The following is a 72,089-nucleotide window of genomic DNA, read 5'->3' on the forward strand; positions in this document are numbered from 1 at the left end:
GATGATCTTCTGTCATAGATCTGTCCCAGATGCCACAATTCTTTCTTCACAACTTAGTTTGAAAGCTGGACTTCAATTTTTTGATCTATTCCTGGCACATCTGTCCATATTCCATTGTTGAAACAGAAAAGATTAAGACCGAAATCCTGACTCTTTGTTCCTCTCCATTGGCTGCAAGCTACATTTTGTTTTGGATTTAGATCATTCTATTCTATGTCCAAAAGCTTTGAATAGAAAACCCAATTTTTTTTTTACACATTTTCCTGCGAGAAGTGTACGCATCCATGTTGACCTTCAACCTCTTTACGCCAACCTAATATTAATCCCATTATTTAATCTTTCGTTATTCGGATGAATTCTCCCCAGATTCTACAACTCACTTCCACATACAATAACTGCACAATTTACAGCAGCCAATTAGCCTAACAATCCACACATCTTTTTGGGACACAGTAGGGGTCACAGTTTAAGAATAAGGGGAAGGCCATTTAAGACTGAGATGACGAAAATCCTTTGCACCCAGAGAGTTGTGAATCTGTGGAATTCTCTGCCTCAGAAGGCAGTGGAGGCCAATTCACTGGATGTATTCAAGAGAGAATTAGATATAGCTCTTTGAGCTAACGGAATCAAGGGATATGGGGAGACAGCAGAACAGGATACTGATTTTGGATGATCAGTACTCCGTTCCTGATCATATTGAATGGCGGTGCTTGCTCGAAGGGCTTGAAGGGCTGAATGGCCTACTTCTGATTATAATGAATGGCCGTGATGGCTACTAAGGCACCTTTGTTTTTATGTTTCGCTGAAACTGGAGCACCCAGGGGAAAGCCATAAGATCACAAGGAGAACTCGCAAACTCCATACGGACAGCACCCGAGGTCAGAATTAAGGGGCTGTCCCACTTGGGCGACCTAATGGGCAAGTTTAGAAGAGTTTGAAAAAATGACATGTTGAAGACCTTCTTTGACTATGTAGAAGACCTCCTTTGACCTCCCTCGACTATGTTTAAGACCAGCTTCGACTAGCTACGACTAACTTCGGGAAAATTGGACACCGAATAGTGGAGAGTGAAGACAACCTCCTTCGACCTTCCTTCGACCTCCCTTCTACTATGATGAAAACTATCTACGACTACCTTCGACTACGACTATCCTCGATTAGCTATGACTAACATGCCAACCTACTGCGACCTATTAGGACTAAACCTACGAGTAAAGAAGTATCGATTTTTTCCATGGCGACCTTTTTTAATTGCGGGGATTTTTTAACATATTGAAAAAAAACACCATGACCTAGCTGAGGCCACGAATACGCAGAGATCACTCTCGAGCATGAAGGAGACTTACGAAGAACTCCTACGACCTTGTGTCGACCATGCTGCGAGTATGAGTCGATGACAAATTCACCAGAACTCGTGGATTAGGTCGTCCAAGTGGGACAGGCCCTTAAAACTCTGGTCTCTGGTGTTGTATGGCATCAGCATTATTATCTGTGCCGTTGTGCCACCGTTAAATTAACAATATTATGTTTGATCTGGCTTCTGCTTTGTACACATAATTTATGCAACCCTCACGACTGCAGCATAACACAAAGTGCAGGTCCTATCACTGCTCTGGCTGCACGTGGCAACTGCCCCCCTGAACACATTGATTGCCTTTTAACTAGGGCCAAGGGCTAAAGTGCTTATTATCTGAGACAATTCAATAGGGTTAAAATTGTTTAAACTAATACAAATATGCTTAAAATGAAGACATTCAAGTAAAACACATTTAAGTGATACTAGGCTAAGATTCAGATTCAGATTCAATTTTAATTGTCATTGTCAGTGTACAGTACAGAGACAACGAAATGCATTTAGCATCTCCCTTGAAGAGCGACATAGCAAACGATTTGAATAAAAAATAAAAAAATAATAAGTGGGGGGGGGGGGGGGGGTGATTGGCAGTCACCGAGGTACGTTGTTTAGTAGAGTGACAGCCGCCGGAAAGAAGCTGTTCCTCGACCTGCTGGTTCGGCAACGGAGAGACCTGTAGCGCCTCCCGGATGGTAGGAGGGTAAACAGTCCATGGTTGGGGTGAGAGCAGTCCTTGGCGATGCTGAGCGCCCTCCGCAGACAGCGCTTGCTTTGGACAGACTCAATGGAGGGGAGCGTGGAACCGGTGATGCGTTGGGCAATTTTCACCACCCTCTGCAGTGCCTTCCGGTCGGAGACAGAGCAGTTGCCATACCATACTGTGATGCAGTTGGTAAGGATGCTCTCGATGGTGCAGCGGTAGAAGTTCACCAGGATCTGAGGAGACAGGTGGACCTTCTTCAGTCTCCTCAGGAAGAAGAGACGCTGATGAGCCTTCTTGATCAGAGTAGAGGTATTGTGGGTCCAAGAGAGGTCATCGGAGATGTTGACTCCCAGGAACCTGAAGCTAGAAACACGTTCCACCTCCGTCCCGTTAATGTGGATGGGGGTGTGCGTGCCACCTCTGGACTTCCTGAAGTCTACAATGAGCTCCTTGGTCTTCTTGGAGTTAAGGGCCAGGTTGTTGTCAGCGCACCATGCTGCTAAGTGCTGGACCTCCTCCCTGTAGGCCAGCTCATCGTTGTTGCTGATGAGGCCAATCACCGTTGTATCATCTGCATACTTGATGATGGTGTTAGTACCATGTACAGGTGTGCAGTCATAGGTGAAGAGGGGAGTAGAGGAGGGGGCTCAGCACACAGCCCTGAGGAATGCCGGTGTTCAGGGTGAGGGTTGAAGAGGTGTGCTTGTCTAACCTCACAGACTGGGGTCTGTTGGTTAGAAAGTCCAGTATCCAGTTGCAGAGGGAGGGGTCGATGCCCAGGTTACCGAGTTTGGTGATCAGTTTTGATGGAATAATGGTGTTGAATGCTGAGCTGTAATCGATGAACAGCATTCTTACATAAGTGTCTCTGTTGTCAAGGTGGGAGAGGGCGGAGTGAAGTGCCGTTGAGATGGCATCCTCCGTACTCCTGTTCTTGCGGTAGGCAAACTGATAGGGATCCAGTGTGGGGGGTAGGCAGCTTTTGAGGTGTGCCAGGACCAGCCTCTCGAAGCACTTGGTGATGATGGGGGTAAGTGCAACTGGGCGGAAGTCGTTGAGGCTTGCCGCAGTGGAGTGTTTTGGCACTGGCACGATGGAGGTGGCTTTAAGGCAAGTGGGGACAACTGCTTGGGCAAGTGACAGGTTGAAGATGTCAGTCCAGACGTCTGTCAGCTGCGCAGCACAGGCACTGAGCACGCGCCCGGGGATGCCGTCAGGGCCAGCAGCCTTACGTGCATTAGTCCTACTCAGTGCCACGTACACGTCGTAGGGGGTGAGTGTGAGGGGTTGGTGATCGGCAGGTAGCACAGCCTTGATGGCTGTCTCTAGATTGTCCCTGTCGAAGCGGCCATAGAAGTGGTTAAGCTCCTCAAGGAAGGAGGCGTCGCTGGATGTGGGGGTGATGTTGGAGGGTCTGTAGTCCGTGATGGCCTGGATGCCTTGCCACATGCGTCGGGGGTCGGAGTTGTTGTTGAAGTGCTCCTCAATCCTGAGCTTATGGCAGTGCTTGGCCTTCCTGATGCCCCTCTTCAGGTTAGCCCTGGATGAACTGTAGGCTCGAGCATCGCCTGACCTGAAAGCGGTGTCCCGTGCTTTCAGCAGTAGCCTGACCTCGCTGTTCATCCATGGCTTCTGATTCGGGTATATGGTCACCTGTTTGAGGGAGGTGACACTATTGATGGTGGAGTTTATAAAGTCCAGAACAGAGGATGTATAGGAATCAATGTCCGTGTGAGAGTCAAGGGTGGCCTGGGCTGCAAACGCCTTCCAGTCAGTGTTTCCAAAACACTGCTGAAGTGTGAAGTCCGCTTCCTCTGACCAGACTTTAACTGTCCTTACAGTTGGTTTAACCCGTCTGATGAGTGGGGAGTACTTAGGGAGCAGGAACAATGAGACGTGATCAGACTGACCAAGGTGGGGGAGGGGGATGGCTTTGTAAGCTTCAGCCATGTTGGTGTAGACTTTGTCCAGTGTCTTGTCTACTCTAGTGGGGAAGGATACATGTTGGTGGAATTTGGGGAGTACAGTCTTCAGGTTGGAGTGATTGAAGTCACCCGCAACAATGAAGGCTGCCTCGGGGTTGTGAGTCTGTTGTTTGCTAATGGCAGTATGCAGCTCTTTCATTGCAAGCTTGGCATTAGCATCAGGAGGGATGTAGGCTGCAGTCACAACAGTGGAGGTGAACTCTCTGGGCAGATAGAACGGTCTGCATCTAACCAAGAGGAATTCAAGGTTAGCTGAGCAGTGACTCTCGATGATGGTGGAGTCCGTGCACCATGCTTTGTTTACATAAATGCACAGACCCCCCCCTCTGGTCTTACCAGAGTCTGATGTCCTGTCCGCTCGGAGTAAATGACGCCCCGATAGCTGGATGGCGCTGTCAGGAACGTCAGTGTTGAGCCAAGTTTCAGTGAAGATCAAGATGTTGCAGTCCTTGATCCGGTTGTGGGAGGTGATCCTTAGCCGGAGTTCATCCATTTTGTTTGCCAGTGAGCGCACGTTGGCGAGGAAAAGGCTAGGAATCGCTGCCCTGTGTGGGGCTAGCTCTAACCTGGCCTTTAACCCACCTCTGCGTCCCCGGCGGTGTTTTCGTACCCGTCGCCGTCTGTTGGTGCTTCCCATTAGGTCCCAGTCACAAGGGAGGCCTTGTCCCCCCAGCGCAACCCATTCCCCAACGCTATATTCCACCACTCACCCGTTTCCCCCACTGCAACCTGTCCCCCCAAAGAAATGCTCCACCACTCTGGGGAGGTGGTGTTGGAGAGCGGGTGTGGGGGAGGGGGTGTGGGGGAGGGGGTGTGGAGGAGGGGGGTGTGTGGAGGATGAGGGGAAAGGGGGAGCGGCGTGGGGAAGGGGGGGGGGGGTGTGTGGAAAAGGAGAGGTGTGGTGAGGGGGTGGGGAATGGGGGGTGTGGGGAATGGGGGGTGTGGGGAAGAAGGTGGTGTGTGGAACGAGGGGTGTTGCGCGGAAGGGGGGTGTTATGTGGAAGGGGGGTGGGGAAGGGGGGGTTGTGGGGAGGGGGCGTATGGGGGGAGGGGGGTGTGGGGAGGGGGTGTGATAGGTGGGGTCTGTGGGGAGGGATGTGTGTGTGGGGGAGGGGATATGTGGGGGAGATGGGGATGTGTGGGGGAGGGGGTGTGTGTGGGGGAGGTGGGTGTGTGGGGGGGGGGGTGTGTGTGTGGGGGAGGGGGGTTATATGGGGGTAGGGGAGGGGGATATGTGGGAGGGTGGTGTGTGGGCTCAGCAGCTCCAGCTCCGACCGCACTCACTGGCTGCAGATGCCGGCTCCAGACTCACTCATTGGCTCCAAGACCCAGTGCCTGTCACACTCAGTGGCTCCCAGCCCCAGCTGCACTCATCAGCACCTGGCTCCTCATGGTGTTCGCCGCCCCCTCGTCCGCGAACACAGCAGCCCTCGCCAGCGAACGCAGCAACCCCCTCGGGGGAAAACAGCAGCTCGTGAACACAGGGGGGGCAGCTCACCCCACATATTCAGCTCCTGGTCCCACTCCAAGGCTTTCAGTTCAACTTGCTCTCTGCCCGCACGCAGCTCGCAGACTCAGCCCCTCCTCCAGGGCTTTATTCTCCACGGGTGCCTTCTTCAGTCTCCTCAGGAAGAAGAGACGCTGATGAGCCTTCTTGATCAGAGTAGAGGTATTGTGGGTCCAAGAGAGGTCATCGGAGATGTTGACTCCCAGGAACCTGAAGCTAGAAACACGTTCCACCTCCGTCCCGTTAATGTGGATGGGGGTGTGCGTGCCACCTCTGGACTTCCTGAAGTCTACAATGAGCTCCTTGGTCTTCTTGGAGTTAAGGGCCAGGTTGTTGTCAGCGCACCATGCTGCTAAGTGCTGGACCTCCTCCCTGTAGGCCAGCTCATCGTTGTTGCTGATGAGGCCAATCACCGTTGTATCATCTGCATACTTGATGATGGTGTTAGTACCATGTACAGGTGTGCAGTCATAGGTGAAGAGGGAGTAGAGGAGGGGGCTCAGCACACAGCCCTGAGGAACGCCGGTGTTCAGGGTGAGGGTTGAAGAGGTGTGCTTGTCTAACCTCACAGACTGGGGTCTGTTTGTTAGAAAGTCCAGTATCCAGTTGCTGAGGGAGGGGTCGATGCCCAGGTTACCGAGTTTGGTGATCAGTTTTGATGGAATAATGGTGTTGAATGCTGAGCTGTAATCAATGAACAGCATTCTTACATAAGTGTCTCTGTTGTCAAGGTGGGAGAGGGCGGAGTGAAGTGCCGTTGAGATGGCATCCTCCGTACTCCTGTTCTTGCGGTAGGCAAACTGATAGGGATCCAGTGTGGGGGGTAGGCAGCTTTTGAGGTGTGCCAGGACCAGCCTCTCGAAGCACTTGGTGATGATGGGGGTAAGTGCAACTGGGCGGAAGTCATTGAGGCTTGCCGCAGTGGAGTGTTTTGGCACTGGCACGATGGAGGTGGCTTTAAGGCAAGTGGGGACAACTGCTTGGGCAAGTGACAGGTTGAAGATGTCAGTCCAGACGTCTGTCAGCTGCGCAGCACAGGCACTGAGCACGCGCCCGGGGATGCCGTCAGGGCCAGCAGCCTTACGTGCATTAGTCCTACTCAGTGCCACGTACACGTCGTAGGGGGTGAGTGTGAGGGGTTGGTGATCGGCAGGTAGCACAGCCTTGATGGCTGTCTCTAGATTGTCCCTGTCGAAGCGGCCATAGAAGTGGTTAAGCTCCTCAAGGAAGGAGGCGTCGCTGGATGTGGGGGTGATGTTGGAGGGTCTGTAGTCCGTGATGGCCTGGATGCCTTGCCACATGCGTCGGGGGTCGGAGTTGTTGTTGAAGTGCTCCTCAATCCTGAGCTTATGGCAGTGCTTGGCCTTCCTGATGCCCCTCTTCAGGTTAGCCCTGGATGAACTGTAGGCTCGAGCATCGCCTGACCTGAAAGCGTTGTCCCGTGCTTTCAGCAGTAGCCTGACCTCGCTGTTCATCCATGGCTTCTGATTCGGGTATATGGTCACCTGTTTGAGGGAGGTGACACTATTGATGGTGGAGTTTATAAAGTCCAGAACAGAGGATGTATAGGAATCAATGTCCGTGTGAGAGTCAAGGGTGGCCTGGGCTGCAAACGCCTTCCAGTCAGTGTTTCCAAAACACTGCTGAAGTGTGAAGTCCGCTTCCTCTGACCAGACTTTAACTGTCCTTACAGTTGGTTTAACCCGTCTGATGAGTGGGGAGTACTTAGGGAGCAGGAACAATGAGACGTGATCAGACTGACCAAGGTGGGGGAGGGGGATGGCTTTGTAAGCTTCAGCCATGTTGGTGTAGACTTTGTCCAGTGTCTTGTCTACTCTAGTGGGGAAGGATACATGTTGGTGGAATTTGGGGAGTACAGTCTTCAGGTTGGAGTGATTGAAGTCACCCGCAACAATGAAGGCTGCCTCGGGGTTGTGAGTCTGTTGTTTTCTAATGGCAGTATGCAGCTCTTTCATTGCAAGCTTGGCATTAGCATCAGGAGGGATGTAGGCTGCAGTCACAACAGTGGAGGTGAACTCTCTGGGCAGATAGAACGGTCTGCATCTAACCAAGAGGAATTCAAGGTTAGCTGAGCAGTGACTCTCGATGATGGTGGAGTCCGTGCACCATGCTTTGTTTACATAAATGCACAGACCCCCCCCTCTGGTCTTACCAGAGTCTGATGTCCTGTCCGCTCGGAGTAAATGGCGCCCCGATAGCTGGATGGCGCTGTCAGGAACGTCAGTGTTGAGCCAAGTTTCAGTGAAGATCAAGATGTTGCAGTCCTTGATCCGGTTGTGGGAGGTGATCCTTAGCCGGAGTTCATCCATTTTGTTTGCCAGTGAGCGCACGTTGGCGAGGAAAAGGCTAGGAATCGCTGCCCTGTGTGGGGCTAGCTCTAACCTGGCCTTTAACCCACCTCTGCGTCCCCAGCGGTGTTTTCGTACCCGTCGCCGTCTGTTGGTGCTTCCCATTAGGTCCCAGTCACAAGGGAGGCCTTGTCCCCCCAGCGCAACCCATTCCCCAACGCTATATTCCACCACTCACCCGTTTCCCCCACTGCAACCTGTCCCCCCAAAGAAATGCTCCACCACTTTGGGGAGGTGGTGTTGGAGAGCGGGTGTGGGGGAGGGGGTGTGGGGGAGGGGGTGTGGAGGAGGGGGGTGTGTGGAGGATGAGGGGAAAAGGGGGAGCGGCGTGGGGAAGGGGGGGGGGGGTGTGAAAAGGGAAAAGGAGAGGTGTGGTGAGGGGGTGGGGAATGGGGGGTGTGGGGAAGAAGGTGGTGTGTGGAACGAGGGGTGTTGCGCGGAAGGGGGGTGTTATGTGGAAGGGGGGTGGGGAAGGGGGGGGTTGTGGGGAGGGGGCGTATGGGGAGGGGGGGGTGTGGGGAGGGGGTGTGATAGGTGGGGTCTGTGGGGAGGGATGTGTGTGTGTGGGGAGGGGATATGTGGGGGAGATGGGGATGTGTGGGGGAGGGGGTGTGTGTGGGGGGAGGTGGGTGTGTGGGGGAGGGGTGTGTGTGGGGGAGAGTGGGGTTATGGGGGTAGGTAGGGGAGGGGGATATGTGGGAGGGTGGCGTGTGGGCTCAGCAGCTCCAGCTCCGACCGCACTCACTGGCTGCAGATGCCGGCTCCAGACTCACTCATTGGCTCCAAGACCCAGTGCCTGTCACACTCAGTGGCTCCCAGCCCCAGCTGCACTCATCAGCACCTGGCTCCTCATGGTGTTCGCCGCCCCCTCGTCCGCGAACACAGCAGCCCTCGCCAGCGAACGCAGCAACCCCCTCGGGGGAAAACAGCAGCTCGTGAACACAGGGGGGGCAGCTCACCCCACATATTCAGCTCCTGGTCCCACTCCAAGGCTTTCAGTTCAACTTGCTCTCTGCCCGCACGCAGCTCGCAGACTCAGCCCCTCCTCCAGGGCTTTATTCTCCACGGGTGCCGGAAGGGGCGTTACCTTCATGGTGAATGACAGGCGAGAAGACCAATCTGCTGATCTCATGATTTTTTAAACATTCATAAATTTTTTATTATTTCACCGATCAGAAAAAACCTTGGGGCGGTTGGAAGAGAGGAGGATGGTGAGTAAGATGGCAAAAGAATCATAGCAATATAGGATAGCATTTGTTCTAAAATGTATTTACAACGTAGACAGGAATTGGTCAAGATGAGACTTTTAATAATGGTACTGATAACATTATAAAAATAACATTAAGTAAAATAATTTTAAGTAAGGTAACAAAATCCTGCATTTGCCTGCTCAATCCAGATCAGAGATACTGTTCATTCATTGGACAGTCTTGAAACTCACGAGTCAGTTTCAAAATGTATTCAGCCCCTTCGCTCATTATTCCTGTGTCATACAGCATAGAACCAGGCCCTTTGGCCCAAATCTTCCCTGACGACCAATGCCCAGCCATGTGAGTCCTATTTGCCCACGTTTGACCCATATCCATCAAAACCTGTCCTATCCGTGCACTTTTCCAAATGCCTTTTAACTTTAATGATTTGCTTGCTTACTTATTGTGATATAGAAAGAGGTCCAAATGCACAGTCTCATTCACCCCACCTGCAAAGTATTTTTCTGCATACATCAAACAACTTCCTTTTGTGTCTTTCACCACCTACCTAAACTAATGGGCAATTTACAGAAGCCAATTAAACTACCAGCATGCTTTTGGGTTATGAGAGGAAATTGGATCTACCGGACAGAAACTCACAGGATAACCAGAAGGATGTGCAAACTCTGCACATTTATACTGACTAATGTCTTGTTTTGCAGTCTTTTTTTTTCTCTGCCTTGTATAATTTACATGTAATGCATATATAATGTACTGTATGCTTTATGTGTTGGCTGAGCCCATATGCCTGAGGTGCTCCTGCAAGTAAGATTTTCACTATATTTGTAGTGCATTGTACTTGTGCATATATTGATAAACTTGATTCAAATCTTAAAAGTGTTTAATTATCATATGTACCGTCAACAGACAATTAAATTCTGAAGAAGCTTGTCGACCCGAAACATCACCTATGTGTTCTGCAGGATTGATGCCTGACTTGTCAAGTTACTCCAGCACTTTGTGTCTTTTTTGGTAAACCAGCATTTGCAATTTGTTTCTACAATGAAATCCTTATTTGCTGCAGCTTAACAGGTCCATAAATGTGATATCACGTACACAAATGATACATAATCATTAAAAATACAATTAAGAAGTAATAATCATCTATATAATTAAAAGTCTCATCTTGACCACTTCCTGTCTGTATATTGACTTTAGAAAAAGCGCTACCATATAGCGCTACGGTTTTTGCCTATCTTACTAACAGTCCTCCTCCGCTGAGCAAACAACGAGGATTTTTCCCATCGATGAAAAATAAAACTATTATGAGTGTTTAATAAACCTTGAGATCCTCTCGCCTGTCAATCACTGTGATGAAGGTAACGACCCTTCCGGGGTGGCGGGGTGGGTGGGGGGGTGGAAGGGCAGGACTATAACACCCAGGATGCCTGAACATACTCAGTCACTCTGCAAGATCGCGAGGTAGAGGCCACGACTCTCATTCTAGGCTGTAAATCAACTGAACTGTGAGCCTGCCCTGTGATTGAAATTAAATTGAAATGAAATGAAATGAGTTGTTTTTGGCCTGCCTGAAACCACTAGTTTTGGCCCACATGGCCCCTATTAGCTGACAAAACCAGTCCCTGCCTTTTTGAAACCCACTAGAAAAAAGCCAGTGCAATGAGCTATTAGCTGCCCTGTCAAAACTGGAAATTCCTCACTGCATTGCTGTGATCTGCCCTGTGAGAAAAAAGAATGAATGAGTTTGAGTTGTTGGGCTGCCGGAAACCACTAATTTTGGCCCACTGGCCTCTCTCTGATAAACCAGTCCCTTTGCCCAAAAAGTCTATTCTAGGAGGAACTTTCCCTCTCTCTCAACTCTCCTCCCTCATTGCTCTCTCTCTCTTGATTTCTCCCTCTCCCTCTCTCTCCCTCTCCCTCTCCCTCTCTCTCTCTCTCTCTCCCCCTCTCTCTCCCCCTCTCTCTCTCTCCTCTCTCTGGGCAGTGCCCCCCTCTCTCTCTTTTGTTGGGGGGACCAGCCCTCCTGTGTGAATCTCTCTTGTTGAAAATGGCTGCTATCTCTCTCCTCTCTCTCTCTCTCTCTCTCTCTCTCTCTCTCCTCTCTCTTATGGAGCAGAGTCTCTCTCTCTCTCTCTCTCTCTCTCACAGTAATAGTAGGGCGTGTTTCAGTGTAAAATGAAAGGACCTCCCCTGAGCAGGACTCAGATTCTGATGGCCTCCATTGGGAACCAACTCTCTCTCTCTCTCTGAGCCATCACCAGTCATCCAACCATGATTGTACTCCACTGTGGAGTAGTTTTCTCCACTGTGAGTGCCCCTACATCTACAGGTATCTCAATCTACCTGCTTCATTCTACTTACTCTGCAACAGTGGAACTAGCTGAGGAAAGACACATGGAAGCAGGCATGGTAGTGGATTTTAAGAGGCTTTTAGTTAAGCACACGAACATGCTGGGAATGGAAGGTTATGGACCACATGCAGGTAAAAGTGATCAGTTTATTTTGGCATTCTGCTTGGTACTGACAGTCTGGGCCAAAAGGCCTGCTCCTGTGCTATGTTCAATGAATCTTTTCTATTGTACAGTGATTTAAGCATAGGGGCATTAGAATATTTCTGTGCAGATTCCTCACACAAAGCGGGTGCATGATAGAAACAAGGAATTGCAGCTAATAGTTTTCAAAAAATGGCACAGAGTGCTGGAGTAACTCCACAGGTCAGGTAGCATTTCTGGAGCGTGTGGATAGGTGCTGTTTGGGGTTTGTCCCAGGCCTGATGAATTTCCACCCCCAAGACTCTCACATAAATGAAATCCAGAGTCATACATATCTAACCAGACTGCTGAAGGCATTACAATCAATGCCTGAATGTCCAAACATAAAACTAAATGGGAGATGATGGAAGGCAGATATATGATAAGAGTAAATTCTTCATTTTTCAATTTTTGTAATTGAAAATAAGGTAGCATCATTTGAATGTACTTTGGGGAGAAGGAAAATGCATTATTTTCACCAATGTGCAGTACTGGCCTGAGTACTGCTGATTGTACTGATTGTGAAAGTGTTAGTTTCTACACCATTCCACCCTTCTGAATGTGCACATTCACAGTAAAATGAGTCACTGTTAGTGATTTGTTGCTCATCAACAATTCTCCCACACCCTTCTCCAATGTGATCTCCAGAAATCTGTAAATCTGTAAATTGTTGAAAATGTCATGTTTTTATCAACTATTCTCGCAGTAAAATAATCTGTATGTGCAACATATTTTTGCATGAATAGCAAATTTGTTATTTATAGTTGTGAAAGTACATCCTAACAAATTCTATGGATATAAATAACAATTTATGTGGATTGTAATTTTCTTTGATAAATAGTGCAAAATAATATTATTTTTTAAATTGTAAATATGTTATGAAATCTTAGCTTCTCCATTAATCTTAAGTGCACGTAACAAGATATGTTTTACAATTTTTTTTTAATGTTGATTGACAATTGTGATTTTGGCCTTTGAACTTAGTCTGTGGGACTTCCTGAATGTGAATGGAGGCTGGAATCATGAGATAATGTTGCATCTGATCCTGGAGGTCCCTTTAAACAAATGGCTGGCAGCATCCAAGATCTTTCTTCAGGGGCAGAAGTAAGCCCTTTTTCTTCACTTTTGACTTCAAAATTGCTGTTATGTTTACTTTAAAAATATTACCTCCTTCAGGTGTTACATAGGTGTCTTGGGCTCCATGCCACTGGATCCTGACCCAGATCTGTCAAGGACTATGTGGTGGCTGTCTGTACACCAGCCTCCCCACGTTAAACAAAGTCATTCATAGGCGTCCTCCATATAGGGAATCCATATAACACCCCGGATTAAGTCCTATGGCGGTCGATGCTAGATTCAGTGGCTGGACTCTTGGAACGAGGCAGAAGAGCCCTTCGGCAGAAGAGCCGTTCGGCAACTGCACCCATGACTGAGCAATCCTCTCTCGGATCCACTCTGCTCACCCCACTTGGGGAAAGGGCTAGAAAAGGTGCCCTAAAAATAGTCTGCCTCAAACTTAACGACTGGATTACTGCGTCCAGTGGGATCACCACTTGCGGTCAGAAACACAGAAATATGAAGATGAACTTTGGAGCATGGAATATGCGCACATTGATGGATAGTGCAACCAGTAACAGATTAGAGAGGAGAACCATAATCATCAATAGAGAACTGAGAAGATGCCAGATTGACATAGCTGCCCTTTCTGAAAGCCGGCGAGCAGACGAAGGACAACAGAAGGAGGAGAAGGGTGGCGACACTCTCTTCTGGAAAGGAAAAGCTGGTGATGAGCCCAGGATCCATGGTGTTGGGTTTGCCATCAGGAACCAGTTAATCAGCCAACTCTCTGAACTTCCTGTGGGAATCAGTGAGTGTCTCATGACCATCCATTTGGTACTTGCCAACACCAGATGGCAACAGTTGTGAATGCCTATGCCCCTACTTTATAATCTGAAGAGGAAGGAAAAGAGACCTTCTACACCTGCTTGGACGAGACACTGTCTAGAATCCCCAGGGAGGATAAGATTATTCTCCTAGGAGACTTCAATGTCAGGTCCGGCTGGGACCAACACCTATGGAAGGACACCATAGGAAAGGAAGGCATCGGAAACATCAACTCCAATGGAGCTCTGCTTCTCAGCAAATATGCTCAGCATGACCTCACCATCACTAACACCCTCTTTCACCAGAAAAACAAACTTAAGGCATCTTGGAGACACCCCTGCTCCAAACATGGCATGTTGGCCTTTATAACAAGGGGAGTCGAGTATAGGAGCAAAGAGGTCCCTCTGCAGTTGAACAGAGCCCTAGTGAGACCACACCTGGAATATTGTGTGCAGTTTTGGTCCACTAATTTGAGGAAGAATATTCTTACTATTGAGGGAGTGCAGCGTAGGTTTACAAGGTTAATCCCCGGGATGGCGGGACTGTCATCTGCTGAGAGAATGGAGAGGCTGGGCTGGGACCTCTGGAGTTTAGAAGGATGAGAGGGTATCTTATTGAAACATATAAGATTTTTAAGGGTTTAGACACGCTAGAGGCAGGAAACATGTTCCCGATGTTGGGGGAATCCAGAACCAGGGGCCACAGTTTAAGAATAAGGAGTAAGCCATTTAGAACGGAGACGTGGAAACACTTTTTCTCACAGAGAGTTGTGAGTCTGTGGAATTCTCTGCCTCAGAGGGGGGTGGAGGCTGGTTCTCTGGATACATTCAAGAGAGAGCTAGATAGGGCTCTTAAAAATAGCTGAGTCAGGGAATATGGGGAGAAGGCAGGAACGGGGTACTGATTGGGGATGATCAACCATTATCACATTGAATGGCGGTGCTGGCTTGAAGGGCCGAGTGACCTACTCCTGCACCTATTGTCTATTGTCTTTTGTGCCTAGCAAAATGATGTAACCTGTAAGGCCAAAGAGCGGCTCACTCCAGAGCCAAGGCGGACGACCAGAGACAGAGGGAGGGATCTTAAGAACCCTTGGTGGACAGAAAAAACTGGAAATCCAGAGACAGGCAGACTCGGGTGACACCAGAGGCTTCTTCAGCGCTACTAAGGCTGTCTATGGTCCAAGCTACCGCGGCTTAAACCTCCTGCGCTCAAAGGACGGGCAAGAACTGTTGAAGGACAATGAGTCCATTATCGCCAATGGAAAGGGCACTTCCAGGAACTCCTCAACCGTGACAGTACAACTGAACCAGACATCACCCACCACATCCCCCAGAAATCCACAGAGAAGATAAGGAAGAACCTTCCACTTTGACAGAGGTTCAAGATGCCATCAAGAGCCCCTGTCCCACTTAGGAAACCAGAATGGAAACCTCTGGTGACCTTGCACCGCACCCAAGGTTTCCGTGAGGTTCCAGGAGGTTTTGGTCGCTCTTCCTAATGGTCGAAAGTGGTTTCTGCGTAGGCGAGGCTTCTTCTATGTTCCAGCGATTATTTCAACAAATTCAAAAACAGCCTCAACTAAAAGTAAGTTGCCGTTTGGTCGAAGCCAGTGGAGTGGGGTCGCCATTTACTTACAGGCAGTCGAAGGCAATCTCCTTCGCTGACCAGCCATTTTGATTGGCTCATTGGAGAATTCAGCAAAGATCCTGGTTTTCAGGACCTAGAAGATCCGCCGGATGGTAAAATGCCCACTAACTTTATTAAACTTATTAAAACAGTCTCCACTCCTTCTCTCCCCCCACCCCCTTCTCTCCCATCCTCCCCCTTCTCTCCCCCCCCCCCTCTCTAAAGGACTTACCGTGATCTGAGGCAGCCATTTACCTTCCTCTTCATCTCGCAGACAGCGCTCCTCCGCTGTCCCTGGCCCCCATCTTCGCGATGTGTTTGTGTGTGAGTGTGAGTGTGTGTGTGTGTGTGAGTGTGAGTGTGAGTGTGAGTGTGAGTGTGAGTGTGAGTGTGTGTGTGTGCGTGTGTGTGAGTGTGTGTGTGTGTGTGTGTGTGTGTGTGTGTGTGCGTGTGCGTGGGTGTGTGTGCGGTCGGTTGTGTGTGTGTGTGCGATCGGTAGCAGAGATCCTGTAGGATCTTTGGTCAGTAGATGCAGCTCACACTTCGATGGAGGCTTTCCAGGCGAGTGACCAATAACCTCTGGCGACTCATGGAAACCTTGGGTGGGGCGCAAGGTCACCAGAGGTTTTCGTTCAGGTTTCCTAAGTGGGACAGGGGCATAGTTGAGATCCCAACTGTGATCTTAAAGGAAGGTGGACTGGAGCTCCTGTACCACATCCACACCCTACTCCTCTGGATCTGGGAAAAAGAAGAATTTCCCTCAGAACTCAGGGATGCTCTTATAGTGACCATTTTCCAGAAGGGGGTGAAGGCTGATTGTGGAAACTACAGGGTCATCTTGCTCCTATTAACAACAGTCAAATTCCTTGCAAACTGACTTCCAACACAGTCTGAGAACGTACTCCCAGAATCACAGTGTGGCTTCCGCCCATCCAGAGGTACAACAGACATGATATTCACAGCACGCCGATTCCAGGAAAAATGCCTTGAACAAAGGCAGCCTTTGTACATGGCCTTTATAGTTCTGACAAAGACTTTTGACTCTATAGATCACCACGCTCTTTGGAGCCATCTATCAAGGTACGGTTGCCATGACAAGTACATTAGAATATTGAGGCTTCCACATGATCGCATGTCGGTCACAGTGCTCAGCAACTGCAGCTCTGAGTCTGAGCCCTTCACTGTGGAAACGGGGGTCACCCACCCTGTTTGTCATCTTCATTGCTGCCACACTTCACCTCATTGGTGAAGAGCTGCCACAGAAGATCCTAATCCTCTACAGAACTGACGGTGGGCTCTTCAACCTTAATAGGCTGAAGGCCAAGAGCAAAGAGAGTAACACCGCTATCATGGAGCTTCAATACGCGGACGACTGCGCCATTGCAGCACACTCTGCAGAACACCTCCAAAGCATCTTGAATGCCTTTGTCAAGGCATACAGAGCCATGGGCCTAGCCTTAAACATCAAGAAGATCCAGGTCCAACATGAACCTCCACCCAACCAGCCGTCTACCCAGCGCATTATAAAAGTGGACGACACCACTCTTGAAAACGTTGGCCCCTTCCACTACCTTAGTAGCTTCCTTTCCTCAAAAGCTGACATCGACTGTGAGGTAAACCATCGCCTGAGTTGTGCCAATGAAGCCCATGTCAGAATCAGGAAAAGAGTCTTTGAGGACGGAGACCTAAAGGCTCAAACAAAATTACTGGTCTTCAGAGCCATTGTCCTCTCCACCCTGTTGTATGGAGCCGAGTCATGGACCAGCTACAGCAGGCTTCTGAAAGCTCTGGAACAATACTATCAAAGATCCTTACAAAATATTCTGAGGATCAGCTGGGAGGACAAACGCACCAACATCAGCGTTTTGGAGGAAGCCAACATGACCAGCATCACCACAACAATAATGCAGCACCAACTTCGATGGACTGGCCATGTTATCCGCATGTCCAACACACGTCTCCCTAAACAAATCCTGCACTCGCAACTGAAGGAAGGTCGGTGAGCCCCTGGCGGGCCAAAGAAACGCTTCAAGGACAACATCAAGAACGGTCTGAAGAAATTCCACATCACATTGAGCAACTGGGAGCACATTGCACTGGACAGGTGCTCCTGGAGGGACTTCCTGCAGGAAGGAGCTGCACGTCATGAAACGGAACTACGTTTTGTCGCAGAGACAAAGCGACAGCACCATAAGGAGAGAGAGAAGGGGCTCGCCGACTACCAACAACCGCCAGTCCCCACTGCCCACATTGCACCAAGGTGTGTGGATCACAGCTCGGACTCTACAGACATCTGCAGACACAGAAGTAGATGACCCAATGGAGAGGAGAGGACAGTCATACTCGTTTGAATGACCGCCGATGAAAATGCTGTCCTAGCGTCTTTTAAATGCTGTTATAGTACATGTCTCAACTGTCCTCTGGCAGGTCGTTCCATATTCCCACCACCCTCTGCCAGTACCTTCCAGGTGTTAAAAAAAAAACTTACCCCACACATCTCCTTTAATATTCACTATCCCTCCAGATTCCACGAACATTAAAGAGTTACAAAGAACTCCTAGGACCTTGTTTCGACAATGCTGCGAGTATGAGTCGAGGGCAAACTCGCCAGAACTCGCGAATTAGGTCGCCACAGTGGGACAGCCCCTTTATAGATTTGCCCTCCAATGTTGGACATTTCCACCCTGGGAAAAAAGGTTCTGACTGTCTACCCTATCTATGCCTCTTATAATTTTCTACACATCTATCGAGTCTCCCTTCAATCTCTGATGTTCCAGTGAAAACAATCCACGTCTATCGGACCTCTCCCTGTAGCTGAAAACCTCTAATCCAGGCAGTGTTCTGGTAAACCTCCTCTGCACACTCTTTAAAGCCTCCACATCTTTCCTGTAATGAGGGGACCAGAACTGCATGGAATACTCCAAATGTGGTCTAACCAAAGCCTATAAAGCTGCATCATGACTTCCTGACTCTTATGTGCAATGCCCCTGGTAATGTAGGCAAGCATACCATACACTTTCATTATCACTAGGCAGGAGTTATCCATTCCACCCCCAACCTAGTGATTATTCACGTGGATCTGGACCAAGTAAGCTTGAAACAATGAGAAATACCATGTACTGTATGAGACATGTTTTAATTTAAATTGGTATGTTCAAGAACCAATGAGTGAACTTCCTGTTTTTAATTTAGTATTATGCAATGACAAATGATTAATTAATACCTGTAATAGATTGTTATGGGTTTTATGTGTAAGACTGAAAAGCATATGATGAAAGTTAATAGAAGCTGAAAGAGATTTAGTTTACTTTGAAACCAGGTCTTAAATATAAGCAAAACAAACTTAATAAAATATGAATCATTGGTTATGATAGATTTGGAACCTATGTTAAAAGATGTAACATTTAACAAATAAAGGTTATTTAGAAGATAAGTCACTGAAATCATAGACAGATTGTTATTTGTAAAGGAAGGGGCTGCAGCAGGAACTGCAGGTGCTGGAATCTTGGGGGAAACTGCTGTGCTGGAGTATCTTAGCGTGCAACATCTGGGGAGGATAAAGAAAGATGACCTATCAAGTAAGCTGCTGACCTAAAATATTGCTTATCCATATCCTCCAGTGATGCTGATTGACCCGGTGAGTTACTCCAGCACTGAATGGCCTACTCCTGTACCTATTGTCTATTATCTATTGTCTATTGTCTATAGTATAAGTTCAGTCTTGAATATTGTGTTCAGTTCTGGGCACCATGTTTTAGGAAAGATATTGTCAAACTTGAAAGCGTTCAGAAAAGATTTACGAGGATGGTGCCAGGACAAGAGGGTGAAAGCTATAGGGAGAGTTTGAGTAGTCTGGGTCTCTATTCCATGGAGCGCAGGAGGATGAGGGATAATCTTATAGAGGTGTACAAAATCATGACAGGAATAGATCGGGTAAATGCACTGAGTCTCTTGCCCAGAGTAGGGGAATCAAGGACCAGAGGACGTAGGTTCAAGGTGAAGGTGAAAATATTTACTAAGAATCCGAGGGGTAACTTTTTCACACAAAGGGTGGTGGGTGAATGGAACAAGCTGCCAGTGGAGTTATAGGATGGGACTATCCAATTGTTTAAGAAACAGTTACACATGTACATGGATAGGACAGGTTTGGAGGGATATGGACCAAGCTCAGGCAAGTGGGACATTGTTGGCCGGTGTGGGCGAGTTGGGCCAAAGGGTCTGTTTCCACACTATATCACTCTATAACTCTACGATCTCATTGAATGTCGCAGATGGAATGACCTGCTTCTATATCTTAAGTTTCCTTATGTATGTGAAAACATCAGTTTCCGCATGTATGTGAAAACAAGCAGGACCAACACATCTGGGCCAAAATCTCATCAGATCATTAAGTTACTATTAGCATTTAAATTCCTCCCTATTAAAGCTTCTTATATTCAAACAGAAGCTGTTCAAGTTATTTCCAGGGGAGAAGACCAATTTTGTGCTCCCTACTTACTCTCATCATTTACTGTAGCATGTGTTCATGTTATAAAATAAGAAGCACAGCTTCTGAAGTCACAGTTATTTTCCAAGCTTATGTTTACAGCTTACTGAGTTTAATATTTGGTCTGAATTTGGTTTGGGCATACTTATGAATAACATATCTGGCAATTGATCAACCAGTTCTAGTTCCGTGTGACTTTACCTGCTGCACTGATTTAATTCTGTTCTCATTCTGCGGTTTGGAATGCATTTCCTGGTCGACTCAATGTTGACCATCTTTCACACCGAGCCAAAAATAATCAGAGAAATGAAATGTCATATGCCAGGGGCAGCCAGATGGAGACTGCCATAAGCTCTTATTTATGTGGCTTAATGACCCTTCAGGTGTAGCTTTTCTGGATTAGTCCACACAGCTTTAAATTTAAAGATATCGTCTTGGTCATAGCCAGCAATTTCTTTTTCACCTCTGCAGTGCAGTTCGTTCTTTATTCACATTTATTTGTGCATGTGCTTCTGTAATCAACCCCTGGTCACACAGTTGCAGTAATAAAAACATAGGCTTTCCGGTCACGACACAGAAAAGGTGGTAATAGATCAGTGTAAGCTACAAAGTTCTGTCATACACAACTTGGTGAGATTGGAAAACTAAAAATCTTTCAGTCAGTCTCACCAGCATCTGGAAAAGAGAATTTCATAGAAGGGAGAAGGAAAATAACTAATCAAAAACTGTAGTCTCCGTCAGTCTGCATTCAATTGTAAGTAAAAGCAGACTTGAAGGTGTGGAAAAGCCTGGGATGTGTCATGTTACATTCAACTTCAAGAATTATTTTATATTTGCACAAGAAGACAGATATCCCACATTGAAATTGGGCAATTATTGGCCTGAGACCCAGCGATCATATATAAAATTTAGTTTAGTTTAGTTTATTGTCACGTATACTAAGGTACAGTGTAAAGCTTTTTGTTGCGTGCTACCTAGTCAGCGGAAAGATTATACATGATTACAATTGAGCCATCCACCGTGTACAAAAATAGGAAAATAGAAATTATGTATAATGCAAGATAAAATCCAGTAACATCCAAAGGTCCAATTGGAGGTAGATGGTAGCTCAGGACCATTCTATAGTTGTTGATAGGACAGTTCAGTTGCCTGATGACAGCTGGGACGAAACTATTCCTGCATCTGGAGGTATGCATTTTTACACTTCGCTACCTCTTGCCTCATGGGAGAGTTGAGAAGAGGGAGTGACAGGGGTGAGTCATGTCTTTGATTTTACTGGTGGCCTTGCTGAGGCAGCATGAGGTGTAGGAGTTAATGGAAGGGAGGTTGGTTTGTGTGATGCTCTGGGCTGCGTTCACAATTCTCTACAATTTCTTACAATGTTGGATAGAGTTGTTCCCAAACCAGGCTGTGGTGCATCCCTATAAAATGCTTTCTACGGCGCATCTGTAGCAGTCGGTGAGAGGACATGTCAAACTTCCTAAGCCTTCTAAGGAAATTGAGGCATTGGTTTGCTTCCTTGGCCAATGCTTCGATATGACTTATCCAGGACATGTTGCTGGTGATATATAGTCCTAAGAATTTGAAGCTTTCAACCATCTCTACTTCAGCGCTGTCAATACATACTGGGGTATGGGTACCGCTTCGCTTCCTGAAGTCGATCACTATGTCCTTTGTCTTGCTGACATTGAGAGAAAGGTTGCTGTCATGACACCAGGTTATGAAGTTCTCAATCTCGTGAATTTGTAAATTAATTTGGATTTGCACTTGGCTGCATAGTCGTAGGTGTGTCAGGAGTAAAGATGGGGGCTGAGAATGTAACCTTGCGGAGCACAAGCGTTGAAGATTATTTTAGAGGATAATTTCTCCCCTCTCCTCACTGATTGTGGTCAGTTGGTCAGGAAGTTGAGGATCCAGTTGCAGAGGTCAGTGCTGAATCCAAGTCCCGCGAGTTTGGTGATGAGCTTGGATAGGATAATAGTGTTAAAAGCAGAGCTGTCATCAATGAATAGAAGTGTGCTTTAGGTGTCACTCTTATCCAGGTGTTCCAATGTAGCCAAGGAGAAGGCAAATGTTCTGCCACTTCATCATGATCTCTTCATCTTCATCATGATCTCTCCTGCATATGCATCAATATAATTCTATCATTCCCAATCTATCAACTGGATCTGACATTCCAACTTTTTCCATCATAAAGGTCCAGAAGAAAAAAAACTGTAGTTCTGCCACTGGTCCTAATCAAGTGGCAGAATAAGTTTGCTGCTAGTCGGAAGAATAAACAGTAGCACAGATCATTTGGGTTGATAACCTTATTTCTGTGTCATAGATTTTATGTAATCTCTCCGTCAGTGCATATTCAGTAACTCGTACCTTCCATGTTATCTTCTTCAACCAATTTCCTGTTTGTGCTGGTCTTTAATATAATGTGCCTTCATTTTAATAATGCCATCTAAATTTGCCCTTTCTTAAATTTATTTCAAAAGTCCAAATCTACTCATTTCTGTAAAAGCATTGGATTGTATTTTACATACACACTTGTGGGAAGGACACAGGTCCTGACCACCAGATAAACAAAGGGATCTTTAGAATGTGCTGCCTCAGAAAGTCAGCGAACATCATCAATAACCCTCATCACCCTGGCCACACTTTTATTTTTTTCCCACTATCAAGTAAAAATATAGGAGTCTGAATTCCATGAACACTAGGTTCAAGAATAACTTAATCCCAACAACCATTAGCCTCTTGAACACAAACAACACTAACCTCAACTATGAACTTCTGTAGATTTTGTTCCATTTTGAACTTGTATTGCAGTTAATTATTTATTGATTTTTTGTTTATTATTTCAGGTCTTCAAGTAATAATTTCAATGTTCTGTTGTTGGTACATACTGTATTACAATTAATCATATTAAATCTTGAATTGACTCTTTTGGTCTTTAACAAACATGTTGCATCTGTCCATGTTTAGTTAGCATTAAAGTTTCTCTAGTGTTAAGATGAATTTGGCAATTTGCCCACTATCAGTAATTATTTGATTAATGAATATGTAACCTTTTGAAAGGCTTTTATCATTGACAACAGTTCCAGTTTTCTGCATAACATCCTTACCCAAAGAGTTTGAAAGATTGAAATTCAAACTTATTTGCAACTTTTGCCCGAGTTCTCTCACTGTAAGAGCATATGCCAGGATCAACCTACACCTTCTCTATCAATCTTCCCCTCCATATCTTCAATATTCAGCTTAACTTTATTAGCTCTGAATATGTCTTTTTATAAAGTCTGGTTTTAATTTAAATTGCTCTGCTCATTTAAAGAGATGCTGTTCTGATTTTCCTTCCTGAGATAATGTATCTTCCTGTGGTCTGCACCTTAATCATCTCCTGTTTAAGAATGTAAGAAAAAGAATCAAGAGTGGACTATAAGGCCACTTGAGCCCACGTTGCTATTTAAGATCATGACTGATCCTGTATCTCATTTCACTTTACCAGCTGCCGCTCATATCATGTGATTCTCTAAGTGTTGAAATATCTATAAAATCTCAACTTAAATGTACTCTCTAACTGAGCATCCACAACCCACTTATGTAAAGAATTCCAGTGATTTGTAGCCGTCTACAAGAATACATCACTCGTCACTTTAGTCCTACACTAAAAGGATGGCTCTTTGTCATAGGCATTCCTGCTCCAGTAAACAACATGATATCAACCAATTTCTAATTTCAAAGGGTTATTTTCTTCTTTAAAGAACGTGAACAACTTCAATTTTAAATATAAGAAGCTTTATTATCCCCATGAGATATTCGATTCATTGTACATGTACTTTTAATTATTATTTTGAGTTTATCTTATAATCTTCATATCATGGGAACGAAGGCTTCCCTCTTTCAGTCAAGCACAGATATCTTTGGCTGTACTCTAAATTTTAAGTGAAATCTGTAATTATGACTCTACCTAAGATATTGCCTGAGCATTAAACTACTTAATTGTTCCAATTTATTAACATATCGAGAAATATTGTCTATACTCAAAGGGAAAGTATCATTGCAGGTCATTCTCCTATTTTGATTATTATTTTACTTTTATCCCATTTTATTTTTGAATAATTAACATCAATTCTTACTAAGACCCAATTATTTGTGTATTTTTTCCTGAATACCTCTCTCCTTTAATCTCCTTTTCACTGTTCAGTAATCTATAGATATATTGGCAGAACAGGAATCATACTTTTTTTTAATTTCTTCTATCTTCTATAAACAGATTTCTGATTTTGCACCACTCTCCTTATCATTTTTGGTGTAGTGATGAAAACTTTAATTAAGTTATGGAATGTTACAAGGTGTAGGAAGGAACAGCAGTTGCTGGTTTACACCGAAGATAGACACAAAGTGCTGGAGTAACTCCGCGTGGCAGGTAAAATCTCTGGAGAGAAGGAATGCAGAAGGTTCACTTCGAGACCCTTCTCACAGTCTACAATCAGTAAAATTGAATCAGGATGACAGTGAAACTAGTTGGAGAGCTAGGATAGGGGAGGGACGAAGAGAGAGAAGGAAAGCAAGGGTTACTTGAAGTTACAGTAATCAAAATTCATACAGCTGGGTTGTAAGCTTCCCAAGCAAAATATGAGGAGCTGATTCTCCAATTTGCATTGGGTCTCACTCTGACAATGGAAGAAGCCCAGGGCAGGAAGGTCAGTATGTGAATGGGAGGGGAGTTAAAGTGTTTAGCAACCGGGAAATCACGTAGGCCTTGGCAGACTGAGCAGAGGTGTTCGGCGAGACAATCGCCGAGCCTTCACTTGGTCTCGCCAATTTATAGGAGTCCACACCTGGAACAACGGACACGGTAGTTGTGGTTGGAAGAGGTGCAAATGAACCTCCGCCTCACCTGAAAGCACTGTAAAGGTCCTTGGACGTAGGAGGTATAGGGACAGGTGGTGCATCTCCTGCAGGTGTGCTGGGGAAATTACCTGGGGAGGGGGTGGTTTGGATGGAATGAGTTAACCAGGGAGTTATGGATGGAACGATCTCTGAAGAAAGCGGAAAGGGGTGGAGATGTTAGAATACGATGTGTGGTGGTATCCCATTGGAAATGTCAGATGATTATGTGCTGTATGCAAAAACTGATGGGGAGAAAGGTGAGAACTAGGGGAACTCTGTCCCTTTAGTGATTGGGGAAAGGGGAACAGAAGTGGAGCTGTGGGATACTGAAGAGACCTGTGTGAGGGCTTCATCAATGATGGAAGAGGGGAACCCCTCCCTTTCCAAAAGAATGAGGACATCTTAGATATTGTGGTATGGAACACCTCATCTTGGGTATTACTTCCCTATCTTTTACCCATGATCCCATACATTATTGCCCGAATACATTCCACGCACATGACTCCAGACCACATCTCAGGTAATCTCTCAACAGCCTCCATCTGTTCCCAAAATGGACTACCTGATTGCGAGACTGATGAGACTACTCCCAGCGACCACCGTCGAATATATGGCAACAAACTAGTCGCCAGTAGTTGCCTAATAAATCAGCTAAGTGGGAAGGTCCATTAATCCCCCATCCCTAAAATCGATCGATTAAACCTCTATAAATTGCTTTGAATGATCAAAGTCTATCTCGGTATCTTCAATCACTATCTCACCCTCAGATTAATCTTCCCATTTGTTAGGGGTTTCCCGATATTGTCCAAATATATTGTTCCTCTTTCTTACTACTCGGGTAATCTGTCTAGGTTGTGGATCACATAAATACTCTGGCTGTTGCACTATATCTAACATGCCTTCCCTTTCTTTAAACACCGGAGCTAACCTTTTCATTCTACTCTGGGTGCCATAAGCTACTGGACGATCTATCAATGATGGATAGGGTCAACGAATCTGGTACCCCAGTATCTGCGGTTGGTAGAATCTGTTCAGATGTAGAATCTGCAAGAGTTGTTATCAATCCTGCAGACCTAAAATATTTATTAAGGCACATCATACAACACCCAAAAATCCTTAAGCAGTCATACAAACAATACAAATAGCGGTCTGCGAACTTAACACACTCTAAATCTTTAGTTTCTAAATCTTAATACACTCTAAAACTTTTTACATACACAAAGTATTTATACAATTTGTATCCAATAACGATGCTAAAAAAGACGATGCTGAATTTTACAATTTACAATAATAATTTAACATGCTAGCGCACAGTTTACAAACACTCGATCTCAATGCCGCATCACGCTGTTATCAATCAGTGAACCTCTCTCTCTGATACTGAAGATTTTCTGCTTCCTAGGGTACTCTTTGCTGAGGGGTGCTATTTCTTAAATGACTACTTTTCCTCCTAAATGTTACTTTCCTATTGCTAAGACTGGACTTCTATAGGGGGACATCTATCCCTCCTCTCTAAGTTCTACAGAATTAGGGGTTCCTTTCGCATCCGGATACTTTTCAACAGGTAAACCAAGTACCCATCTCTCAGTTACCTTTTTTCTATCATGTACGAATCAACAATCAATCAGAGAGTTACTGTTAACTGGTGATCAGCCGCTATTCGGAATCGATCTCAAACATGCACAGACTCCAAAGTGCTATCTACACAGAATTCGAATTCTACCATACAGGCAGAACTTCAATGTGAAATTCTGTATTTGGAAATTTGATTCTGAAAATCTAGACTCGTTCTCGGACCACTAATTTTGGCGCATAGCTGTCCACATACATCGGCTCTCGAATTCAAATTGCTCAATGAAGTCGCGAATGTCGTGAGGATTAGAGTATTCTCAGCCAAACTATGCTCTAGCCACCGAGCCCAGTGCCTTTACGAGTTTCCTCTTCCTTCACTAAGGGAGGGACTCAGATACCTTCACGCAGACAACCCTCTCTGCTGGACACCAGGGGTTCAGCGTCTAGCATCTTTGCGCTGTTAGTCGATGCACCTTTCCAATCAGCGCTCCCAGAAATGATAGATCAATATGTAGACCAGACCTGTGTTTCAATACCCCACCAATTGGATACCAAATCTGGACAATGGGCCACTGCTCGCCCTCGAAGCACGTCAGGCTCTCGTTAAGCAGCTGCAGTCTGCAACTATGACCAAGTTTTGGACCACTCCTCGCCCTGTTTTATGGGCCCCTAACCCAAAGGAGTGCAAACCACCTCCCCGTGCTTGCTAGAATCTGTTCTAATGAACTTGATTGGACACTTTCCCAAGTCCGCGATTGATCGATCCACTCCGACTAGCGAAGTGACGAATATCTATACAAAAACCGCAGAGTGGACCCGATTTCTGCACTCAATCATGAAACAGCTCAACACCCTTGATCACAAACTTGTGTTTGGGGGTCTGTATAGATCCTGGACGAGCCCCCAATGTAAATAGCTTGTTCTAAGCTACCCCCCAGTCTTGTTTCAGTCAAAAATCAATGAGTCAAGCACTTTGGCAACTAATCTTTATTTTGACCAAACACAATTACAGTTCCCACTAATATACCTAACAACCATGGGTTCAATCCTCGTATCTGCCTCGTATCTGCCTGGCCAAGCCCTCCTAGCCTCGTTCCAGCAGAGACACTCCAGGAGGTCAGGCAGTCCTAAGCGTTCTCCCAGAAGATTGACACAGGACCTCGTGGGAGTGGCCTTTTATAGGACCCCGAACCTTGAGGGGCCGAACCACATGGGGATGATCTCTTTACATCCAATAACCGATATCGATTAACCCAGTACATGATAGACATCTCCCCAACCCAATAATACAGTGACTAATACAATGTACTCAAACGGAGCTTCTGAAAGGAAGCAAACCTTGCAACATGTGCCTTAATATTCAAGAAACCCAGACAAGGCTCAATACCTAATCCAATCAACAGTTAGCAAAGTAAAGCTGTGCAACATTATTCACCATGTATACCAGAGGGCACACAGGAGGGCTTGTCCCCCAAAGCAATATTCTACCTCTCCACCAATTCCAACATTGGTAGCCAGAGAGACATGGGGGGGGGGGGGGGGGGGGGCGGCTTTCTGGAGCACTAGCATTGGTGTTGTGGGTCAAGTCAAGCACAGTGTATGTAGTGCCAACAATTCATTTCAATCCATTTCAAGTCAAGTCAATGCATTTCAAGTCAAGTCAATCAATTTCTAGTCAAGTCGATCCATTTCAGTCAAGTCAAGTCAAGTCAATCAATTTCAAGTTAAGTCAAGTCAATCCATTTCAAGCACAGGGCCGGCCAAACAATTCATTGCATTGTCATTTCATTTCCAATTTTGCATTGTAGTTTCAAGCACAGGCAGGGCAGGCCAAACAACTCATGGCATTGTCATTTAATTTCCAATTTGCATTGCAGTTTCAAGCACATGCAGGGCCAACCAAACAACTCATGGCATTATTATTTAATTTACAATTTTGCATTGCGGTTTTACGCACAGGCAGGGCAGGCCAAACAACTCATTGCATTGTCATTAAGGGCTAACAAATCATTTATTTCAAGTACATTGCAGACTCACAGTTCAGTTAATTCACAGCTTAGAATTACATTTGTGGCCTCTCCCTCGTGATCTTCCAGAGTGACTGACTCATATCCAGGCATCCGGGGTTTTATAGTCCTTCCCGCCCTGAAGGGGCATTACTTTCATTATTGTGATTGACAGGCGAGAGGACCAATCAGCTGATCTCAAGATTTTTTAAACACTCATACATTTTTTAGGTTTCATCGATCGGAAAAATCCTCAGGGCTGCCTCAGCGGAGGAGGACTGTGAGTAAGATGGCCAAAAATTCTAGCGATATAGGGTAGCATTATTTCTAAAATCAAAAACAGTGCAAACAGGAAGTGGTCAAGATGAGACTTTTAGTTATATAGATGTCTGGTTTGCATTCATCCAATCCGTTCCGTGCAATTTGCATCTAATTGTCAGGAATTGCAGATGTTCCATTCTCTTCCTGCAGCTCTTGTCTAGGCTCTAGACAAACTGGCACCATTCTGCACCTGGTCCTATTTCTGCAGAAGGCACATTTAAATTGACAAAATGGCCTAGCTGCCCAGAAATCTTTACTCAATTTTAGTGTCCTGGCCTCTCCAATTTGGCCAGAATTAACAGTTTGACTAATTCCTTTTAGAGTTGTAGTATGCCAGTTGTTCTTTTATATTCCAACCTCCTTGAAATTAATGCATTTTTGTAAACCTTCTCAATTACCTGCATTAACTTGACACTTGTTTACTGTGTTTCATGAACAATGATCCCATAGCCCTTTCTTCAGTCTTTCTCTATTTAATTTTTGTTTAGTTCCTTTATAAGTATTCACTATTTCACTTCTGTATTTATTATATATTTGGTATAAAGCTACAATCAAATCATTGGCTCCAAACACCTACCGGTGTCCTTACAAACCCCAATTCAGATATGAAACTTTATTTTCCATGATCAAAAGACTAACCCATCTCTTATGAACCTGATATGCTCCTTTACAAAAGCACATGATCATTTGCCCATTATTTTCTGGGCTGCTTTTAATCGTGTACCACGGAATAAAATTATGATTTTGGCATTGTGACACACTGTTACATTGTGACTAACTGAGGAAATCAAATACTGCCTGAGGGAATTAAATTATCTTGGCTTCTTTGTCAAGCTGCTTGCAATAATTTCTTTCCAGCGTGCTATTGTTCTCTTCCATTTCTGCTACTTTCCTCATAGAAACCACACATTAGAACAAAAGTACAGATGTTGGAAGGGACTTTTCCCTTAGGGGCATTTCCACAAATAGGAGTATAATTATGTTTTTCATGTATTTTATGATTTTGCAATAAAGGTCTAAATACTCAAATAGTCATTATTCACTGACATTGTGCTATGGTTTTCTCTATGTTCAACCTTGTGATGAATCTGATTTAATTCTGAGGGCCTGTGTCAGATGCATCAGATATACTTTTGAAATTAACCATTGATTTCATTACTGCTGTTGTAGCAGACTACGGCATTGTGACTGTTCTGAATTCAAAATGAGCATTCTGTGTTGGCATCTCTTAAGCTATTCTCATCATGAAACAGCACATACACTTTACCTTCCGAGTGGACTCTTTATTTCCTTTCATTTACAAATGGTTGCTTTCCATGAACCTTGCTACAATGAGCCAGGGAGGTTATTTAATCCTGAAATAAATTAGTTGGCAACAAATATTCACAAATAGTAATCGGACCAAAACCTTGAGTGAATAAACTAATTAAATTCTGCAGCTGAGGGGAGGAGGACAGAGGGAGAAAGGAGAAAGGGGAGAAAGGAAAGGTGAAGCCTCCCTTTCCCACCAAACACCCCCCTCCCGTTCTTCCCTCCTACCTCACCCCTCCCTAATCTTGTTCTCCCCCTTCCCCTGAAACCTGGTTGACCCTACACCTGCTTCTCACCTCCCCCTCCTCTTCCACTTGTACTGTTTACAATGGAAAAAACAGTGTGCAACTTTTCCATTCACAAGCTTAACAATTCACATGTTTATACTTTTGGCCTTATACCTGTCTTTTCACCTCTGGCATTTGTTCAACAATATGCCTATCAAATAACGTCCTCGCCTATGTTCAGCTATAAGCAGCCATGCTCTGTCCTGCTCATCCTCTCTTCCAGCTTTCTGTCCCACCCCCTACAATCAGTCTAACGAAGGGCTCCAACCCAAACCCTCTGACACATCTGATGGGTGCCAGAGGTTATGGGGAGAAGGCAGGAGAATGGGATTAGGACAGAGAGATAGATCAGCCATGATTGAGTGGCGGAGTAGGCTTGATGGGCCAAATTATCTAATTCTACTCCTATCATTTATAATCCCATGATTTTATGATCTTTTGAAAATGTCACTATCCACGTTCTCCAGGGATGCTGCCTGCCCATTGGGTTACTCCAGCATTTTGTGTCTAACTTTGGAATAAACAGTTGTTTTTAAGAACAATCACTTTTTTTCTCCTCACAAGCACTTTCTTAATACTTCCATTCATATAACAAATAATAAATGCCAATAGTATTTGAATCTGACGTCAGTCTGTCATTCCAGGTCGAAATCAGAGATCCCATGGTAATATTTTCAACAAGAGCAGAGGACTGTTGGGCCGACTTTTCAACTCACTGTCCGCACTTATCTGCTTCTCAGGTTGAATAGTATCGCTATGTGTGGAGTTGCTCACCCATCAGTGATCTACCAACCTTTTCATCATCAATTCACTGCAAATCAAGTCCTTTGCCATCCAATGAGCTCAGCATGGTCTATGGCTGCCTTAGGTGTTATTAATAAAACGATTTACAACTCAATAGATAAAATTATTACAATGCAGCAAGTGTGGTTCAGTGGTTTGTGATTCTTACTCAAAGCTCCAGAGATCCAACTTTAATTCCGGTTACTATTTCCTAAATGATCCCAAACTTATATTCCCCTTAAATTCCCTAAGTTACCCCCACATTCAGATCTACGCTGATTCTCCTCAATTTACTCTTTTTACGTTGGGTATGAAAGGAATTTTCTAACAATTGTTAGAAATCCATCCACTTTCCCTTTTAGCTATACTGGGTAATATTTGAAATATTTCTCCTCACTAGTATGTGTTTTGTTTATTTCCCTCCATTTCTCTAACATTATTAAGGATGGCGTTACAAGCACTTTTTATATTAATGATTTGGACAAGGGGGATTGAAGGCTTTGTGGGCATTTGTTGATGATACAAAAATAGGTAGACGGGCAAATAATGTAGAGAAAGCAGGGACTCTGCAGAAGGACTTGGACAGGTTGGGAGAGTGGGCAGAGACGTGGCAGATGGAATATAGTGTAGCAAAGTGTGGAGTCATGCTTTTTGGTAGTAGGAATAAAGGCGTAGACTATTTTCTAAATGGGGAGAGAACCAGAAATCGGAGGTACAAAGGGACTTGGAATTTCTGGTGCAGGATTCCCAAATAGTTAATCAACAAGTCGAATCGATAGTAAATAAAGGAAACTCAATGCCAGCATTTATTTCAAGAGGGCTTGTATACAAAACAGGGATGTAATGCTGAGGCTATATGAGGTGCTGGTAAGGCCAAGTTTGGAATATTGTGAGAAATTCTGGGCACCATATCTGAGGAAGGATATGCTGGCTCTAAAGAGGGTTCAGAGGAGGTTTACAAGAATGATCCCAGGAATGAGTCAGTTAACCTATGATGGGGTTTTGTCAGCACTGGGCCTGTACTCACTGGATTCAATCATTTATTTATTCATTCATTTATCCATTCATTCATTCCTTCATTGATTCCACACTGACCAATGATCACAAGTTCACACTACAATAATTCTGTGTTATCCCAATTTCTCATTCACCACCAACTTACAGTGGCCAATTAAACTAAAAATCACACATCCGTGGGACATGGGAGGAAGCCAGAGCATCTGGAGGAAACTCATAAGGTTACACGGGAAAAAGTACAAACTCCAGATGGATAGCACCCAAGGTCAGGATCGAACCTGGACCTCTGGCACCGTGAGGTAGTTGCCTTACATCCATAATGTCATCTTTCCTCTGGGCAAACATTTCATCATAACATTTTCAAAAGGTATTACTGATGGGCAATACCTGCTATTCTTGCTTGTAATGCTTGCAACTGAAACATTCACAAATAAAAAAAGATCCTGTCGAGAAGGTAGATACAAAATGCTGGAGTAACTAAACAGGACAGGCAGCATCTCTGGAGAGAAGGAATGGGTGAGATTTCGGGTTGAGATCCTTCTTCAGACCTACTGCCCAAAATAAGTCCATTCTATGTGCACAATGGGTTATTACCTCTGTCCCAATATCCCATCAACAATGTTAGAAACTCTTCCACATTTACTATATCTGCAACATAGTTTTATTCAGTTCAGAATTCATCACCACTTCTACATTCCTCTCTTAAACTCTGTGAGTTACTTATTAAATATGTGTGTCAATTCCATGTGCGTACACTGTCGCCATATCCAATGAATGATCAGCCATGATCACATTGAATGCTGGTGCTGACTCGAAGGGCCGAATGGCCTACTCCTGCACCTATTGTCCATTGTCTATTCCTTTACTTGCCTTGATGTAATCTTCTATCTAAGATGCACTCAATGGTGGCATGAGCTCTCTTCAACTTAGTAAGACTCCCAGTCAAATACCATTCTATGTAAAGATAAATTTCCCTCTTCCAAAATATTCTCAATCTCTTATATTTAGCTAAAATTTATGTTATCTCAATTTTTATCCTTCAGCAATGGGAAGCGTTCTTGGAGAAATAATTTATTTCCCCTTTTGTAGCATGAAAAAGATGCACCGTGGATAAATTTGGGAGCAGAGCTGCTTGTGTTGATACTTCACGTACTACCACCTCGAAGATCTCTGACGTTTTATTCTCATCCATTTCCCTTAAGATCATCCTGTGCCCTAGCTTTGGAGCTTTGTATGTGCTTGACTTTTAATAATCCCTTTAATGACATTGTGGAACTGTTCCTGACATCAGTTGTAAATATGTCTTGCAACAGTGGGGATGAGGATACATTTTGAGATTGAGTACTAATTGATGAGTAAAGGACTTATTAAAACTTATGCAGTCAAAGGGGACATTTAAAGATTGAACATATTTATACAATGTCTTGTAACTGAAAACATCAAATATCTTCCTCCCATCTATTGATCTCTTGGAGTAAAACACTTAACACTATCATGCCTTGTTACCACCTGTGTTACTGTAATTCGGTCCTAATCTTACCCCCTTAATCTGGTTCAGTCAAACATCGAATACGAAGCACTGGTAATCAACTTCTTTATTATCCAACACCAATACAATAACTAGTCCACCACCACAGGTCCAATCCTTGTCTCTACTCATTCAAGCCCTTCAGCCTCGTGCGAATAGAACAACTCCAGCAGATCAATACGCACTCACCATGCTAACGGCTATCCCATGCGCTATCTTCCCTCATGCCTTCAAGTCTTGCCGTATAAATGGGGGGGAACCCCTACAACGGTGAACCCCTATTTAATACATTATGACAGGTGCTAACCCTCATTAACATCATTACGTACTCTCGATAGAAATTACTTAAATGCCTTCACAGTGCGACTATGGAACGCAAGAGAAATACCAGAGTTTCGGCCATTGTGGGACCCTCGTTTTGCCGTAGGGGGAGTTGCGCTAACGGCAGGTAATTACCTTGGATACTGGGGGAGGTCTGCCTGCCCATTGCAACAAGCCGAAGTGTCCCGAGAGATTATCGTATAACTCTTGGGTTACCGTGGAGGAAAATGAGACCCAGGTTGGATTTGACAGCCAGTTTGCTATTTACATACAAATCTGAATAAAACAGCAAAATTAGTGAGGAAGAGACTGAAAGCAGTTTCTTCTAACTGAGGAACTCCGCGGGCCAGGCCTCTTGGAACGATAGACAACGTTTCGACTGCACCCGCTGAGCTCTCTCTCCTCTCTCTTGTGGAAAGTTGGGTGAGGGGGGGGGGGGGGGTTCCATAAGGCAAGAATGGGTCGCTGTCCATTTCTCTCCATGCCTGCCTGGCCCCTCCATCTGTGTGAGAGAGAGGGAGGAGGAGAGAGAGGAGCGGAGAGAGAAGAGAGAGAGAGCAGCAGTAGTCCTTTGAAGGACTAGACACCAGTAAACAATTTGAAGGCAGCAACTCAGCGGGACAGGCCGCATCTCTGGAGAGAAGGAACTCCTGGCCCGCGGAGTTCCTCCATTCATGCCTGTGTGAGAGTGAGGAAGGGAAGAGTGAAGAAGGCTCTGCAACGCCACCCGTTCCTTCTCTCCAGACCTGATGCAACACTGGTGTTCTTCAAAGGACACCAGGACTGCCTCTCTCTCTCTCTATCTTCCTCTCCCTCCCTCCCTCTCACACAGGCATGAATGGAGGAACTCCGCGGGCCAGACAGCATTTACGGAGAGAAATGGACAGACGACCCATTCTTCATCCTCCCCCCCCCCCCCCCCCCCAACACACACGCGAATGCTGCAGAAACTCAGCGGGTGCAGCATTTGCACCCGCTGAGTTTCTCCAGATGTCGCGTGTGGTGGGTGGGAGTTGGGGGTGAGGGGGGGGGGGAGGGGAGAGACATAAAGTCCTTCTGTCCAAGATCGCTCATACTGAGGGAGGGAGGAGATAGAGAGAGAGAGAGAGAGAGAGGAGAGAGGGAGAGGGAGAGGGAGGGAGAGGGAGAGAGGGGGAGAAGAGAAGGACAGAGGGAGAGAGAGGGAGAGAGGGAGAGGGAGAGGGATTGAGAGAGAGAGAGAGAGAGAGGGAGAGAGGGGGAGAGAGAGAGAGAGAGGAAGAGAGAGAGAGAGAGAGAGAGAGAGAGAGGGAGGAGAGAGAGGGAGAGGAGAGAGAGGGAGAGAGAGAGAGAGAGGGAGAGGGAAGAGAGAGAGAGAGAGAGAGCAGTCCTGGTCACCTTTGAAGACAGACACCATTCTTGGAGCAACTCAGCGGGACAGGGGCAGCATCTTGGAGAGAAGGAACGGGTGGCATTTCGGGCTGAAAGCTTCAGACTGAAAGTTTCAACTCACTAGATCGGAGCTATCACGGTCAATGTCCTCATATTTGTAAAAAAGACGTCTTTGAGAGAAGGTGCATCATACCAAAACAACATTTGTCTGCAAACACAGATGCTCATTCAAGCAGGCGAATATAGTGTGTGACAACAAAAAGTAAAAGCACGAAATACACTACAGTCCACAGTGATTCGGGAAAGATCGGACGTCACCCAAATGAAATTGACGAGTACCGTGGGCTCATTACCCCCGTTATATCATCCGTGTAGACCCACGACCACACTTGGCTACATCTTTCAAGTCGCCCGTGAAAATGCCACCTAGTGGAGAAACAGCTCAGTAAGCAAAGAAGGAACAGCTCAGTTGATCAACAGCTCCAATCAATAGTTGTCAGAGTAATCAAAGACCAAAGAACTCAACGTTTATTTGTCCATCATCTCCCACCAATCCTGAGCATGCATTTGCAGCCATAGGTCCTTAGGCAAAACGCTGGAAATGTTGTAGAAATCTCTCAAAAATTCAACCCTTTCCCGCGCCACAAGCTCAAAAACCTTGATGCTCACTCTCTTGTTTCTACAGTCATTTTACATAATGGTTTATTTTTCAAAAATCTTACACCACATTTACAACCACGACGCACCTTCAGAACTGCTCTCCTGAAACCATTGACATATATAACTTTGGATCTCATCCTGCTGTAATCAGCCAAGCAAAAGAGAGCTCTGGCTACACTCTTTTAAACATAACCCATTGCAAAGTTCAATATGCCTGTAAAGCAATGGAGAGCTCAGATTATTACAATCCTCATGAATAATGTCAGAGGCTTAGGCACTTGGAAAATCATAGACTTATAAAGGTCAGTATGGATTTGTGTGAGATAGTTATGTCTACAAACATGATTGAATTGTTTGAGGAGGTGACAAAGATGATCTATGAGTGTAGAAGAGTGGATGTTGTCGACATGGACTTTAGTAAAGCATTTATCAGTGGCAACAGAAGTAGGTAGGGGGTGGCAAAAGAAAGTGCACACCAATCTTATCATCATCTGTCAGGGTGTTGAGTATAAATAGTCCTGTTGGAAACACAGATTAGTAAGTTTTGGTAAACAACAGGTGTATAAAACTCTGCTTAGAGCACATAAGGAGAATTGTGTGCAGTTCTGGTTGCCCCTTTACAGAGATCTGGAGGCTTTTGAAGGGGTGAAGAAGAAGATCACCAGGATGTTGCCTGAATTAGAGTATTAGCTATTAGAAGAGATTGTACTAACTTGGATTGTTTTGTCCAGAGGCAGTGGAGGTTAATGGGCCTATGAAAGTACATACAATTATAAGAGGCAAAGACAGAAAATTATAAAAGGCACAGTCAGATTCTTATTCCCAGAATGGAAATGTCAAATGCAAGAGACCATAGCTTTAATTTGAGACAGGAAACATCTGAAGTGGATTAACATGGCTAGTTCTTTTTTACACAGGGAGTAGTGGATAATTGTAACATGCTGCCAGGGAAAGTGAAAGCAACATTTCAGAAGCATTTAGACAGGCACATGAACAAATTGGGAATTGAGGTAGCAATGGCACAACAATTTGAGATTTTAAAAATCAAGTCTGTAATTTATCCCATCAGATAAAGCATAAAAAGAAGTTTAATTTGTCACCAAATTCACTTTCATATCTTCAGTATTAAAAATGTTATGGTCATTTTCATACTCGGAAATTAGCATCTTGTTCCCTATTGATTTTCCATTGACTTAACACAAAAGCTGTGATTGAGGACAGTCAAGTGGCCATAACTTTCTTAAAATTAAGAGAACTGAAATAAATGTTCAGTTATTATAGATTGAAGCATTCTGAAACAAATATGAAACAATCTTACTTAGATGACTTGAAATTAAAGCACATAATTAGTCAGTTACCTAATTGTAGCTAATTACAAAATTCAATTACTAGACCTAAACATCTATCAATTTCTTAAGAACAGATTAACATTTTTAAATAGCCCGTGTCCAAATAACATTCACACAATAATTCACAATTTTTAAATCTCATTGTTATGGATTTATAGGCCAAATGGAAGGAATGTTTAATACCTGTAAATTAATGGCCATTTAGATCATCTTCCGAGTGGGTTTTTCTGGAACGCGATCATTTGGAACGTTGCGGTTTGTGGTGATTTAGACCCCATATTGGCATGCCGGTTCGTATGGGGACTAAATCACCATTTCGCAACTTAAAATGTGAACTAACGGCATCTTAAGGACCACTTTTATACATAAAAATAAACGGCTTTCTTTTATCTGTCACCTACATGAAATCCGTCCCCGTTGTTGGCGTTGACGGCTTTAGAAGCTGCTTTTAAAATGACTCCAGCGCTGAAATTGTTGGGCGATTTAAAAAAAAAGACACAGAACAGCCGTCGGAACGATTCTTCAGCAAAAGCTTGCACTCCAACCAAATATAATCCAGGACAAGGTAGGGGAGGAAAATGCATTTTTTCACCCCCCCCTCGTCAAAGGCAGCAAAAATCGCACACACAGTGGCGCTAGTGCCCACAGAAGGTAGTATTGTAACATAACCTAATTGAGGTGGTGCAGCTTAAGGTCACAGCTTGGTCGGTAGGGAAATGTTGTAATGCCAAAACAGAATTCCTTTTGTTGCACAGTTCTCTGTTTGAATGGTGACTCTCTTGAAACTCTCTGCCACAGAGGGTAGTTGAGGCCAGTTCATTGGCTATATTTAAGAGGGAGTTAGATGTGGCCCTTGTGGCTAAGGGGATCAGGGGGTATGGAGAGAAGGCAGGTACGGGATACTGAGTTGGAGGATCAGCCATGATCATATTGTTTTTTTTCAGGCTCGAAGGCTGAAAAAATGCCCACTCCTGCATAAAATTTGCCATGTTTCTATGTTTTTTTGAGGTGGTGCAGCTCATTGGTGGCATCTTTTGGTCGAGGTAGGTTTGCAAAAACACTAGTAGGTTTGCATGCTATTGTAGGTAATCAAAGGCAATCAAAGCTAATCGAAGGTAGTCCAAAGGTACCTAAGCTCATTCCATTCAAAAAAAGGTAAGTAACTCCGCTGGTCCTAATGTTAAATGCTTTCTAAACTTTACTAAAGTTGCTCTGGCGTAGTCTTAACGTACTCCCCCTCCCTTCTAGGTCGCGTTGTTTTTTCTTCAACCCTGAAAAATGCCCACGAGTAATAAAAGGTCCCCCCCCTTCCCCCCCCCTTTTTTTTTCCCATTGGTTTAGCCCCCCCCCCCATAGTAGGTCCCCTGTAATGCTATTGTACGGTAATCTCCCCCAATCAAGCTTCTCCCCCCCCCCCCCCTCCCCCCCCCCCCTCATTGGGAAAAAAAAAAGGTAAGGTAACCGCCCCCCCCCTTCTCCCCCCCCCCTTCCCCCCCTTCCCCCCCCCCCCCCTTCTCCCCCCCCCCTTCCCCTTCCCCCCCCTCTCCCTCTCTCCCTTTCCCCTGTTTCCCTCTTTCCCCCCCCTCCCCCCCCCCCCCCCCCCCCCCCCCCCCCCCCCCCCCCCCCCCCCCCCCCCCCCCCCCCCCCCCCCCCCCCCCTCCCCCCCCCTCCTCTCCCCCCCCCCCCTCCCCCCCCCCCTCCCCTCTCCCCCCCCCCCCTCCCCCCCCCCCCCCTTCTCCCCCCCCCCCCCCCCCCCCCCCCCCCCCCCCCCTCCCCCCCCCCCCCCCCCCCCTCCCCCCCCCCCTTCCCCCCCCCCCCCCCCCTTCCCCCCCCCCCCCCTTCTCCCCCCCCCCTTCTCCCCCCCACCCCCTTCTCCTTCTCTTCCCCCCCCTTCTCCCACGTTCTCTAAAGGACTTACCATTACTGTGCCAGCCGTCTTTTACCTTCCTGATCAACGTAGGTGTGAATTTCTGACAGCGCTCCCACACTTTCCCGAGCCCCTACCTTTGCGATGTGTTTGTGTGTATGTGGGTAGACGGACAATCCTGCTTGCAGTTTAATCGCTGATGGTCGATCCAGCTCGAGGTTTTTCAGGCGAGTGCCTTCGAGCTTGAAGGTCTATGACAGTCACTGAAAAGTTGTGTTAAGGGGCTGTCCCACTGCGGCGACCAAATTGGTGAGTTTAGAAGAGTTTGCCCTCGACTCATACTCGCAGCATGTTCGACACAAGGTCCTAGGATGTCTTTGTAACCCTCCTTCATGCTCGAGAGTAGTCCCCGTGTACTCGAGGCCTCAGCTAGGTCGCGGCGTATATTTCTGCATGCTGAAAATTGCCCTCAAGTAAAAAAGGTTGCCATGGAAAAAATCGACTTTTTTTTTACTCGTAAGTTTAGTCAAGTAGGTTGTAATAGGTCAGCATGCTATTCATAGGTAATCGAGGGTAGTCGAAGGTAATCAAAGGTAGTCTAAGGTAGTCAACGTTAGTCTTCTACATAGTCGAAGGAGGTCTTCAGCATGACACTTTTTCAAACTCTCCTAAACTCTTCTAAACACTAAAAGTGGGGCATATCTCCATCTTTTTCTCATTTCTCTTTTTTATTCTTGCACTTCTCTGGTAGTTTTGGGGTCTTTTCTTCTCTCTCTTTTGCATTTTTCTTCATTTTTCTTCATTCTTTCCTTTTTTCTCTGTTTTTTGACGTATTAATGTTAAAAATGAAGATGTACAAAAACCGTATCTTTCATGTCGATTGCTCTATTCTTGTACAATTGGTTCTAATAAAATAAATTTGAAAAAAAACAAAAAAATATCATTTATTCATGTCAGGTATAGTGCTACCTGATATTTAAGAAAACTAGTTTTGTGCAAGAATTTAACCCTAACCTCCAAACAGAAACTGAGTGGTAGGCCTTGGACTGACATACCACAGCATTCTGTGCAAAATGTGGGATTTTATATTGAAGTCACGTGAGTGACTACGTGAAGAGCCCGCCAGCCCGCATGCACATCAATACGTCAATGCATGGCGCGAGGTTTGGCTGGGGGGGGAACGTCGGTCTCCCCAGTGGTAGATTAAAAAAACATACAGGTGTGTACAAATGTCCACAGGAAATATTTGGAGTGAACTAATTCCGACATTGACCTTGGTTTTTGTTATGGAGAAGCTTAGGGCGAAAGGAAAACGGGCTGTTGAGAAACCAGCAGCAGAGGTCCGCGGCAGTGGGAAAGGCTGACAGCCATCCGTTTCCACTTCGGAGTCGCTGGCAGCCGCGATCTGCACAGCAAGTTCCGGCTACAAGAGGGAGCATCTTGGCAGCACCGAGTCGGGGCAAAGCCAAAGCTAAGTCTGTGAGACAGGTCCAGTTGGACGATTCTGGACAAGAGGACTCTGTGCCAACATCTATGGCAGATGTGATTGGTCGTTTATCTAAACTGGAGCAACTAATGGAACAAATGGTGGCACAAAATATGCTCTGTGCTACGGAGGCATTAACAGGCAGCTGGAGCCATATGCCTGTGGCAACTCCTGGTTCAGGGTTGCAGTATTCCTTCCACCCTGATGAGGGGAGTGTCGGAGATTTTTATAGAGCTGACTTCGATTATAGGGATGTGTCTGAATCCCATGATTTTATGCATGTTATGCGGGAAGCACATGATAAGGAAGAGCTACCTACTCTTGCCTCTAAATTTGCTGTTCCCTCGGGGACGGGCAAGCCACTTCAGGAGGAATTGGCCAGCACCATCAACTATCTAACATCGCACCAGCTGAATGAAGAAGTTATGCTGGAAACAGCTGGGAGATATCCCAGCCCAGAAAATTGCAAGACCTTGGACGTCCCCAAAGTCAATACTACCATTTGAGAAAACATCGGGAACAGAACAAGGTCCACAGAGATGAAATTACAGCGAATCCTGTGACTATAATGTGCAGTATAAACAGTTAAGTCTCCAGAAGGGAGCAAGGACTCGGAGTCACCAGCAGGTGCAACCTGTCTGGTAAGTACAATGGTGATACCGACAGAGCACCAATCTGCACAGCTAGTCCCGGTTCGGCTCCTAGAGGGAGCAGCTTGACAACTCCTAGTCGGGTGCTAAGTCAAAGCCAAGTGTGTGGGACAAGTCCTGTCAGATGATTTGGGTCAAGGGGATTCTGTCCCCACATCTATGGCAGATGTGATTGGAACATCTGATGAAGCAGATGGTGGCACGAGGAATGCTCCGTGTTAACGGAGGCATGTACAGGCAGTTCGAATCATACACCTGAGGCAGCTCCTGGTTCAGGGTTGCAATATTCCTCCCACTCAGATGAAAGGAGTGTTGGAAATGGTGTCTCAAAATATGCTCCGTGTTACGGAAGCATGCACAGGCAGTTCGAGTCATACACATGTGTCAACGGCTGGTTCGGGGTGCACAATATCCCCCACTCTAGGGAGTGTCAGAGATCAGTATGGAGCTGACTCCAAACATGACTGAGAACATGACTATGTGCCTGAATCCCATGCTTTAATGCCACTACTAGAGGAGTTGGCCAGCGGCACCAGCTATCTAACAGCACATAAGCTGAAGAAATGACATGACAGACAGGGTCTCCAAATGGAACTTAGCTGAAGCTCTAACAAGAAAATCGACCCGGGTTCAGAGACAATGGCAGGTAAGGTCTCTTTATTAACCTCCGTAAAACTCCGAAAGGGAGCAGTCTGTCAGCCCAGGTTTGTGTTTACTGGCAGCATGGGCTGCCTAGTATTTTTTCACTGTCTTTCGGATAGATCAGATTGATGCAGAGACATTGGCAGGGTGCCTTGCATAGTAACCTCTGTAAGTTCCAAGTAGGAACAGCTTGGTTACCCTGGTTCAGGGTAGACCATCATGGAACTGGCTGGCCATACGTGTCATATTGACCAGGGAAGCACTGCCTCATCATCTGTGATTGAGGTTGTCAGACTGCTCAGTAGAATGAAGTAGTTGAAGTCTTCCTCAACACATGGTTTATTTTCTCTTCAGTTAGTAGAGTTGCCAGTTCATTGGAACCATCATTGCCATCCTTTCTGGGATAGGTAGCTACCAGCAGGAAGCTGGTCTGGTATATAATATTTTTAATCTGACCTACAGGTTCATGTTGTGAATCAACAATGTATTTATAATATCCGTAGGCTCTCAATACCAGTATTCCTGATTGAGTGGCGGGTCGGAGAGATTGTGTTGTGCACTCTAGCGACTCAGACAAGTGGTTTCAGTCAGAGGACTGCAAGGCAATTCCTGATTCAGGCTTGTATTATGCTAAATTCCACTCTGAGGAAGAACACTGAGAATTCGTGGTGACTGTTATATTCAAGAGTTGACAGGGAACTCATGTTCCCACATCAAAGGGAGACTGTGTTTTTCAGCTCCAGTCACAAGGTTCTGATTATATGTTATCAGCAAAATGTATGAATAACTAGATAATACATCTTCCACGGCAAGAGAAGCCAAAAAATTCCGTCCATATGGTCAATAGAGGTGGAATCAGTGACATCTCATCAGAGGATGAGTGGTCTGGCCAAGAACGAGAGGGGTATATTTCTGATACTTCTCAAGTTTACACAAACATGGAGCATGCCAAATCAGGTTAGCATTTGGCTAATCTGATCATGTGTTTAGTTACCCAGTTTAGGATGGATGATTGGCTTTTCAGCAGTTTAACTGATTCAGAGAATCAATCTTGTAGTTACATATGTTGCCATATCTATGCACATGAGGCACAGATTATCTGGTGTTTTGATAACAGTGGTGGAAGCCAATGCTGCCCAACTCAGATCAAAGGGCATTGTGTCATCGAGTTTAGATAATATGCAAAATTTGCAGCTGTTAAAACTTAGGGGTTATCAGTAGATAACCTCTTCCGATATTAAGAATGAGGCAACATGAAATTTAATAGTGCCAATTTTGCCTGTTTATTCAGGCCATGATAATGCGGCTGAAGCAACTCCTATTTACTCAGTGACAAGTGATGGCTGGAGCAGCCTGTCTTATCGGGCAGCTAGTTCTGCACGATTGTATAGGAAGCTTGTGAACAAAATATGTGAGTTAAATTTAAACAGAAGTAACAGAGGTTTGTGTGGCTTTCAGTTTGAACCTCTAGAAGCATTCATGTGATAGCACAATTGACATTACTTGTGCTGCTTTGTCATTCTGTACAGTACCATAAGTGGGACAATAAATGATTGGTTATTCACCCGCTGTTCACTAACGTTATGCAGGGTGTATTTTATGTGACCACTTTAATAGCCTAAACTCATTGTAGTGTGTGATGTATATCAGTAAATTATTATGCAAATATTCTTCTACTTTATTCCTTATGGGAGCAGTATTTTTAAGATGATTATGCTTTCAGCACAAAGAACACAGTCTTTACTCAATCTCAGTCTCTGGGTTATAACTGACATTAGGGTAGCTTGTTATGGGAATGCCCTCATAAGCAAAATGGGCATGATTGCATACATTTGAAGTTGACAGCATACCCACCAGAGCAGAGATTGGGGTGTCATTAGGTATACAAGTACACTGAGCTTGCATGTGCCTATGGGATGAAAGATACTGTCTTTATTGTTATTCAATAGTCTCAAGATATTGCTGATGGCTCATTAGCAGCCAATAGAATGGATATTTCCCTTTCATCATACAGCAAGAGGCTTACATAGTGTGTTTTAATAAATTAAGAAATTTGGTTGAATATGTCTGGATATTTGCAGATAGAATTCTGCACAGTGTTGCATGAGTTAATGTCTGACTCAAAGTCAATTGGGACTATGGTCGAGTTAAGAACAATGGCCATGTATGCATGTTAGCATCATGGTATTAATAACCCATGGTTTTTCTACCATTAATGGTTTATCTGTTTAAGTGCTTCACACACAGATTGGGTTACTGCATGAAACCACAGTGCTTTGAAGTATTCACGTAGTCACTCACGTGACTTCGATATAAAATAGAAAGATTAAACGAGAACTTACTGTTTGATCTTTATTTTATGAGAATTTGAAGTGAGGGATTACGTGCCCTCCACTCACAACCCTACTTCTCATGAAGATCATTCAGTAGTTCTAAGGTCGTTAATTTTCCTATAGCTTAGATCAGCAATTATTCTGTGGTTTCATACAACTGCTCTAAAGATTGACGCGCATGTGAACTGGCAGGCTCTTCACGTAATCCCCACTTCAACTTCTCATAAAATAAAGATCAAACCTCAAACGGTAAGTTCTCGTTTAATCTTTCTATCGATCTTAAGGATGCATATTATTCGGATCCTATTCATAGGAATCACAGGAAATATTTGAAGTTTAGCTGGCTGGGGCAGTTGTGGGAATTTCAGGTGTTACCTAATGGTTTAAGATCAGCCCCTCGGCTATTTACCAAACTTCTTAAACCAGTGCTTGCCCTACTCAGAGCTGAAGGGCATATTATTGTGGGGTATATAAATGACATGCTGATAGTCGGGAGAACGTTGCATCTCGCAAAGCTAGCTGTTTCAGCTGCCAAGTTTATCTTTGATAAATTGAGATTTCTCATCCATCCAGCTAAATCTAGGCTGATACAACATGATCTATTTCTTATTTAGGGTTTATCATCAATTCAGCAGAGATGTCTGTGAACCTGCCCATGGAGAAAAAACAAAATTTGGTAGAGGCTTATTCAAATCTACTGATTAATGAGAAGCCATCTATCCGCCAGGTTGCTAGGGTAATTGGCAAGTTAGTAGCTGCCTTCCCAGCCGCATGTTATGGACCTATGCATTATCAGAATCTGGAGCGTGAAAAGGATCAGGCACAGACTCCACAAAGGTCATTTTGACAGACCTATGCAGTTGTTGTCAGAGTCTAAAGCTGAATTACTATGGTGGATTGCGAATATTCATCATTGTTCAGGCAGCTTTCTACCTAGGAAACCCACAACAACACTGCAGAGTGATGCTAGTGAACTAGGATGGGGTGCAACTAACACCATCTCTAGTGTGGTGATAGATGGAACAAGGATGAGTTATGCCTTGGTCGAAAATATGACATCAATTATTTGGAAATGTTGGCAGCATTTCATGCCTTGAAAGCATACTGTGGGAAGGGTACATGGTGTGCATATTAGACTTCAATTAGATAATTTGACGGCATGGCATATGTAAATCATATGTAGATCAATATCCTGTGATGCTTTGGCAACATTTATTTGGGCTTGGTGCATAGATAGGAGCATTTGGATTTCAGCTGCTTATTTGCTGGGCATATTGACTAGGGTAGCAGATGCTAGATCGTGTAGGTTCAATGATCAAACTGAGTGGATGGTGAATCAGGTAGTATTCAACAACATAATAGCTCGTTATGGAACACCAGACATTGATTTGTTCGCCTCCAGGCTTAATCATCAATTACCACCGTATGTAGCCTGTCAACCAGACCCAGGGGCAAAAGCTATAAACGCATTTTCTATAGACTGGGGGGGGGGGGGGGGGGGAGTGTTATCCTATGCCTTCCCTCCCATTCTAATTTATTGGGAGATGCTTGCAAAAGATAATGCAAGACACGCATCATGTATTTTAGTAGCTCCTAAATTCCCCCACGCAACCATGGTTTCCATTATTGAAATGATTATTAAAGGAACCACCCATGGTTGTTCACAGGCATAAACATATGCTAATTCAGCCTGTCTCTTGGGAGCCTCATCCTTTGCATGATCAAATTGACTTGTTAATTTGCAGAATTTAAGAAGGGCTTTCATGGGGCTAGGATTATCCAACCGGACGGTTGACATAATAACTGCAACTTGGCGTGATGGAACAAAGAAGCAGTACTATTCATACATCAATCAATGGGAGAACTTTTGCGAGAAGGCACATATAAATTACTTTACGGCAGATATAGCCGATGTGTTGGAGTTTATTTCAACTTTATGTTTTGAGAATTAGTTAAGTTCCAGTGCTATTAACACTGCTCATAGTGTCTTGTCATCATATTTAGTGCTGGGGTCTGGACATCAAACTGTGGGAGCTTTCACCCATTGGTATCTAAATTTATGAAGGATGTTTTTAACAGAAACCCTCCAAGGCCTAGATATCGTGAGGTACGGAATGTTATGATAATGTTAAGGCTGCTCCGCAATTTGGCACCGGCCACATCATTATCTTTGCCCAAGCTCACTCACAAATTGGTAATACTCATGGCTCTCGTCTCAGCACAAAGAGTTCAGTCTTTGCAGAAACTGTGACTGGATAACGCGGTTATATCTGACAATAAAGTGATCTTTTATATTTATGAATTAATTAAGCAGAGCAGGTCAGGTGCGTTGGGCTACAAATTGGAGCTGTTGGCATATCCACCAGATCACAGATTGTGTGTGGTTACCTATGCTAAGAAATACATTGAGGTTACAAAAAACCGTCGAGGCAGCAAACAGGCTGTTTTCATAAGTTATAAAAAGCCACACAAAAGGTTGCAACCCATTTCTAGGTGTATAAGATGCGTGTTAGCAGATGCGGGGGTGGATACTGATATTTTCAAATCTCACTCTACCAGGGCTGCAGTTACCTCGGCAGCGAGTAATATGGAAGATCCGCCGGATCACATTTTTGTGACAGCAGGATGGGCCAATGAGCGAACTTTTCAGAAGTTTTACAATCAAGCAATTAATGGGCCTGGTTTATTTGCTAATAGAATTTTAAGTTGTGTTGAATAAATCAAGTGATTATCCCTGATGTAAAGGGACTGTTTCTATTAAATCATGGACATGTTTGCGAATAAACATCATGTTTCAATGAAGTATGTTTCTTTCAACCATGTTTGGTCGATTGGTGCAGTGTGTCCATATATGGACTGGTTCACTGCATGAAACCACAGACCTTTGAAGGCTTCACGTAGTCACTCACGTGACTTCGATATAAAATAGAAAGATTAAACGAGAAATTACCGTTTGAAGTTTGATCTTTATTTTATGAGAAGTTGAAGTGAGGGAATACTTGCCCTCCACTCCCAACCCTGATTCTCATAAAAGATCATCCGGTAACTCTAAGGACATTAATCTTCCTATAGTTTAAGTTCTGCAACTAGTCTGTGGTTTCATACAGTTGCTCTGAAGATTGACGCACATGCGGGTTTGCGGGCTCTTCACGTATTCCTTCACTTCAACTTCTCATAAAATAAAGATCAAACTTCAAACGATAAGCGCGTTTAATCTTTCTATTAATGTTTTATGTTAAAATAGAATTTCAATGAAAATACTGTATTTGTGTTGAGCTCAAGTCAATTTCACTTCAACTGTAATGATATTTATATGAGCTAAAGTGAGAAATACGACACTTACAGTAAAATAATTACCAGACATTAGAAGATTTCTGCTCTCCATAATACTTGAGACCATTCAAAGATCTGCCGATGTCCCTTAATGAACACAACTCCATATACCATTCGCCAGGGCCTTTATTTTGGAATCCCTCCGTCGCCTCACCATCCCTTATTTCTATAAACATTTCTAGTTCTGTAACTTTGTTTGTGTGGGCAACACCAACCTGTAAGATATCTGTGCATATCTGGATTTTGGGCTCGTCATTTTCTCCAAGCTTAATTACTCTATAAAGGAAGATATGCCTTCAGCTGCCAAAACCCTAACATTTGGAATTTCCTCTTTAAACTGTGAATGGTTATATCTGTATCCAGCATCTCTGTTCACACACCCACTCCTACCAGTTGCTAAATGAAAGGATTCCCTCAGTTCCTACCTCCTCACTACCATCCTGGGCATTGAAAGGAATATCCTTAACGATTTCCATTCCTTACAGGACATATAAGGTAAGCACCTTACAAGAATCATAAAGAAAGGCCTTTACTTCCTTAGAAGATTGAGGAGATTCAATATGTTAACAAGTACCCTCTACAGGTGTAAAGTAGAGAGCATGTTGACTGGTTGCATCATGGCCTGGTTTGGCAACTCGAACACCCAGAAACAAAGAAAATTGCAAAAAGTGGTGAAGGCTGCTAAGTCCATCACAGTTCTGACCTCCACATCATCGAAGGGATCTACAAAAGTCACTGCCTCAAAAAGGCAGCCAGCATAATCCACAACACCCTGGCCATACTCTCATTTCAAGCCTGCCATCAGCAAAAAGGTATAGGAGCCTGAAAGCTATAATTTGCAGGTTCAGGAGAAATTTTTGCCCTACAACCAAACCACCAATTTAGCTCTGAACTATGTAGGCTTGGGGATATTATTTATATTATTTTTTATCTCTGTAATAATTTAGTCTTGTGCAGGAAAGAACTGCAGATGCTGGTTTAAATCAAAGGTAGACAAAAAATGCTGGAGTAACTCAGCGGGTCAGGCAGCATCTCTGGAGAGAAGGAATGGGTGATGTTTCGGGTCGAGACAATGTCACCCATCCCTTCTCTCCAGAGATGCTGCCTGTTCCACTGAGTTATTCCAGTGTTTTGTGTCTACCAATAATTTAGTCTTGTTTGATTGAATGATGTAGCACTAACCCAATCACCCATTCACACTATTCTATGTAATCACACTCTCGCATCCACTCCCAACATTGTCAAAGCCATTTAGAGGCCCAATTAACCTACAAACCCGCATTTCTTTGGGATGTGGGAGGAAACCTGAACACACTGAAGAAACCCTTGCAGTCACAGAGAGAATCTGCAAGCTCCACACAGAGAGCACCCAAGGTCAGCATCGGACCAGGGACTTTGGCGTTGTGAGGCGGCGGCTCTACCAGCTGTGCCACTGTGCTGCCTGAGTCATAGTCATAGAGTGATACGGTGTGGAAACAGGCCCTTTGGCCCAACTCGCTCACAGCAACCAACATATCACAGTTATACTGGTCACATCTCTCTGTGCTTGGTCCATATTCCTCCAAACCAATCTTATCCATGTACTTGTCTAATTGTTTGTTTAAAAATGTTGGGATAATCCATGCCTCAACCACCTCCTCTGGCAGCTTGTTCCATACACCCACCACCCGTCGTGCAAAAAATTTACCCTTCAGATTCCTATTAAATATTTTGCCCATCACCTTAAACCTATGTCCTCCTGTCCTCGATTCACCTACACTGGGCAAGAGACTGTGCATCTAATGGATCTATTCCTCTCTTAATTGTATACACCTCAATAAGATCACCCCTCATCCTCCTGCGCTCCAAGGAATAAAATCCCAGCCTACTCAACCTCTCCCTATAACTCTGACCCTCTAGTCCTGGCAACATCCTTGTAAATCTTCTCTGTACCCTTTCCAGCTTGACAACATCTTTCCTATAACATGGTGCCCAGAATTGAACAAAATACTCTAAATGTGGCCTCACCAACTTGATCCCCCAAATTCTATACTCAATTTAGAGGTCCTAACACCAAGAAGAAAAAGTGGTAACACACCACACCCCAGAAGAAATCTGATTAGCAAATGGTGGAACATCTCAAAAATCTGCTTCGTCAGTAACTCTCCACCAGGAATCAAAATTCTAACTATATCAACTTCTTCTGACAAGAACTCCTTTTTCCTGGTTGATGATCGATGACAGCTGTGCAGTAGAAATTTTCATGTTATTGCCTTTTTGCTTGATTAAGTGAAGTGATCTCATTACTGACAGAAATGACTTTGACTCGTATCCTAGATGTGAACAGACCAATTAAAGGGTGAAATTTAGTTTGCATCTCAGCTAGCCATTACATTCAGTACTTGATTATAGTGATGGCTAAAAGCATTAATGCGATATTTGCATTTTTTTTTTGCTAATGCTTTTAATGCACATTAACATGCAAACATGTTATTACCATTTCTAGTTTTACTTATTATAGCTTGATCTGAAATAATTAATTGGATCTCTTCAGAATTCTTTTGGTTTAACTTTATTTCCATGTGACATTATTGTTGCCTACAGCACTCGGGTAGCTGTAAAAACTGACAGAGGTCAAATATTGAAAGGTGCCCACACAGCAGCAGAGCTACATCAGCTAGTCTCACTTTGATGGATGTGTAAGAGAAGGATAAGTAGAGAGAAGGTGGTCAGAGAAAAATAACACTACATTATTTTCTATGCCAGATCACTATACTTAACAAAACTGTAGATGAGCAGCACCAAGGGGTTGACAAGAGCAAAGACATAGACGGCATCTACTGTACATTAACTTAATTAAGGCATTTGATAAGATTCAGCACAGTCGGCTGCTCTGGAAGGTTGGATTGCATAGGATCCAGGGAGAGCTAGCTGACTGGATAGAGAATTGACTTCATGTGAGGAAGCAGGGGGTGATGATGGAAGGTTGTTTTTCAGACTCGCGGCTTGTGAGTAGTGGTGTGCTTCAGGGTTCAGTGCTGGGCCTGTTGCTGTTTGAGGTTTATATCACCAATTTAGATTAGAATGTACAAAGTCTGCAGTAAATCTGCAGATGCCACAAACATGATGTATATCATAGATAGAGAAATGGTTATCAAAAATGACACCAGGGTCTTGATCAGCTGAGTATGGGCTATGGAATGGTTAATAAAGTGTAGTGTGAGATGTTGCATTTTGAGAAGTCAAACCAGGACAAGATTTTCATAGTGAATGACAGGCCCCCATAGAGTGTTGTAGAGACAAGAGAACTCGGTGTGCAGATACATGGTCCTTGAAAGTTTAGCTTTGTTTTATATTTCAGTATTAACCATCAAATAAATTGGGTCCAACTATTACCTCGTGGCACTGAAAACAGAAGGAATAATTGTAGATCATGAAAAGAGGAAGTAGAGAAAATGAAGGGAAGTAAGAAAAGCTGAAAAGGCAGGGAAAAAGCAGGAACGTGTGAGTGAAGGAAGGGAAGAAAACTAATTGCTTGTTCATAACCTTAACTCACTTGATTCCTCCAGAAAAAGAGATAAAAATCAAGGAGAAAGAGTAAAGAGCAGATCAACACGGACTTTTGCAGATTACATTGATGTTTCTTGGTGTTATAAGGGTTAAATAATTATCAACATTTGAAAACTGATTTTTATGTTATTTTTCTGTTTGTAGGCATTACAGTTAAGGCTGATCTTAAACACTTCTTTCAGCAGTTTCCAGTTTCATCGTACACCTAACTTTGTTAAATATGTACAGGTTTGTAGGTTAATTGGCTTTGCCATCATTCCGGGTTTACATTGTATATTTATTTATTAGAGTAATCTAGTACGTTTATTCAATGGAGTAATCCAAATGAACCAACAGGATGGATCTTCTTTGTAGCCCATGTAATTACTGTTGTTACAATAATCAACTTTGGTCCAAGCATAGCCACAGTTAATGGCCGATGACTCCAAAAATGACAGCTAAAGCCTCTTGAAAAATGTATGAATATCTTCTCATCTGGATGCGAGGGCACAAGTAGCAAATAAATTGGCAACTCATTGACCTTGAGTTATAGAATGATACAGTGTGGATACAGGCCCTTCGGCCCAACTTGCCCACACTGGCCAACATTTCCCAGCTACACTAGTCCCACCTGCCTGCGTTTGTTCCATATCCCTCCAAACCCGTCCTATCCATGTACCTGCCTAACCATATAACCATATAACAATTACAGCATGGAAACAGGCCATCTCGGCCCTTCTAGTCCATGCTGAACGCGTATTCTCCCCTAGTCCCATCTACCTGCACTCAGACCATAACCCTCCATTCCTTTCCCGTCCGATAGTTATATCCAATTTATTTTTAAATTATAAAATCGAACCTGCCTCCACCACCTCCACTGGAAGCTCATTCCACACAGCTACCACTCTCTGAGTAAAGAAGTTCCCCCTCATTTTACCCCTAAACTTCTGTCCCTTAATTCTCAAGTCATGTCCTCTTGTTTTAATCTTCCCTACTCTCAGTGGGAAAAGCTTATCCGCGTCAACTCTGTCTATCCTCTCATCATTTTAAAGACCTCTATCAAGTCCCCCTTAACCTTCTGCGCTCCAAAGAATAAAGACCTAACTTGTTCAACCTTTCTCTGTAACTTAGTTGCTGAAACCCAGGCAACATTCTAGTAAATCTGCTCTGTACTCTCTCTATTTCTATCTAACAGTTTCTTAAATGTCGGGATAGTCCCTGCCTCCTCTGGCAGCTTTCAATACACCCACCACCCTTTGTGTTAAAAAGTTACCCCTCACATTCTTATTAAATCTTTTCCCCATCACCTTAAACCTATGGACCTCGATTCACCTACTCTGGGCAATAGACTCTGTACATCTACCTGATCTATTCCTCTCATGATTTTATACACATCTATAAGATCACCCCTCATCCTTTTGCGCACCTGGGAATAGAGTCCCAGCCTACTCTCCCTTTAGCTCAGACCCTCAGTCCTGGCAACATCCTCGTAAATCTTCTCTGTACCCTTTCCAGCTTGACAACATTTTTCCTATAACATGGTGTCCAGAACTGAATATAATATTCTAAATGTGGCCTTACCGACATCTTCTGCAACTGCAACATGACCTCCCAACTCTGTATTAAGATGGAGAGTGACACGGTTAATTCAGAGACTAGGGTCCTGAACTTAAAGAAAGGAGACTTTGAAGGTATGAGACGGGAATAAGCTAGGATAGACGGGCAAATTATACTTAAAGGGTTGACGGTGGAGAAGCAATGGCAAAGAATTAAAGACCGCATGGATGAACTCCAAAAATCGTTCATCCGTGTCTGGCGAAATAATAAAACGGGGAAGGCGGCTCAACCGTGGCTAACGCGGGAAATTAAGGATAGCATAAAGTCAAGGAAGAGGCATATAAATTGGCCAGAGGAAGCAGCAAAGAGGATAAATTCATCAGAGGAAAACAAAAGGGTTAATTAAGAGGGGGAAAAAAGACCATGAAAGATGCTTGCGGGGAGTATTAATACTGACTGTAAAAGGTTCTTTAAATATGTAAACAGGAAAAGATTAGTGAAGACAAATGTAAGTCCCTTACAATCAAAGACAGGTGAACATAATGGGAAATAAGGAAATGGCAGAACACTTAAATGAGTACTTTGGTTCTATCTTCACTAAGGAAGACACAAACAATTTCCCAGAAATACTAGGGGACCCAGGATCTAGTGGGAGGGAGGAACTGAAGGGAATCCACATTAGTCAGGAAATTGTGTTACGTAAGCTGTTGGGACTGAAGACAGATAAATCCCTGGGTCCTGGTAGTCTGCATCCCAGAGTACTCAAGGAGGTGGCCCAAGAAATCGTAGATGCATTGGTAATCATTTCCCAATGTTCTGTCAACTCTGGATCTGTTCCTGTGGACTGGAGGGTAGCCAATGCAATTCCACTTTTTAAGAAAGGAGGGAGAGAGAAAACGGGTGATTATAGACCAGTTAGCCTTACATCGGTAGTGGGGAAGATGCTTGATCCGACTATTAAAGATGTTATAGCAGCACATTTGGAAAGCAGTGATAGAATCCGTCAAAGTCAGCATGGATTTATGAAGGGGAAATCAAGCTTGACTAGAATGAATAAGGAAGAGCCAGTGGGTGTAGTGTATCTGGACTTTCAAAAAGCCTTTGACAATGTCCCAACGATGAGATTAGTGTGTAAAATTAGAGCACATCGTATTGGGGGTAGGGTTCTGCCTTCCTGTTCTTGACACCAAATTAAAAAAATTACCAAATTAGGGGTAAGGTTCTTGATTATGTTGACAACAGTACCCATCCAAGGAGTAGAAATTGCAAGTAGTTAATTAAATTGTTCAGTTTTGAGTGAGGGCAAGAGGTGCTTCCAATAGATAATAGCCAATATGTGCAGGAGTAGGCCATTCGGCCCTTCAAGCCAGCACCGCCATTCAATGTGATCATGGCTGATCATCCACAATCATGACCCCGTTCCTGCCTTCTCCCCATATCCCCTGACTCCGCAATCTTTAAGAGCCCTATCTACTCTCTCTTGAAATTATCCAGAGAACCGGCCCCCTGAGGCAGAGTATTCCACAGACTCACAACTCTCTGTGTGAAAAAGTGGTTCCTCATCTCTGTTCTAAATAGCTTACCCCTTATTCTTAAACTGTTACCCCTGGTTCTGGACTCCCCCAACATCGGGAACATTTCCTGCCTCTAGCGTGTCCAAACCTTAATAATCTTACATGTCTCAATAAGATATCCTCTCATCCTTCTAAATTCCAGAGTATACAAGCTCAGCCGCTCCCTTCTCTCAGCATATGACAGTCCCGCCATAGAATCATAGAAACATAGAAAATAGGTGCAGGAGTAGGCCATTCGGCCCTTCGAGCTTGCACCGCCATTCGATATGATCATGGCTGATCATCCAACTCAGTATCCCATTCCTGCCTTCTCTCCATACCCACTGATCCCTTTAGCCACAAGGGCCACATCTAACTCCCTCTTAAATATAGCTAGTGAACTGGCCTCAGCTACCTCCTGTGGCAGAGAATTCCACAGATTCACCACTCTTTGTGTAAAAAATGATTTTCTCATCTCGGTACTAAAAGACTTCCCTCTTATCCTTAAACTGTGGCCTCTAGTTCTGGACTTTCCCAACATCAGGAACAATCTTCCTGCATCTAGTCTGTCCAACCCCTTAAGAATTTTGTAAGTTACTATAAGATCCCCCCTCAATCTTCTAATTTCTAGCGTGTACAAGCCAAGTCTATCCAGTCTTTCTTCATATGAAAGTCCTGGGAATTAACTTTGTAAACCTATGCTGCACTACCTCAATAGCAAGAATGTCCTTCCTCAAATTTGGAGACCAAAACGGCACACAATACTCCAGGTGTGGTCTCATCAGGGACCTGTATAACTGCAGAAGGAAGTTTTTGTTATGAAAGTCAACATGCCATTCGCTTTCTTCACTGCCTGCATACCTGCATGCTTACTTTCATTGACTGATGAACAAGGACCCCCAGATCCCGCTGCACTCCCCCTTTTCCCAATTTGATGTCCAACTCAGTGACCTCAACCTCAGTGTGCTTGAAGAGTTGGGAAGATATCTGAGATTAATTAAATCCAAAAATGTTCCAAGTAACCCACAAGAAAGCAGACATTTCCAGGATCTATGTTGCTGTCACAGTTGATCAGCTGGAGGAGTCTGCTACAGTAAATAAAGAAAATTCACAATCTGTGATCTTTTGACTCTGTTGGTAGGAGAGTCAGTTTATTTGTTAATCATCTCAGAGTGATTTTGATAGTGCAAAGGATCACGGAAGACCCTGTAAAGCATTTGAATTTAAACAATTTGTAACAGTGTAACATATCTTGTAGGTCAATTTTGTGCTATGAATTCTGCAGTAATTCTGGCTAATCTGCAGAATGTTTTATGCAGTGGGGGCTTTATGTGTGCATAAAATACTCACTCCAAAGGTAAATTGACTATATATATATATATATATATATATATATATATAGGCAATTTATCTTTGAAATATTATTTTTTTCATTATTTATAAATTTCATTTATTTCATCCATTTTGCACCCCTGAACCACAAGGACAATGCATAGATGTGAGATGCAGAGCCATAGGTTTACACAGCTTGGCAATCAGCACTTTGGGCCATTGACTCCATTTAATTCACCGAGAAATAATTTGCACTGTCCTTGTTTTATTTTCCCCATATACCTATTAACCTTCCCCATTTTCTTCCCAACCAACCAAAGCACAAAGTAGGAAAACATCTTGGAGCACCCGTGGAATCCTACACAGTCGCTGGGAGAACTTGCAGATACACACAGGCAGCACCAGAGGCCAGGATTGAACCCAAATATTAGAGTAGTGAGGCATCAGCTCTGCTGGCTGTGTCCCTGCGCCATCCATCTTATTACATTACATTTTATATATATTTTATACCTATGAAAGAAAAATTGATTTATTTTTTATCACGTTAGTTGATTGACCATATATATCATTCTTTCTTTTTTGTTGTAAGCAATTCGATTGAATCCTGCCAGATCCAATCAATAGCTTATTTTATATATGAGGGACTTGATGCTCATTTCTGATTCAAGCTCACAGATTGCTGACTATATATAGAAATCCACTTTTTGCAAATGCTTTATGACAAAAAGAAAGTTAAGATTTCTTTTTTTTTAAATTTCAGCTCAAATCACCATTAAATTACCTACTAATGACCCACCATCACCCATATACACCCCAAAAGAACAAATAAAACTAATTTAGTTTTTGAGATACAGTGCGGAAACAGGCCTTTCGGCCCACCGAGTCCACACCAACTAGCGATCCCTGCACAAGCCTACACGCACTAGGGGCCAATTTACCCTTATACCAATTTTGCAAACCCGAGCCAATTAGCCTACAAACTTATGTGTTTAAGAAGGAACTGCAAATGCTGGAAAATCGAAGGTACACAAAAATGCTGGAGAAAAACAGCGGGTGCAGCAGCATCTATGGAGCGAAGGAAATAGGCCACGTTTTCGGGCCGAAACAGTTCCGAAGGGTTTCGGCCTGAAACGTTGCCTATTTCCTTCGCTCCTTCGCTCCATAGGTGCTGCTAGACCCGTTGAGTTTCTCCAGCATTTTTGTGAGCCTACAAGCCTATATATCTTTGGAGTGTGGGAGGAAACTGAAGATCTCGGAGAAAACCCATGCGGTCATGGGGAGAACGTAAAAACCCAGTACAGACAGCACCCATAGTCAGGATCGAACCCAGGTCTGTGGCACTGCAAGTGATGTATGGCATCAACTCTATAGCTGCGCCACCATGCCGCAGTACTAAAAATATCACATAAATATATGTACATAAGAATTTTAGCTGCTGACTAAATCAAAGCATTTGAAACCAGTTCTCCAGAAAATATTGTAATTTAATGATAAATCGATTAGAAGTATGTAATACGTTTAAATCACCAGTAGTGCAACCAGACCAGCAATATGTATTGTGCAGGAAGGAACTGCAGATGTTAGTTTATATCAAAGATAGACACAAAATGCTGGAGGAACTCAGCTTCAGCTGGTCAGGCAGCATTTCTGGAGAAACAGAATAGGTGATGTTTTGGGTCAGTAACCCTTCTTGAGACTGAAAGTGGAGGTGGTAAGGTAGGGGAATAAACTGGAGGCAAGAATAGGCCAGAACAAATCTGGGTCGGCAACTGATAACCCATAATGACCCATTGTTGGCAGGGAAAAGTATGATAACAAAAGTGATTATTTGCCTTAACTTGTGGTATGAAGGAGGGTTCTGACCCGATATGTCACCTGTTCTCCAGAGATGCTGACTGACTTGTTAAGTTAGTCAAGCACTTTGCGTCTATCTTCAGCAGTATGTATTTGTTCAACTATACATTAAAAAGTAAAATTAACACCTGCCATGTCCGGAGCACAGATTGAACTGCTGGAATGCAACATGAACCTTAGCTGCAATGGTAGAAATTTAATCTGCCATGCAGGAGATCTAGGTTTGATTTCTGACCCATGCATCTCTGAACCTGACTGCCATACTATCTAATATCTCAGAAGAAACAATGTTGGAGTAACTTAGCAGGTCAGATAGCATCTCTGGAGAGCATGGGTAAGTGATTTATTGGGGGAGGGGTAAGGAAAATGGAAGGAAGCAGTGGCAGGTCAAGGCCAGACAGATAATAGGGTGAGGATGGATTTATTGATAGGCAGATGTTTGGACAAAGACCACACATGAAAAGACAGGTGTGAGACAAATGGATTGAAGAGTTTCCCCTTCATAAATCCATGCTGACTCGGACCGATCCTGTTATTGCAATCAAAATATGTGGCTATTTCATCTTTTATAATTGACTCCAGCATCATTCCCACCACCGATGTCAGGCTAACTGGTCTATAATTCCCTGTTTTCTCTCTCCCGCTTTTTTTTAAACTGTGGGATAACATTAGCTACCCGCCAATCCACAGGAACTGATCCTGAGTTTATAGAACATTGGAAAATTATCACCATTTCTAGAGCCACTTCCTTAAGTACCGTGGTATGCAGACCATCAGGCCCTGGGGATTTATCAGCCTTCAGTCCCATCAGTCTACTCAATACCATTTCTTGCCTAATGTAGATTTCCTTCAGTTCCTCCGTCACCCCAGATCCTCTGGCCACTACTATATCAGGAAGATTGTTTGTGTCGTCCTTAGTGAAGACAGATTCAAAGTACCTGTTCAGTGAAGACAGATCCAAAGTACCTGTTCAATGAAAACAGATCCTCTCCTGTAGGCGGGAGAGGAGGGGGAAGGCAGAAATAGGTTTGTCCAGGTTGGACACAGAGGAGAGGGGGGAGTGAAGGAGGGATTTTACTTTGGAGTCACGTGAGTGACTACGTGAAGAACCCCGCCAGGACGCATGCGTGTCATATCGCTACACGCATTGCAATGAGTCACAGCAGGGGGAACGACGTTCCCCTAGCGGCAACATTTGAAAGCTGGCAACAGCAGGTAAGAGACTCTGCGTTCCAGAATTTGAAAGTTGGGAACAGCAGGTAAGAAGACTCTGCGTTCCTTCCACTTACCTTTTAGGTGGAGACATGGACCGGATCCACGAAGGCTGCGGGAAAGCTTGCGGGGGAGAACCGCAGAATTGCGGGCAGTCGGCAGCAGCAGCTAACGGCACACTGATCTCCCATAATGGGAACAGCTGTGCCCGACTTCCCTCCCGACTTCGCTCCCGCGCCGGCCCCGGCCGGTTGGGAGAGGTGAGCGGCTGGAGGAGATACTAAGCAGCCGCGAGCGACCAGTGCCCGTGTGCATGGGGGTCAGTGGCTGGGCAGGATAAAGAGCAGCCGGGAGCGGCCAGTTTGAGCGGCTGCAGGACAAATTAAGCAGCCGCGAGCGACCTGTGCCCGTGAGCACCGGGGTCGGTTGTAGCGGCTGCAGCATGCAGGATAAAGAGCAGCCGGGAGCGGCCAGTGCCCGAGAGCATTGGAGCCGGTTGGACCGGCTTCAGGAGCAGTACCCCTTGTGGGGCTGCATAGTGGAAATACTCCAAAGTGGCAAAGCCGCAGTGGGCAACTAATAAGCCCCACAGCAGTACTCCTTGTGGGGCGGCACAGAGTTTCTCACTCATCAGAGGGGAACACCGAGAGTCAATCCTGGGCTGGCTGCAGCAGCTGGAACAGGAGCAGCTTCAGGAGCAGCCATGACGGCCAGTGCCCGTGAGCATTGGAGCCGGATGGAGTGGCTACAGGAACTGGAGCAGAAGCACCCTCAGGAGTAACGGCTTCAGGAGCAGCCGCGATGGCCAGTGATCATGTGCATTGGAGCCGGTTGGGTGCCCAAGAGCATCGGGACCAGCTGGAGCGGCTGTTGGAGCAGGTAATTGGCAGCTCCATGAGATGGAGACTAGTCACATAGCGGCAGCTAGTAAGTCACACAGCAGTGCCTCTTGTAGGGCTGCACAGTGTTCTCCCTCATCAGAGGGGAGTATAGGGGGTCAATTTTGGGCTGCACTTGAACAGGGGAGCAGAACACACCCCTAGTACACTTAGGGTGCAGAAAACCTATGGGAAACACTTACCATCAGCGAACTGCAAAACCCGAATGTTCCCAGTATCAACCAAAACATGATAGGGCAGGGAATTGAAACAAAAGAAAGTTCTGTCCTAACAGCGGGACGGGATCGGTCGCACCATAAACAGAGACATGACACTAGATTACCAGGATGCACTGGCCTTATATGCTAACCTGGAACCTCCCAACCTCCAATATTAAAATTTGGAGGCATCTTATCTTAACAGGGAAAGAACTTCACATAGATGGAACTCTGGGGCACATTAAGGAACGTCTTAAAAAACTACTTCCTGGGAAATGTGCTACCCTCATCAGACACCAGCACCTCAACGACCACAGAGGATGCTGAAATAGTAACAAACCTACTAATAGTAACCAGAGAGGTTGGTGGGGGATAACAGATCTATCTGTACGCATAGATTTATTCTACCGACACATAAAATTCAGAGTTACAATGGTATACCTTAGAATTATTCATTCCATTATCCTCCAGTTCAGCATGTACCGAACTGAATGTTCATGCTTAACGGGTAAGAATCAACTAAAGCGCATACTGAACTACAGTGCCCATATATTATAGGAGTTATGGAGGACATCCAACACGTATCACAGGAATTTGTGTCCTAAATACCCTCATCATAATTTAGAAGTGGTTGCCACTTCATCTTAGATTAACTAATTTGAATACTTCATACTTTATATTAATTACAGATGGGAACCTTTGGTGCAATTAAGGTATTGATCCTAGGGTACTACATGGCAAGCATGGTATTAAAATATGCTTGCTATATATAGTACTCATTGGAGGTGCCCACAGATGTATTTAACACAACAGATCGTCTGCGGTCTACCGTTAACATAGTTCACATGGCAGTGACTTTGCCGTAAGAAAGGGTACATCCTTTATGGAGGCTTGCAGGGAACTAAACCATCCATCAGACTGGTAGTAGAATAATTGACATTAGGGGCTGTGTGACAGCCACATGATATCGGACCTTTACATAATCATAGTACAGAGCGTAACACGCGTCACTCAAGAAATGATGTGGGGATCATTCTGACAGACTAATGAAGCAACCAACAGAGGCCACTATGGTACAAAAATGGTGCAACATACATTAGGCATTGTTCCTAACCAAGCACAGTTACCCGTTTATGGAACCACATACTGATGGGCCTTGGATTGGGATGCTACTAATTCCATCTCCAGCTGTGGGGGAGATGGAATGCTCAGGAGTCATCACTACTAACGTTGGGCATGTATACCTGGAGAAGTGAGAGCTAGTCATGGCTTTAAGTCATATTGATTTGGGTTATATCACCAGTATGTTAGTCAACAAATTGACAACACCTCCGGGGTAGCATATGTCAACCATATGAATAGAAACATATCGACACCATGTGACTATCTGGCCAACATTATTTGTGAATTGAATTGAATTGAATCCTTTATTGTCAATCAGACCTTTCGGTCTCAACGAAATGTTGTTGCCTGCAGCCATACATGTAATAATAACAACACACAATAAACACAAACTAACATCCACCACAGTGAGTTCACCAAACACTTCCTCACTGTGATGGAGGCAATAGTTAGAGTTACTGTCTCTATTAATCTGGATTAATAGCGTATCCAGATAGAGATTGGACATCAGCTTCCAACTACCAGGGAAATTGAATTTAGTGGCAGACAACAGGTCACGCTAAGTCTAAAAACTCTGTATGGATGTTGGATAAAATATGTATTGCTGGAACAGCCGGTATAGAACACCAGATAACGACCTATTCACATCCATGCTCTTACCAGTTATCAAATTATGTTCTTGGGAGCCAGAACCTGGGGCAGTGGTTCAGATGTATCTTCGCTGATTGGGGGATCATTTATGCATCCCTCCCTTTGCCTCATCAGTCGGGTATTTAGGAAGAAACTATAGACTCCACGTCTCGAATTTTGATAATACCTGATTGCCCTACGAAACCATGGGTACTGGTGATATCAACATTGGCCAGAACCATACATCACCATCCATCATAGACCTAACTTACTGGGTCTTCCCGCAACAAGGGGAGTTATCCATGTCACTATTATATATTAACCTATATATTTAGTTGAAAACTCCTCTTCTACACCTGGGAATGACGGACCGAATGCGGAATTATTTCAGCGGATCACAGACAGTCCACCCAAACATCAGTACTTGGTATCATCTAGTAATGGGAAGTACTGTCACAACAATAATCATCAACCACAGATCTATGAACATCCCGTCTGTTCTGGAATTCCTGGCAAGCCTCCATTATGATGAGAGGCTCAGTCATAGTGCCATCAACTGCACCAGAAGTGCTCTGTCAACATACCTGTCGAAGGTACAGAGCGGCATTCTGTTAGGACAAACCCTGGTAAACAAACTCATGAGGGGCATTTTTTAAATTAGTCCCCAAGAACCAGATACTCCCAAATATGGGATGTGAGCATTGTACTGACCATGTTAAGAAACTGGTCTCCAGCTACAGCTCTGTTCCTACGGAAACTGACTATGAAAACATTCATCCTGATGGTCCTGGTCACGCAACAAAGGGTCCAGTCACCACAGAAAATAAGGTTGGGCAACATGATTAATTCATCTGGAATTTAAGGTTTACATCAGTGTAATAGTCATACAGAACAGACAGGGGTCAACACGCCTAAAAAACAGAATTCAGAGCCTACCCTACAGATGGTCGTCTCTGTATTATAACTCACTTACAATCATACATGAAGTATACTAAGATCATCAGAGGGAAGAAATGTCACCTTAATCAGTTACTAACAGCCATTCAAAACAGTGACAGTCCAGACCATCTCTAGATGGCTAAAACAAGTCCTAAATAGGCTGGAGTGGACACTAGCATTTCAAATCTCACTCCACCAGGGCTGCAGCTACATTGGCAGTTATGAAGTTGGATGTACCAATGGACCAAATCCTCAAGACAGCAGGATGGCCAACGGAGGAACTTTCCAACGACTTTATAACAAACCAGTCATTGAACCTGGAACATTTGCAGAAACAAATTTAAGTTCTGTAATATAATATACCCTTAAATAGGGGCAATAATTGGTGTTAATATTTTTACTGTTGGATTTCAATATCTTATTGATGTCTAATGATGTTAACTCTATTCTCCCCAAAAATCAAGGCAGATGTGATGCATGGACTCATTCCACGGCATGAAATCACAGAGCTTTAAAATCTTCACGTAGTCACTCACGTGACTCCGAAGTAAAATAGTAAGATTAAACGAGAACTTACCAGTTTGAAGTTTGATCTTTATTTTATGAGGAGGAATGTTGAGGGAATACATGCCCTCCGCTCCCACCCTTGATCATAGTCTGAACTGGTATCTGTTGTCTAATCTTACTATGTTTAGTCATTATAGTTATCTGTGATTCCACACCGCTGCTTTGAAGAATGACACACATGCGTCCTGGCGGGGTTCTTCACGTATTCCCTCAACGTTCCTCCTCATAAAATAAAGATCAAACTTCAAACTGGTAAGTTCTCGTTTAATCTTACTATTATATTGGGGAAGAAGAGAAAGGGATAGGATTATGTATTGACCTAATATTAGGAAATTCAACATTTATACCATATTATCTCACTTTGCTCTCATCCTACCAGAGATCCCCATTTGTTCTACCCATCCTTCATTTATCTTCTATGCTACTGAAGAGTAATTTGCTTTCTTTCTTGCCCAATTCTGATGAATGTCCTGAATATTAATCCTGTTTCTCTTTCCACGGATTCCACCTGACCCGCTGAGTGTTTCCAGCACATTCTGTTTTTATTTCAGATATCTTTCATCTGCATTTTTTTTTTCATTTTCACAAGATTTAACAGTTGATTGGACAGTAATTGCCATTTTCTATCCTACATACATACAAATTGACCAAACTTAATATTCCAGCATACAATGAGAAATCAAGCAGGCTCTGTAATGAACTTCAAAGAAGCAGGCTGTAAGCTCCAGAAATTCAGCTGACATGTACGTATTGATGTTGAACTGTCTGTTTACTTTCCTGAACCTGTTTCTTTAATGCTGTGCATAAGACTTATAAAATCCACAGACCAGTAGTAATCTTGTTTCCACCAAGTCTGCATTTATCCACAAAGTCCTGAAAGATGTTAATGCCCAGATTATAGCTGCTGGGAAAATCATTGATTAGATCTGTGAAATAACAATAAACCAGAACTTTTCCCATGAAAATACCTTTGAGTGATGATATCACACAGAATAGCAGTTTCTTAATTATATGAGTTAACAACTAAGGTACAGGGAAGGGAGTAGTAATGTTGATTATGCTTGGACAGACATGCACAATCATCCAATTTATCTTCTTATAGTGAAACTGAAATGTGGGTTTGTGACCTGTTGAAGTCCTTTGGAGGTAAATATAAGGCTGACGTGGATGAGGTGAGAGAGTTGGTACTGAGTTGCTATGAACTCACGGACCAGTCCAGAAAATCAACCAGCTAGATTTGCAGCCTGTGCGCACTGATGGAGGTACGTAATACGATCTTTGGTTGAAAATTTACCTAAACAAGAGTGCAGAACTAAATGAAGCTGCAGGAACAGCATAATGATCAGCAGAGTTTGGCCAGACAAGAGAGGTCTCTCAGCTATGAATGCAAAGTACTTAGAAGTGGTGACCTGGTCAGAAATCAGTAGATGAAAATTTAATCCAAATAAGAGCTGTGAAAGGTTAAGTTTGTGACACGCAGTGAGAGAAAATGGCAGAGATCTTTGTGACAGCCAATAATGTTAAGTTACTGTAATCTCTCAAACAAGTTATAGTATAAAGTTATGCAATTTGCAGTCATTTAATTTAATTTAGCATGTTGGAATAATGGAGATATTCATCTTACTGCAAGAAAAATAGAAAATTGCAAAGAAATTATACAGTCCACCCGGATCATGTTTTTTGCTTTGGACATAAAATCTCATGAAACTGCTTGCGTTCAAAATACAGATTGATAGATTTCTGAATAGACACCAGACAATAGACAATAGGCCATTCGGCCCTATGAGCCAGCACTGCCATTTAATGTGATCATGGCAGATCATCCCAAATCAGTACCCCGTTCCTGCCTTCTCCCCATATCCCCGACTCTGTTATCTCCCTATCTGGCTCTCTCTTGAAAGTATCCAGAGAACCAGCCTCCACCGTCATCTGAGGCAGAGAATTCCACAGACTCACAACTCTCTGTGAGAAAAAGTGTTTCCTCATCTCCATTCTAAATGGCTTACCCCTTATTTTTAAACTGTGGCCCCTGGTTCTGGACTCCCCCAACATCGGGACCATGTTTCCTGCCTCCAGCGTGTCCATACCCTTAACAATCTTACATGTTTCAATAAGATACCCTCTCATCCTTCTAAACTCCAGAGTGTATAAGCCCAGCCACACCATTCTCTCAGCGTATGACAGTCCCGCCATACCGGGATTTAACCTTGTAAACCTACGCTGTACTCCCTCAATAGCAAGAATGTCCTTCCTCAAATTAGGGGATCAAAACTGCACACAATACTCCAGGTGAGGTCTCACTAGGGCCCTGTACAACTGCAGAAGGGCCTCATTGCACCTATATTCGACTACTCTTGTTATAAAGGAAAGCATGCCATTCGCTTTCTTCACTGCCTGCTTTACCTGCATGCTTACTTTCATAGACTGTGAACAAGGTCCCCAGATCCCGTTGTACTACCCCTTTTCCCAACTTGACGCCATTTAGATAGTAATCTGCCTTCCTGTTTTTGATACCAAAGTGGATAACCTCACATTTATCCACATTAAACTTCATCTGCCATGCATCTGCTCACTCCCCTAACCTGTCCATGTCACCCTGCATTTTCATACCGTCCTCCTCACAGTTCCCAGCCAGTTCTCTATCCACATCAATACTGAACCCCCAATACCATGTGCTTTAAGTTTGTATACTAATCTCTTATGTGGGACCTTGTCGAAAGCCTTCTGAAAGTCCAGATATAACACATACACTGGTTCTCCCTTATCCACTATACTAGTTACATCCTTAAAAAATTATATGAGATTCGTCAGACATGATTTACCTTTCATAAATCCATGCTGACTTTGTCCAATGAATTCACGACTTTCCAAATGTGCTGCTATCCCATCTTTAATAACTGACTCTAGCATTTTCCCCGGTACCGATGTTAGACTAACTGGTCTGTAATTCCCCGTTTTCTCTCTCCCTCCCTTTTTAATAAGTGGGGTTACATTAGCTACCCTCAAATCCTCAGGAACTACTCCAGAATCTAAAGACTTTTGAAAAATTATCACTAATGCATCCACTATTTTTGGGGCTACTTCCTTAAGTAGTCTGGGATGCAACTTATCTGGCCCTAGGGATTTATTGACCTTTAATCCATTCAATTTACCTAACACCACTTCCCGGATAACCTGGATTTCACTCAGTTCCTCCATCTCATTTGACCCCCGGTCCCCTGATATTTCCAGCAGATTATTTATGTCTTCCTTAGTGAAGACAGAACCAAAGTAGTTATTCAATTGGTCTGCCATGTCCTTGTTCCCCATGATCAATTTGCCTGTTTCTGACTGCAAGGGACCTACATTTGTTTTAACTAATCTTTTTCTCTTCACATATCTATAAAAACTTTTACAGTCAGTTTTTATGTTCCCTGCCAGTTTTCTTTCATAATCTATTTTACCATTTCTAATTAAGCCCTTTGTCCTCCTCTGCTGGACTGAATTTCACCCAGTCCCCTGGTAGGCTGCTTTTGCTGGCTAATTTGTATGCTATAAAGACACTCGAAAGGCTTGTGCTGGTGAAGCTGAAAAATATCACAAACTCCCTGCTGGACCTTCTGCAGTTTGCATATCAGGCCAATAGATCTGTGGATGATGCAGTCAACCTGGGCCTGCACTTCATCCTACAGCACCTAGACCACCAATGATTTTAGCTCTGCATTCAACACCATTGTGCCAGAGCTACTACACTCCAAACTTTCCGAGTTGACTGTGCCTGAACCCCTCTGTCAATGGATTACCAACTTCCCGACAGACAGGAAGCAGCATATGATGCTGGGAAAGCACATCTCGGACCTGCAAACACCCAGCATAGGAGCACTGCAAGGCTGCCTACTCTCCCCTCTCCTCTCCTCTACACTCTCTACACCAATGACTGCACCTCCACAGCCACCTCTGTCAAGCTTCTCAAGTTTATGGACGACACAACCCTGATTGGACTGATCCAGGATGGGGAGGAATCTGCCTACAGACAGGAAGAGTTACAGCTGGCGTCCTGGTGCCGTAGCAGCAACCTAGAGCACAATGCGCTTAAGACAGTGGAATTGATTGTAGACTTAAGGGGAGCTCCCCCCCCCCCCCCCCCCAACCCCACTCACCATCAACAGCACCACTGTCACATCTGTGGAGTCTTTTAAGTTCCTGGGAACCATCATCTCCAAGAACCTTAAGTGGGGGGCTACCATCGACTGCACTGTCAAAAAGGCACAAAATAGGATGTACTTCCTGCGGCAGCTGAAGAAACACAATCTGCCGTAGGCAATGATGGTCCAATTCTACATGGCCATCATAGAGTCTGTTCTCGCCTTCTACATCATGGTCTGGTTTGGCTCGGCCATCAAGCACGACACCCGGAGGCTGCAGCAAATCATCTCCGATCAGCAGAGAAGGTTATTGGCTGCAACCTTCCCTCCATTGATGAACTTTACACTGCAAGGGCCAGGAAGCAAGCGGGCAAGATCATCTCTGACCCCTCTCACTCTGGCCACTAACTCTTTGAATAACTTCCCTCTGGAAGGCGACTCCAGACTGTCAAAGCTGCCACAGCCAGACATAAAAACAATTTTTATCCACGAGTAGTTGCTCTACACAACAGCCAAAAATCTGTAGCCTCCCTTTGATCTGGTATTTTACTTCGGATTCACGTGAGTAACTACGTGAAGAACCCCGCCAGGACGCATGAGTGTCATATCGCTACACGCATTGCAACGAGTCACAGCAGGGGGAACGACGTTCCCTTAGCGGCAGAATTTGAAAGCCGGGAACACCAGGTAAGGAGACTCTGCGTTCCTTCCACTTACCTTACAGGTGGAGACATGGACCAGATAAGGCTGCGAGGAAGCTGGCGGGGGAGAACCGCGGAGTTGCGGGCAGCCGGCAGCAGCAGCCAACGGCACGCCAATCTCCCGAAATGGGAACAGCTGTGCCCGACTTCGCTCCCGCACTGGCCACGGCCGGGCGGTAGAGAGAAGCAAAAAACTAACAGAGTCGTTGACTCCAATGAGTCCGACTCTGAATAGCCGCGAGCGGCCAGTGCCCATGAGCATTGGGGCTGGTTGGAGCGGCTTCAGGAGCAGCCGCGAGTGGCCAGTGCCCATGCGCATTGGAGCCGGTTGGAGCGGCTGAGAGCGGGGAACAAAAGCAGCCGCGGCGGCCAGTGCCTGTGAGCATTGGAGCCGGTTGGAGCGGCTGCAGGATCAGCAGCAGCCACGAGTGGTCTATGCCCGAGAGCATAAGAGCCAGTTGGAGCGGCTGCTGGAGGAAATACTCCAAGTGGCAGGCTCCGGGAGATGGAGGCTAGCCACAGTGGGCAGTTAGTAAGCCCCACAGCAGTACCTCTTGTGGGGCTGCACAGTGTTTCTCCCTCATCAGAGGGGAGCACGGAGGGTCAATTCTGGGCTGACCCAGAAGAGGGGAGTAATCAACATACCCTTAGTATGCCTGGGGTGAAAGAAAACATGTTGGATATGGTGTCCCAGTTTATCCAACCGGCCCAAACTGGCCTAAACCTGGAGCCAAAAATAGCGGTAAGCATTGACTACATGTCTTTTAACCAACTACAGGGACAGGCATTATCGGACACCACGGCACGACACTTACCACCAGGGAACTGAAAGTCGCCAAATGTTCCCAGTGTCAACCAGTGCATCTGGAAACATGTTGGGGCATCAATTAGAACCAGGGACTTAAAAATACAGAAAATCCTAAAAGTCCCAACAGCAGGAATTACGGCTTTTGCCCGCACATTGAATGAGCAAAACATGACCCTAGACCACCAAGATGCACTGGCTTTACTCTGCAACTCACAATACGAGTTAAACAATATTAGGGAAAGTGCTATCCAACCAGCTTTAGACCCCAAGTTTGCAGGACTCTGCATACCTGGAACCTCCAAACCATCAATACTACTATTTGGAGGGGATTTATCAAAACAAGTCAAAGAACTTGACGAAGAGGCGAAAACCCTGGGGCTCATAAAAGCTACTACGGCCATAAACATCACCCCTATGCACCCACCATTCGGCCAAGACAAACTGGAGAAAGTGCAACACCAGGAAACCCAACATCGGTCTTTTTTAGGCCATGGCCCAGACCGACCTTCCTGGAAAATGCGCAAGCCCTCAACACCAGCCCAACTACAGACCCAGACAACGGCGCCTCAACGTCCACGGCGGATGCCGAAGAAGTAACATACCTACCACTGGTAACCATGGAGGTAGGTGGGTCTGGTTCCTTAAGAATTAAAGGGAGCATGGAAGTTGGTGGGAGATTACGATATTATTTGGATGCATGGAATAAGTTAACTACCGACACTTATATTCTAAGCAGTATCCAGGGTTATACCATAGAATTTATAAAAAACATAACCAGTTCAGCATGTACCGAACCGAATGTTCATGCTCACAGGCATAGAAAAATCTAAAGCACATGCTGAATTACAGCGGCTATATAAAAAAGGAGAGATTGAGAAAACCCAACACGAATCACAGGAATTCGTGTCCAACATCTTTATAAAAACAAGAAAGATGGTGGTTGCTGCATCATCATCGATTTAACTACTTTGAATACCTTTGTACAATATATTCATTTCAAGATGGAAACCTTTGTTACTGCTAAGCAATTGATTTCCGAAGGCTACTACATGGCAAGCATCGATTTAAAAGATGCTTACTATACAGTACCCACAAGAGGTGACCACAGATGTTATTTAAAATTCAACTGGATGGGTCAGCTGTGGCAATACAGGGCACTACCTAATGGCCTAACATCAGCCCCAGGCTGTTTACAAATATTTGAAACCAGCCCTAGCGTTACTGCGGAAACAAAAACACATGGTAATGGCATATCTAGATGACATACTTATTGTTGGCAAAACTTTGGAATTGGCTAAACAAGCGGTAACAGCCACAAAACAATTGTTTGGAAAACTGGGGTTTAGCATCCATCCAGTTCAGCCTAAATTAACGCCTTCAACAAAAATGGATTATGTGGGGTTCACCATTAACTCAGTTCTCATGTCAGTGACTTTGCCGAAATAAAAGGTTACAGCCTTAATAGAGGCTTGTAGCAAAATCATTGACATCACCAAACCATCCATTAGACTGGTAGCTAGAATAATTGGGACGATAGTGGCTGCATTTCCAGCCACACAATTCGGACCTTTACACTATCGAAATTTACAGAGAGCAAAAATAAGAGCACTCAAACTTAATGGTGGCCATTTTGACAGACTAATGAAGCTACCAACAGAGGCCATAATGGAACTAAAATGGTGGGAACATAACGTCAGGTATTGTTCCAATCCAATAATTATCAGCAACCCGTCTATGGTGCTACAAACTGATGCCAGTGCATTTGGTTGGGGTGCTACCAATTCCATCTCCAGCTGTGGAGGGAGGTGGAATGCACAGGAGGCATCATTATTACAAACACTGGGCATAAACTACCTGGAAATGTGAAGTGCATTCCATTGCCTTAAGTCATATTGTTCTGGGTTAAATCACCAGCATGTTAGACTACAAATTAACAACACCACCGTGGTAGCATATATCAACCATATGGGTAGAAACAAATCGACATCTTGTGACAATCTGGCCAACACAATTTGGCAATGGTGTATCCAGAGAGATATTTGGAAATTAGCTACCTACTTACCGGGTAAACTAAATTTAGTGGCAGACACCAGGTCACACAAATTCAATGAAAACACTGAATGGATGTTGGATAAAAATGTATTTGCTGAAATTACAGCATGGTATGGAACACCAGATATCGATCTTTTCGCATCCAGGCTCAATCACCAGTTATCAAATTATGTTTCATGGGAACCAGTCCTGGGGCAGCGGCAACAGATGCATTTTCGCTGCATTGGGGTAAATTGTTTATTTATGCATTCTCTCCTTTCTGCCTCATCAGTCGTGTATTAAGGAAAATACAGGAAGACTCTGCGTCTGGTATTTTGATAGTTCCCGATTGGCCTACTCAACCATGGTTCCCGGTGGTACTTGGCATGGTATTAGAACCATGCATCACCATCCATCATAGACCTAATTTACTGGTCCATCCGGTAACAAAGGAAAGATCACCCACAGATCTATGAACATCCCGTCTGTTCTGGAATTCCTGGCAAGCCTCCATTACGATGAGAGGCTCAGTCATAGTGCCATCAACTGCGCCAGAAGTGCTCTGTCAACATACCCGTGGCAAGGAACAGAGCGGCATTCTGTTGGGACACACCCTGGTAACCAAACTCATGAGGGGCATTTTAATGTTAATCCCCCCAGAACCAGGTACTCCCAAATATGGGATGTGAGCATTGTACTGACCATGTTAAGAAACTGGTCTCCAGCTACAGCTCTCTCCCTACAGAAACTGACTATGAAAACAGTCATGCTGATGGCCTTTGTCACGGCACAAAGGGTCCAGTCACTACAGAACCTAAGGCTGGACAACATGACTATTTCATCTGGAAATTTAACTTTTCACATCAATGAATTAGACAAACAGAACTGACAGGGGTCAGCAGGCCTAAAAAACAGAATTCAGGGCATACCTGACAGATGATTGTCTCTGTACTGTAACACACTTACTATTATATATGGAGTATACTAAGGGGGAAAGGAATGTCACTTTTAATTAGCTACAAACAACCACTCAAAACAGTGACAGTCCAGACCATCTCTAGATGGCTAAAGCAGATCCTAATAAGGCTGGAGTAGACACTAGCATTTTTAAATCTCACTCCACCAGTGCTGCAGCTACATTAGCAGCTATGAAGTTGGACGTTCCTATGGATCAAATCCTAAAGACAGCAGAATGGTCAACAGAGAAAACTTTCCAATGATTTATAACAAACCAGTCATTAAACCTGGAACATTTGCAGAAACAATTTTAAGTTCTGTAATATAATTTACCCCATAAATAGGGGCTATAATTTGGTGTTAATATATTTATTGTTGGGTTTTCAATATCATATTGATGTCTAATGATATTAACACTATTCTCCCCATAATCAAGGCAGATGTGATGCATGGACTCGTTTCCACGGCATGAAATCACAGAGCTTTAAAATCTTCACGTAGTCACTCACGTGACGTAAAATAGCAAGATTAAACGAGAACTTACCAGTTTGAAGTTTGATCGTTATTTTATGAGGAGTAACATTGAAGGATTACGTGCCCTCCGCTCCCACCCTTGATCATATACTCAACTGGTATCCCTTCTCTAATCTTACTATGTTTAGTCATTACAGTTATCTGTGATTTCACACCGCTGCTTTGAAGAA

The sequence above is a fragment of the Leucoraja erinacea genome, chromosome 1 (genome assembly GCF_028641065.1).
Source record: "Leucoraja erinacea ecotype New England chromosome 1, Leri_hhj_1, whole genome shotgun sequence".
Lineage (NCBI taxonomy): Eukaryota > Metazoa > Chordata > Chondrichthyes > Rajiformes > Rajidae > Leucoraja > Leucoraja erinaceus.